At 46.2% G+C, this 68,551-nt stretch overlaps 3 protein-coding genes and 3 long non-coding RNA genes across 12 annotated transcripts; all 6 read right to left on the reverse strand.

Annotated features, from left to right (window-relative positions):
• Positions 1-15: 15 nt before the first annotated feature.
• LOC148394729 (uncharacterized) lies at positions 16-11,087 on the reverse strand. Its single transcript, XR_015859568.1, has 8 exons — positions 11,009-11,087; positions 9,274-9,444; positions 9,073-9,150; positions 7,140-7,228; positions 1,503-1,532; positions 1,145-1,312; positions 956-1,032; positions 16-488 (listed from the first exon to the last, which is right to left on the reverse strand). It is a non-coding gene; the product is annotated as an uncharacterized LOC148394729 (long non-coding RNA).
• A 6,090-nt stretch (positions 11,088-17,177) lies between these two features.
• Positions 17,178-18,512, reverse strand: LOC148394730 (janus kinase and microtubule-interacting protein 3-like). Of its 2 annotated transcripts, none has more exons than XM_088381226.1 (8): positions 18,466-18,512; positions 18,274-18,376; positions 18,143-18,182; positions 17,957-18,022; positions 17,827-17,895; positions 17,673-17,750; positions 17,383-17,616; positions 17,178-17,303 (listed from the first exon to the last, which is right to left on the reverse strand). In XM_088381226.1, exons 3-8 carry the CDS (start codon positions 18,173-18,175, stop codon positions 17,187-17,189), a joined length of 597 nt encoding a protein of 198 aa, XP_088237352.1. In that variant the 5' UTR covers positions 18,176-18,182; positions 18,274-18,376; positions 18,466-18,512; the 3' UTR covers positions 17,178-17,186. The 2 variants fall into 2 exon arrangements, with proteins under 2 accessions (XP_088237352.1, XP_088237350.1); XM_088381224.1 differs by having other exon boundaries at positions 18,137-18,182.
• Positions 18,513-18,523: 11 nt separating this feature from the next.
• Positions 18,524-19,989, reverse strand: LOC148394731 (uncharacterized). Its single transcript, XR_015859505.1, has 7 exons — positions 19,787-19,989; positions 19,632-19,702; positions 19,391-19,495; positions 19,133-19,246; positions 18,935-18,977; positions 18,651-18,713; positions 18,524-18,564 (listed from the first exon to the last, which is right to left on the reverse strand). It is a non-coding gene; the product is annotated as an uncharacterized LOC148394731 (long non-coding RNA).
• A 3,783-nt stretch (positions 19,990-23,772) lies between these two features.
• LOC148394732 (uncharacterized) lies at positions 23,773-35,528 on the reverse strand. The gene is made up of 8 exons (XR_015859528.1): positions 35,450-35,528; positions 33,715-33,885; positions 33,514-33,591; positions 31,581-31,669; positions 25,967-25,996; positions 25,609-25,776; positions 25,420-25,496; positions 23,773-24,952 (listed from the first exon to the last, which is right to left on the reverse strand). It is a non-coding gene; the product is annotated as an uncharacterized LOC148394732 (long non-coding RNA).
• Positions 35,529-39,689: 4,161 nt separating this feature from the next.
• Positions 39,690-42,274, reverse strand: LOC148394733 (janus kinase and microtubule-interacting protein 3-like). 4 transcript variants are annotated; one of them, XM_088381275.1, is made up of 13 exons: positions 42,207-42,274; positions 42,052-42,122; positions 41,811-41,915; positions 41,553-41,666; positions 41,355-41,394; positions 41,085-41,147; positions 40,786-40,998; positions 40,649-40,694; positions 40,469-40,534; positions 40,339-40,407; positions 40,185-40,262; positions 39,895-40,128; positions 39,690-39,815 (listed from the first exon to the last, which is right to left on the reverse strand). In XM_088381275.1, exons 8-13 carry the CDS (start codon positions 40,685-40,687, stop codon positions 39,699-39,701), a joined length of 603 nt encoding a protein of 200 aa, XP_088237401.1. In that variant the 5' UTR covers positions 40,688-40,694; positions 40,786-40,998; positions 41,085-41,147; positions 41,355-41,394; positions 41,553-41,666; positions 41,811-41,915; positions 42,052-42,122; positions 42,207-42,274; the 3' UTR covers positions 39,690-39,698. The 4 variants fall into 4 exon arrangements, with proteins under 4 accessions (XP_088237401.1, XP_088237400.1, XP_088237399.1 ...); XM_088381274.1 differs by having other exon boundaries at positions 41,355-41,397; XM_088381273.1 differs by having other exon boundaries at positions 41,355-41,471; positions 42,207-42,273.
• Positions 42,275-62,246: 19,972 nt separating this feature from the next.
• Positions 62,247-64,956, reverse strand: LOC148394734 (janus kinase and microtubule-interacting protein 3-like). 3 transcript variants are annotated; one of them, XM_088381232.1, is made up of 13 exons: positions 64,764-64,956; positions 64,609-64,679; positions 64,368-64,472; positions 64,110-64,223; positions 63,912-63,951; positions 63,642-63,704; positions 63,343-63,555; positions 63,206-63,251; positions 63,026-63,091; positions 62,896-62,964; positions 62,742-62,819; positions 62,452-62,685; positions 62,247-62,372 (listed from the first exon to the last, which is right to left on the reverse strand). In XM_088381232.1, the coding sequence occupies exons 8-13, from the start codon at positions 63,242-63,244 to the stop codon at positions 62,256-62,258; spliced, it is 603 nt and encodes a 200-aa protein (XP_088237358.1). In that variant the 5' UTR covers positions 63,245-63,251; positions 63,343-63,555; positions 63,642-63,704; positions 63,912-63,951; positions 64,110-64,223; positions 64,368-64,472; positions 64,609-64,679; positions 64,764-64,956; the 3' UTR covers positions 62,247-62,255. The 3 variants fall into 3 exon arrangements, with proteins under 3 accessions (XP_088237358.1, XP_088237357.1, XP_088237359.1); XM_088381231.1 differs by having other exon boundaries at positions 63,912-63,954; XM_088381233.1 differs by lacking the exons at positions 64,368-64,472; positions 64,609-64,679; positions 64,764-64,956 and having other exon boundaries at positions 63,212-63,251; positions 63,912-64,028.
• Positions 64,957-68,551: the final 3,595 nt, after the last annotated feature.

A 68,551-nucleotide genomic window follows, 5' to 3' on the forward strand; every position in this document is an offset into this window, starting at 1 on the left:
ATCCTGATGGCACGGTTCAAGTTGGCTCTCGCTGTCCTCAGTGTCTCCTTGTCGCCAGACTTGAAGGCAGAGTTCCGCGCTCGTAGCGTTTGACGTACCTCCTCAGTCATCCAGGGTCGTTGGTTGCCCCGGGTGATGATATTCTTAGTGGTGCTGACGTCCTCGGTGCATTTGTTGATGTAGGCTGACACAGTCATGGCACACGCATGTCTAATCTACATCGGGAAAACTGGGAGGGAGGGAGGCAGGCAGGGAGGCAGGCAGGGAGGCAGGCAGGGAGGCAGGCAGTGTCTGTCTGTTGAGGTTTTCACCTTGTTCTTCTCCTGCTGAAGTTCTAACTGGACGTCCATCAGTTTGGTTCTCAGCTCGTCATTGGCGGCCTGAAGGGCGTCCGTTCGCTCCGCCTTGGCCCGCCCTGCCGGAGCTCGTTTGGACATCTCTTACTCGAGTCTCGCCCGGTCGTCAGTCAGAGATCACAACATTTGTACCTGGAGAGCACAAACGCAGCGCTGTTTTCCACTGGCTTCGAACTCAACTTCAATCGGTACCGTAACTTACAACATCATAAACATAGAACTAGCTTGACTTATTCATTGAATAAATGCATTTGGTTCTTCAAAACTGCATCACGCAACATAGCGTGACCGAGACGGCCGTTATCCACCTGCGTGAAGTTATTTGGTGAAATGAATGAGATGTTTAAGACACCATCGTTCTGTCTCTATGTAGATGAAGGTAAATAATCGATTGCTGAAGGTCCAAAGGTGTTGTGATAAACAAATAAACATATTAGTGATTAGTGACATATTTGTGATAAACATATTAGGCAGGATAATCACATATGTTAACGTGACTGCCCACACTGTATTTATTTATGGTTATTTGTTAAATCGAGTACTGTTAGACATGAAATAGGAAGTGTTTAACATAAATGGAAGACGAAAGGGGTACTCACCATTGTAGCTCCTGCTGGTCAATGATACGAGCCTCTTCTTGCAGTGGAAAACATACAGCCAACAAACACCGTGGAACCTAAAGGAATGAAATTAAACATTAACATTTAGCCTCAACCAACATTCACAGATACAACGCAACGCAAACTACACAAACGTAAATCTTTTTAAACACAATGAGTTGTACTTACCGTGTACGCTCTAGACGGTCCACTTGCAAGCGGAAAATAAAGATATTTCTGTTGATAATCGTCGTGTTTGTATCCGGTGTCTCGCTCAAGGCCATTGCGCCCACAGATTTGGATTTTGGCGAGAGTTCAGCCTATTGACGTCATTTCCGCGGTGTAATACCCGCATATCTGAAACGGCAAAGTTAAGAGTAGAGTTAAATCAAGTTTTTAGTCAACGCAATAATTTACAACCGTTGACCAGTCGAAATAATCGTCGAAATTTGGCGTCTGTGGCTGGAAGCAGACGCCGAGTTCGACATTCCTCCCAAACGCCACACTCCCTTGCTTTTCAGGGCTAAAAAAAAACAGTTGTAATTACCTTGTACGCTCTAGACGGTCAAGTTGCAAGCTGAAAACAAAAATATTTGCCTTGTTAGTCATCGTGTTACTAACAGCTGTGTCTTGTTTGCCAGAACTGCCGCTTTCCTACTTCCTGTTGCAAGCCACGCCCACGGATTATAATTTTGCCGTGAGTTCCGCCTATTGACGTCATGTCCGCGTCACATGACTGCGACGTAATATTATCTAAAACTGTTTGTGCGGTATTGTGTTGTTCTGTGCGGTATTGTGTTATTCTGTGCGGCGTCGTGTTGTTCTGTGCGGCGTCGTGTTGTTCAGTGCGACGTCGTGTTGTTCAGTGCGGCATGGTGTTGTTCAGTGCGGCATGGTGTTGTTCAGTGCGGCATGGTGTTGTTCAGTGCGGCATAATGTTGTTCAGTGCGGCATAATGTTGTTCAGTGCGGCATGGTGTTGTTCAGTGCGGCATGGTGTTGTTCAGTGCAGGATGGTGTTGTTCAGTGCGGCACGGTGTTGTTCAATGCGGCATGGTGTTGTTCAGTGCGGGATGGTGTTGTTCAGTGCGGCATGGTGTTGTTCAGTGCGGCATAATGTTGTTCAGTGCGGCATGGTGTTGTTCAGTGCGGCATGGTGTTGTTCAGTGCGGCATGGTGTTGTTCAGTGCGGCATGGTGTTGTTCAGTGCGGAATGGTGTTGTTCAGTGCGGCATGGTGTTGTTCAGTCCGGGATGGTGTTGTTCAATGCGGGATCGTGTTGTTCAGTGCGGGGTGGTGTTGTTCAGTGCGGGATGGTGTTGTTCAGTGCGGCATGGTGTTGTTCAATGCGGCATGGTGTTGTTCATTGCGGGATGGTGTTGTTCATTGCGGCATGGTGTTGTTCAGTGCGGCATGGTGTTGTTCAGTGCGGCATGGTGTTGTTCAGTGCGGCATGGTGTTGTTCAGTGCGGCATGGTGTTGTTCAGTGTGGAAAGGTGTTGTTCAGTGCAGGATGGTGTTGTTCAGTGCGGCATGGTGTTGTTCAGTGCGGCATGGTGTTGTTCAGTGCAGCATAATGTTGTTCAGTGCAGCATGGTGTTGTTCAGTGCGGCATGGTGTTGTTCAATGCGGCATGGTGTTGTTCACTGCGGCATGGTGTTGTTCACTGCGGGATGGTGTTGTTCAATGCGGGATCGTGTTGTTCAATGCGGCATAATGTTGTTCAGTGCAGCATGGTGTTGTTCAGTGCGGCATGGTGTTGTTCAGTGCGACATAATGTTGTTTAGTGCGGCATAATGTTGTTCAGTGCGGCATAATGTTGTTCAGTGCGGCATGGTGTTGTTCAGTGCGGCATGGTGTTGTTCAGTGCGGCATGGTGTTGTTCAGTGCAGGATGGTGTTGTTCAGTGCGGCATGGTGTTGTTCAATGCGGCATGGTGTTGTTCAGTGCGGGATGGTGTTCTTCAGTGCAGGATGGTGTTGTTCAGTGCGGCATGGTGTTGTTCAGTGCGGAATGGTGTTGTTCAGTGCGGCATGGTGTTGTTCAGTGCGGCATGGTGTTGTTCAGTGCAGGATGGTGTTGTTCAATGCGGGATCGTGTTGTTCAGTGCGGCATGGTGTTGTTCAGTGCGGCATGGTGTTGTTCAGTGCGGCATAATGTTGTTCAGTGCGGCATGGTGTTGTTCAGTGCGGCATAGTGTTGTTCAGTGCGGCATGGTGTTGTTCAGTGCGGCATGGTGTTGTTCAGTGCGGCATAATGTTGTCCAGTGCGCCATAATGTTGTTCAGTGCGGCATGGTGTTGTTTAGTGCGGGATGGTGTTGTTCAGTGCAGGATGGTGTTGTTCAGTGCGGCATGGTGTTGTTCAATGCGGCATGGTGTTGTTCAGTGCGGGATGGTGTTGTTCAGTGCGGCATGGTGTTGTTCAGTGCGGCATAATGTTGTTCAGTGCGGCATGGTGTTGTTCAGTGCGGCATGGTGTTGTTCAGTGCGGCATGGTGTTGTTCAGTGCGGCATGGTGTTGTTCAGTGCGGAATGGTGTTGTTCAGTGCGGCATGGTGTTGTTCAGTGCGGGATGGTGTTGTTCAATGCGGGATCGTGTTGTTCAGTGCGGGGTGGTGTTGTTCAGTGCAGGATGGTGTTGTTCAGTGCAGGATGGTGTTGTTCAGTGCGGCATGGTGTTGTTCAATGCAGGATCGTGTTGTTCAGTGCAGCATAATGTTGTTCAGTGCAGCATGGTGTTGTTCAGTGCGGCATGGTGTTGTTCAATGCGGCATGGTGTTGTTCAGTGCGGGATGGTGTTGTTCAGTGCGGCATGGTGTTGTTCAGTGCGGCATAATGTTGTTCAGTGCGGCATGGTGTTGTTCAGTGCGGCATGGTGTTGTTCAGTGCAGGATGGTGTTGTTCAGTGCGGCATGGTGTTGTTCAATGCAGGATCGTGTTGTTCAGTGCAGCATAATGTTGTTCAGTGCAGCATGGTGTTGTTCAGTGCGGCATGGTGTTGTTCAATGCGGCATGGTGTTGTTCACTGCGGGATGGTGTTGTTCAATGCGGGATGGTGTTGTTCAGTGCGGCATAATGTTGTTCAGTGCAGCATGGTGTTGTTCAGTGCGGCATGGTGTTGTTCAGTGCGACATAATGTTGTTCAGTGCGGCATAATGTTGTTCAGTGCGGCATAATGTTGTTCAGTGCGGCATGGTGTTGTTCAGTGCGGCATGGTGTTGTTCAGTGCGGCATGGTGTTGTTCAGTGCAGGATGGTGTTGTTCAGTGCGGCATGGTGTTGTTTAATGCGGCATGGTGTTGTTCAGTGCGGGATGGTGTTGTTCAGTGCAGGATGGTGTCGTTCAGTGCGGCATGGTGTTGTTCAGTGCGGAATGGTGTTGTTCAGTGCGGCATGGTGTTGTTCAGTGCGGCATGGTGTTGTTCAGTGCAGGATGGTGTTGTTCAATGCGGGATCGTGTTGTTCAGTGCGGCATGGTGTTGTTCAGTGCGGCATGGTGTTGTTCAGTGCGGCATAATGTTGTTCAGTGCGGCATGGTGTTGTTCAGTGCGGCATGGTGTTGTTCAGTGCGGCATGGTGTTGTTCAGTGCGGCATGGTGTTGTTCAGTGCGGCATAATGTTGTCCAGTGCGCCATAATGTTGTTCAGTGCGGCATGGTGTTGTTTAGTGCGGGATGGTGTTGTTCAGTGCAGGATGGTGTTGTTCAGTGCGGCATGGTGTTGTTCAATGCGGCATGGTGTTGTTCAGTGCGGGATGGTGTTGTTCAGTGCGGCATGGTGTTGTTCAGTGCGGCATAATGTTGTTCAGTGCGGCATGGTGTTGTTCAGTGCGGCATGGTGTTGTTCAGTGCGGCATGGTGTTGTTCAGTGCGGCATGGTGTTGTTCAGTGCGGAATGGTGTTGTTCAGTGCGGCATGGTGTTGTTCAGTGCGGGATGGTGTTCAATGCGGGATCGTGTTGTTCAGTGCGGGGTGGTGTTGTTCAGTGCAGGATGGTGTTGTTCAGTGCAGGATGGTGTTGTTCAGTGCGGCATGGTGTTGTTCAATGCAGGATCGTGTTGTTCAGTGCAGCATAATGTTGTTCAGTGCAGCATGGTGTTGTTCAGTGCGGCATGGTGTTGTTCAATGCGGCATGGTGTTGTTCAGTGCGGGATGGTGTTGTTCAGTGCGGCATGGTGTTTTTCAGTGCGGCATAATGTTGTTCAGTGCGGCATGGTGTTGTTCAGTGCGGCATGGTGTTGTTCAGTGCGACATAATGTTGTTCAGTGCGGCATAATGTTGTTCAGTGCGGCATGGTGTTGTTCAGTGCGGCATGGTGTTGTTCAGTGCGGCATGGTGTTGTTCAGTGCGGCATGGTGTTGTTCAGTGCAGGATGGTGTTGTTCAGTGCAGGATGGTGTTGTTCAATGCGGCATGGTGTTGTTCAGTGCGGGATGGTGTTGTTCAGTGCAGGATGGTGTTGTTCAGTGCGGCATGGTGTTGTTCAGTGCGGAATGGTGTTGTTCAGTGCGGCATGGTGTTGTTCAGTGCGGCATGGTGTTGTTCAGTGCAGGATGGTGTTGTTCAATGCGGGATGGTGTTGTTCAGTGCGGGATGGTGTTGTTCAGTGCAGGATGGTGTTGTTCAATGCGGCATGGTGTTGTTCAGTGCAGGATGGTGTTGTTCAGTGCGGCATGGTGTTGTTCAATGCGGCATGGTGTTGTTCAATGCGGCATGGTGTTGTTCAGTGCGGCATGGTGTTGTTCAGTGCGGCATGGTGTTGTTCAGTGCAGCGTAATGTTGTTCAGTGCGGCATGGTGTTGTTCAGTGCGGAATGGTGTTGTTCAGTGCGGCATGGTGTTGTTCAGTGCAGGATGGTGTTGTTCAGTGCGGCATGGTGTTGCTCAGTGCGGCATGGTGTTGTTCAGTGCGGGATGGTGTTGTTCATTGCGGCATGGTGTTGTTCAGTGCGGCATGGTGTTGTTCAGTGCGGCATGGTGTTGTTCAGTGCGGCATAATGTTGTTCAGTGCGCCATAATGTTGTTCAGTGCGGCATGGTGTTGTTCAGTGCGGGATGGTGTTGTTCAGTGCAGGATGGTGTTGTTCAGTGCGGCATGGTGTTGTTCAGTGCGGCATGGTGTTGTTCAGTGCGGCATAATGTTGTTCAGTGCGGCATAATGTTGTTCAGTGCGGGATGGTGTTGTTCATTGCGGCATGGTGTTGTTCAGTGCGGCATGGTGTTGTTCAGTGCGGCATGGTGTTGTTCAGTGCGGGATGGTGTTGTTCAGTGCAGGATGGTGTTGTTCAGTGCGGCATGGTGTTGTTCAGTGCGGCATGGTGTTGTTCATTTCGGCATAATGTTGTTCAGTGCGGCATAATGTTGTTTAGTGCGGCATGGTGTTGTTCAGTGCGGGATGGTGTTGTTCAGTGCGTTATAATGTTGTTCAGTGCGGCATGGTGTTGTTCAGTGCGGGATGGTGTTGTTCAGTGCGGGATGGTGTTGTTCAGTGCGGCATGGTGTTCAATGCGGAATGGTGTTGTTCAGTGCAGGATGGTGTTGTTCAGTGCGGCATGGTGTTGTTCAGTGCGGCATAATGTTGTTCAGTGCGGCATGGTGTTGTTCAGTGCGGCATGGTGTTGTTCAGTGCGGCATGGTGTTGTTCAGTGCGGCATAATGTTGTTCAGTGCGGCATGGTGTTGTTCAGTGCGGCATGGTGTTGTTCAGTGCGGCATAATGTTCAGTGCGGCATAATGTTGTTCAGTGCGGCATGGTGTTGTTCAGTGCGGGATGGTGTTGTTCAGTGCAGGATGGTGTTGTTCAGTGCGGCATGGTGTTCAGTGCGGGATGGTGTCTTTCAGTGCGGCATGGTGTCGTTCAGTGCGGCATGGTGTCTTTCAGTGCGGCATGGTGTCGTTCAGTGAGGCATGGTGTTGTTCAGTGCGGCATGGTGTTGTTTAGTGCGGCATGGTGTTGTTCAGTGCGGGATGGTGTTGTTCAGTGTGGCATGGTGTTCAGTGCGGCATGGTGTTGTTCAGTGCGGTATCGTGTTGTTCAGTGCGGTATCGTGTTTCTCAGTGCGGTATCGTGTTGTTCAGTGCAGTATCGTTGTGTTGTTCGTATTGTGTTTAACACTTAGCCTCTAACACTTAGCCTCTAACACTTAGCCTCTAGCATCTAGAAGGTAAATAAATAGGAAGGAAGGACTCACCGGTGACGTCTTCGCCCACGTCCAAGCGTTGTACTTTGTATTTTCATCCTTCTGACAGTGGAAAACATAGCCAACAAACACCGTGGAACCTAAACGAATGAAAGAAAACTATCATTTGGCCACAACCAACATTCACAGATACAACACAATGTGACGTGCGGGGTTGAGGTTAAAGGTTGAGTGAAGGGCCCTCGTTTTAAACTACTTTTTTGAAAAGGATTGGGAACAAGTAAGACGTATTTAATTTATTTAATGGGAAGTAGTAAGAGCTATTGAATTTAATCTATGTATTATATTCTATTGTATTGTATTCTGTTGTATTCTTTTGGATTGTATTCACACTAACCCCACTAAAACTTCAGCCCACAAAAACTCGCCTCTGGCGCCTAGCCTCTGGCACTTAGCCTCTAACACTTAGCCTTTAACACTTAGCCTTTAACACTTAGCCTTTAACACTTAGCCTAGAAGGTGAATAAATAGGGTTAAAGGTTGAGTGAAGGGACCTCGTTTTAAACTACTTTTTTGTAAAGGAGTGGGAACAAGTAAGACGTATTTAATTTATTTAATGGGAAGTAGTAAGACTTATTAAATTTATTTAATCTACTTTTCTTCCCAGGCAAAATTTGATGTGCTGCAATTCCAAATTTCCAAAGTGAATGAAGGAATGAAGTCCTTTAAATTATGATTTTGTATAAATACTAGGCATTAACACAAAATCGACGGCACAAAATGGGCAGACTTTACTTGTTTGAAAAGGACTGGTTACAAGACAGACTTTTTTAATTTATTTAATGGGAAGAAGACTTATTTAGTTTAATTGATCTATTTTTGTTCCCTGGCAAAATTCGATTTGCTGCAATTCCAAATTTCCAAAGTGAATGAAGGAAAGAAGTCGTTTAAATTATGATTTTGTTTAAATACTAGGCATAGACACAAAATCTACGGCACAAAATGGGCAGACTTTACTTGTTTGAAGAGGACTGGTTACAAGACAGACTTTTCTGATTTATTTAATGGGAAGAAGACTTATTTAGTTTATTTAATCTATTTTTGTTCCCTGGCAAAATTGGATTTGCTGAAATTGTATTTTGCCAAATCTTGCCTTGAGACCTGATAGGAAGTATTAAACGCTTAGTTAAATCAATACAAGTTGGTAATAAGAGCGAGTAATGTTGGTTGAACCGATGAATGAAGGTTGAAAGCAATTTAAATTATGACTTTGTATAAATACTAGATATTAACAGAACATCTACTGCGCGAAATGGGCAGAGTTTACTTGTTTGAGAAGGAGTGGCTTATTCAAAACTAAGATTTATTTAATCTGTTTGTTCCCAGGCAAAATTGGATGTGATGCAATTCCAAATTTCACCACATGATGGTGCCCAATTTTGACTTCATAGGACATATTAAACACTTAGCTTGTTATTATGTTCAAGGTAATCAGATTTGTTTATTATTCTAATGGCCTCTTCAAAACTATTCTGGATTACTACTTTGGATCTATTCTACATTACTTGGCAACAACATACTCTGTAACAGATTAGGCAGTATAATCATATCTGTTAACTTGAGAGTGCCCACACTCAATCTACTTATCGTGATGTGTTAAATCAATTACTGTTAGACATTATTTGTCTGATAATCTACCAAATCTTTGAATTGAAGAATTTGTGATTTAATTAATAGCTTGTTGTTATGTTAAGGGTAATCAGACTTGTATATAATTCTAATGGCCTTCTTTTGAAAACTATTCTGAATTACAACTTTGGATCTTATATTACTTTGCAACAATCTACTCCGTGACAGATTAGGCAGTATAATCACATATGTTAACTTCAGTGCCCACACTGTATTTATTTATGGTTATTTGTTAAATCAAGTACTGTTAGACATGAAATAGGAAGTGTTTAACATAAATGTTATGGCTACTCACCATTGTAGCTCGCTCCTGGTCAATGATACGAGCCTCTTCTTGCAGTGGAAAACTTGCAGCCAACAAACACCGTGGAACCTAAAGGAATGAAATTAAACATTAACATTTCGCCTCGACCAATTTTCACACGTACAACGCAACGCGGCTACACTTCTGCTATTACAAACGTAAATCTCCTTAAACACAATGAGTGTTACTTACCGTGTACGCTCTAGACGGTCCAGTTGCAAGCAGAAAATAAAGATATTTCTGTTGATAATCGTCGCTGCTCAGTGGCTCACGGCCATCGCGCCAACAGATTTGAATTTTGGCGGAGGTTCGGGCAATTACGTCATATCCACGGCACATGACTGCGACGTAATACCCGCTTATCTGAAACGGCAGTTAAAAGTAGAGTTACATCAAGTTTTCTTGGAACCTAAACGAATGAAAGAAAACTATCATTTGGCCACAACCAACATTCACAGATACAACACAACGTGCGGGGTTGGGGTTAAAGATTGAGTGAAGGGCCCTCGTTTTAAACTACTGTTTTGAAAAGGAGTGGGAACAAGTAAGACGTATTTAATTTATTTAATGGGAAGTAGTAAGACTTATTAAATTTATTTAATCTACTTTTCTTCCCAGGCAAAATTTGATGTGCTGCAATTCCAAATTTCCAAAGTGAATGAAGGAATGAAGTCCTTTAAATTATGATTTTGTATAAATACTAGGCATTAACACAAAATCGACGGCACAAAATGGGCAGACTTTACTTGTTTGAAAAGGACTGGTTACAAGACAGACTTTTTTAATTTATTTAATGGGAAGAAGACTTATTTAGTTTAATTGATCTATTTTTGTTCCCTGCCAAAATTCGATTTGCTGCAATTCCAAATTTCCAAAGTGAATGAAGGAAAGAAGTCGTTTAAATTATGATTTTGTTTAAATACTAGGCATAGACACAAAATCTACGGCACAAAATGGGCAGACTTTACTTGTTTGAAGAGGACTGGTTACAAGACAGACTTTTCTGATTTATTTAATGGGAAGAGGACTTATTTAGTTTATTTAATCTATTTTTGTTCCCTGGCAAAATTGGATTTGCTGAAATTGTATTTTGCCAAATCTCGATTTGAGACCTGATAGGAAGTATTAAACGCTTAGTTAAATCAATACAAGTTGGTAATAAGAGCGAGTAATGTTGGTTGAACCGATGAATGAAGGTTGAAAGCAATTTAAATTATGACTTTGTATAAATACTAGATATTAACAGAACATCTACTGCGCAAAATGGGCAGAGTTTACTTGTTTGAGAAGGAGTGGCTTATTCAAAACTAAGATTTATGTAATCTGTTTGTTCCCAGGCAAAATTGGATGTGATGCAATTCCAAATTTCACCACATGATGGTGCCCAATTTTGACTTCATAGGACATATTAAACACTTAGCTTGTTATTATGTTCAAGGTAATCAGATTTGTTTATCATTCTAATGGCCTCTTCAAAACTATTCTGGATTACTACTTTGGATCTATTCTACATTACTTGGCAACAACATACTCTGTAACAGATTAGGCAGTATAATCACATATGTTAACTTGAGAGTGCCCACACTCAATCTACTTATCGTGATGTGTTAAATCAATTACTGTTAGACATTATTTGTCTGATAATCTACCAAATCTTTGAATTGAAGAATATTTGATTTAATTAATAGCTTGTTCAGGGTAATCAGACTTGTATATAATTCTAATGGCCTTCTTTTGAAAACTATTCTGAATTACAACTTTGGATCTTATATTACTTTGCAACAATCTACTCCGTGACAGATTAGGCAGTATAATCACATATGTTAACTTCAGTGCCCACACTGTATTTATTTATGGTTATTTGTTAAATCAAGTACTGTTAGACATGAAATAGGAAGTGTTTAACATAAATGTTATGGCTACTCACCATTGTAGCTCGCTCCTGGTCAATGATACGAGCCTCTTCTTGCAGTGGAAAACTTGCAGCCAACAAACACCGTGGAACCTAAAGGAATGAAATTAAACATTAACATTTCGCCTCGACCAATTTTCACACGTACAACGCAACGCGGCTACACTTCTGCTATTACAAACGTAAATCTCCTTAAACACAATGAGTGTTACTTACCGTGTACGCTCTAGACGGTCCAGTTGCAAGCAGAAAATAAAGATATTTCTGTTGATAATCGTCGCTGCTCAGTGGCTCACGGCCATCGCGCCAACAGATTTGAATTTTGGCGGAGGTTCGGGCAATTACGTCATATCCACGGCACATGACTGCGACGTAATACCCGCTTATCTGAAACGGCAGTTAAAAGTAGAGTTACATCAAGTTTTCTTGGAACCTAAACGAATGAAAGAAAACTATCATTTGGCCACAACCAACATTCACAGATACAACACAACGTGCGGGGTTGGGGTTAAAGATTGAGTGAAGGGCCCTCGTTTTAAACTACTGTTTTGAAAAGGAGTGGGAACAAGTAAGACGTATTTAATTTATTTAATGGGAAGTAGTAAGACTTATTAAATTTATTTAATCTACTTTTCTTCCCAGGCAAAATTTGATGTGCTGCAATTCCAAATTTCCAAAGTGAATGAAGGAATGAAGTCCTTTAAATTATGATTTTGTATAAATACTAGGCATTAACACAAAATCGACGGCACAAAATGGGCAGACTTTACTTGTTTGAAAAGGACTGGTTACAAGACAGACTTTTTTAATTTATTTAATGGGAAGAAGACTTATTTAGTTTAATTGATCTATTTTTGTTCCCTGCCAAAATTCGATTTGCTGCAATTCCAAATTTCCAAAGTGAATGAAGGAAAGAAGTCGTTTAAATTATGATTTTGTTTAAATACTAGGCATAGACACAAAATCTACGGCACAAAATGGGCAGACTTTACTTGTTTGAAGAGGACTGGTTACAAGACAGACTTTTCTGATTTATTTAATGGGAAGAGGACTTATTTAGTTTATTTAATCTATTTTTGTTCCCTGGCAAAATTGGATTTGCTGAAATTGTATTTTGCCAAATCTCGATTTGAGACCTGATAGGAAGTATTAAACGCTTAGTTAAATCAATACAAGTTGGTAATAAGAGCGAGTAATGTTGGTTGAACCGATGAATGAAGGTTGAAAGCAATTTAAATTATGACTTTGTATAAATACTAGATATTAACAGAACATCTACTGCGCAAAATGGGCAGAGTTTACTTGTTTGAGAAGGAGTGGCTTATTCAAAACTAAGATTTATGTAATCTGTTTGTTCCCAGGCAAAATTGGATGTGATGCAATTCCAAATTTCACCACATGGTGGTGCCCAATTTTGACTTCATAGGACATATTAAACACTTAGCTTGTTATTATGTTCAAGGTAATCAGATTTGTTTATCATTCTAATGGCCTCTTCAAAACTATTCTGGATTACTACTTTGGATCTATTCTACATTACTTGGCAACAACATACTCTGTAACAGATTAGGCAGTATAATCACATATGTTAACTTGAGAGTGCCCACACTCAATCTACTTATCGTGATGTGTTAAATCAATTACTGTTAGACATTATTTGTCTGATAATCTACCAAATCTTTGAATTGAAGAATTTGTGATTTAATTAATAGCTTGTTCAGGGTAATCAGACTTGTATATAATTCTAATGGCCTTCTTTTGAAAACTATTCTGAATTACAACTTTGGATCTTATATTACTTTGCAACAATCTACTCCGTGACAGATTAGGCAGTATAATCACATATGTTAACTTCAGTGCCCACACTGTATTTATTTATGGTTATTTGTTAAATCAAGTACTGTTAGACATGAAATAGGAAGTGTTTAACATAAATGTTATGGCTACTCACCATTGTAGCTCGCTCCTGGTCAATGATACGAGCCTCTTCTTGCAGTGGAAAACTTGCAGCCAACAAACACCGTGGAACCTAAAGGAATGAAATTAAACATTAACATTTCGCCTCGACCAATTTTCACACGTACAACGCAACGCGGCTACACTTCTGCTATTACAAACGTAAATCTCCTTAAACACAATGAGTGTTACTTACCGTGTACGCTCTAGACGGTCCAGTTGCAAGCAGAAAATAAAGATATTTCTGTTGATAATCGTCGCTGCTCAGTGGCTCACGGCCATCGCGCCAACAGATTTGAATTTTGGCGGAGGTTCGGGCAATTACGTCATATCCGCGGCATTTGACTGCGACGTAATACCCGCTTATCTGAAACGGCAGTTAAAAGTAGAGTTACATCAAGTTTTCTTGGAACCTAAACGAATGAAAGAAAACTATCATTTGGCCACAACCAACATTCACAGATACAACACAACGTGCGGGGTTGAGGTTAAAGATTGAGTGAAGGGCCCTCGTTTTAAACTACTGTTTTGAAAAGGAGTGGGAACAAGTAAGACGTATTTAATTTATTTAATGGGAAGTAGTAAGATTTATTAAATTTATTTAATCTACTTTTCTTCCCAGGCAAAATTTGATGTGCTGCAATTCCAAATTTCCAAAGTGAATGAAGGAATGAAGTCCTTTAAATTATGATTTTGTATAAATACTAGGCATTAACACAAAATCGACGGCACAAAATGGGCAGACTTTACTTGTTTGAAAAGGACTGGTTACATGACAGACTTTTTTAATTTATTTAATGGGAAGAAGACTTATTTAGTTTAATTGATCTATTTTTGTTCCCTGCCAAAATTCGATTTGCTGCAATTCCAAATTTCCAAAGTGAATGAAGGAAAGAAGTCGTTTAAATTATGATTTTGTTTAAATACTAGGCATAGACACAAAATCTACGGCACAAAATGGGCAGACTTTACTTGTTTGAAGAGGACTGGTTACAAGACAGACTTTTCTGATTTATTTAATGGGAAGAGGACTTATTTAGTTTATTTAATCTATTTTTGTTCCCTGGCAAAATTGGATTTGCTGAAATTGTATTTTGCCAAATCTCGATTTGAGACCTGATAGGAAGTATTAAACGCTTAGTTAAATCAATACAAGTTGGTAAGAAGAGCGAGTAATGTTGGTTGAACCGATGAATGAAGGTTGAAAGCAATTTAAATTATGACTTTGTATAAATACTAGATATTAACAGAACATCTACTGCGCAAAATGGGCAGAGTTTACTTGTTTGAGAAGGAGTGGCTTATTCAAAACTAAGATTTATGTAATCTGTTTGTTCCCAGGCAAAATTGGATGTGATGCAATTCCAAATTTCACCACATGATGGTGCCCAATTTTGACTTCATAGGACATATTAAACACTTAGCTTGTTATTATGTTCAAGGTAATCAGATTTGTTTATCATTCTAATGGCCTCTTCAAAACTATTCTGGATTACTACTTTGGATCTATTCTACATTACTTGGCAACAACATACTCTGTAACAGATTAGGCAGTATAATCACATAGGTTAACTTGAGAGTGCCCACACTCAATCTACTTATCGTGATGTGTTAAATCAATTACTGTTAGACATTATTTGTCTGATAATCTACCAAATCTTTGAATTGAAGAATTTGTGATTTAATTAATAGCTTGTTCGGGGTAATCAGACTTGTATATAATTCTAATGGCCTTCTTTTGAAAACTATTCTGAATTACAACTTTGGATCTTATATTACTTTGCAACAATCTACTCGGTGACAGATTAGGCAGTATAATCACATATGTTAACTTCAGTGCCCACACTGTATTTATTTATGGTTATTTGTTAAATCAAGTACTGTTAGACATGAAATAGGAAGTGTTTAACATAAATGTTATGGCTACTCACCATTGTAGCTCGCTCCTGGTCAATGATATGAGCCTCTTCTTGCAGTGGAAAACTTGCAGCCAACAAACACCGTGGAACCTAAAGGAATGAAATTAAACATTAACATTTCGCCCGGACCAACATTCACACGTACAACGCAACGCGGCTACACTTCTGCTATTACAAACGTAAATCTCCTTAAACACAACGAGTGTTACTTACCGTGTACGCTCTAGGCAAAATTGGATGTGATGCAATTCCAAATCTATCTGAAACGGCAGTTAAAAGTAGAGTTACATCAAGTTTTCTTTTTTAATCAACACAATCATTTACAACCGTTGACCAGAAAGAATCGTCGAAATTCGACGTCCCCCACAAACGCCACGCTCACTCGCTTTTCAGGGCAACAAAAGTACTTCTTTTTAAAAACGATGAGTTGTACTTACCGTGTACGCTCTGGACGGTCCAGTTGCAAGCAGAAAATAAAAATATTTCTCTTGTTAGTCGTATGTTACCATCCGCTGTGTCTTTGTCAACATCGCCGCCATTTTCCTACTTCCTGCTGCGAGCCACGCCCACGGATTTAAATTTGGGCGGAAGCTCTTTCCATTGGCGTCGTTTTCGCGTATAGCAAATCCGATTGGTTGGGAAGGGGGCACGGTTATGCAGCCGAGGAGTCCTGTGATCGGTGGGATGTAAAGTAGGCGTCGACGTCACGTCCGCGTCACGTGACCACGACGTGGCAGACGTCAAATAGCAACCGCTGTTTTGTTTAGTAGACTTACAGTTGTTATGCATTGACATAATGGCGCACACACCAAATAGATTTAAATAAATTAAATAATTCTTCTGCCCACTCTCTTTTAAACAAGTTAACTCTCCCCGCGGATTTGAATTCCGGCGAAAGTTACGCCCATCGACGTCACGTATGTCACGTGACCACGACGTGGCAGATGTCATATAGCAACCGCTGTTTTGTTTAGTAGATTTACAGTTGTTATGCATTGGCATAATGGTGTGCACTCAAAATAGATTTAAATAAATTAAATATTTCTTCTGCCTACTCCCTTTTAAACAAGTTAACTCTGCCCACGTCCATTGACGTCTTGTCTGCGTCACGTGACCACGACGTAGCGACGTCATATAGTAACCGCTGTTTTGACCAGTAGACTTAGTTATTATGCGTTGACATAATGGCGCACTGGTTAGCATGGCCACCTCTTAAGCATGATGATGCGGGTTCGACGCCTGATCAATGTTAGCATGGAGTGAGCTGAAGTGCATGGCGCTGAAGATTTGAATCTTTGAAATGCGCTGAGGTCTGACATATCAGGCAGAATGGTTTGCCATCACGTTCAACAAAAAATAGAAACTTTCCCACTCTGATTAAAACGTCCTGTGTTCATCTACGTATTTTCGTTTTGCTGTGCATCTTTTCCCTGCCATTTCGAGAGCCCAATTGACACTCATAGTTTAAAGAAATGTGTTTGCCCATCCTACTTTGTGGAATTTCACCACATGCGCTTTTGACCAAAATACCAAATTGAACTCAAGTGAAGCCAACACGCACAACCCCCCCCCCCACACACACACACACACACACACACACACAAATGTTGATATGAACATAAAAGAGCCGCATGCGGTTCGGGAGTTGCGGCTTGGCCAAACCTGTACTATACAACTTTATTTGTATAAAATTTTCACAACAGCTGTCACACAAACAAAGCGGGAAAAACCGAAGACGTGCGTGTTCCGCCCACGCTGGATTTATTTGCACCTTTGAAAAGACACCGTATTGCCGCAGATGTGGCAAAGAGTACTTTTGGGCATCTGAGACGGAAGGATGTCCAAAGCATCACGTCACCTGCTCTGGTAGGCATGGTGGTGGGACGTTGAGGTCAACCGCTTTGGGGTTGGCTGACTCTTTGATCGCAGGATGCCACACACTTGAAGACAGAAGCAGAAAAGCAGAGCTAAATGCAAAATGTACTCACCGGTGACTCCAATTTTTTTCCCCCCTGAAGAAACAGCTGGACGGGTGGCCCCGGCTGGCCAGTGGGACTCTTGTTATTCTGACCCTTTTTAGTGCGCGTTTGGGGCAACAACCGTTTTTTGTGGCGCTCTCTTCTGGTTCAAAAGTGCCCTGCATGTGAATTTGCTTTTCCTGCCTTCTGATTGGATGAGCGCCGGTGTGACGCGGTGCCTCTGTCACCGTGGCGGGGGGTATACGTTGGCATCGGAGCGTCTGCCAACGTCTGAGACCGGCTGGCAGTGTATCGGAGGTGTCGAGTGCGGTGCCGCTGGAGCTCACTCACCAGCTGGTGTTAGGGCCACAGAATGAAGGCCAAGGAGAAGAATAGAAAGAGAAACAGAAACTTCTCCTCCAATTGTTTGATTTGTCTCTTCTGAGCTTCGATGAATTCTTTCAGCTCTTTGTTCCTCTAGGACGGACAAATGGAAAGTGGCATTCAAAAGCCAGTAAGCGTGCAAGTAAGTGCCGGGCTGGCTTTGGGCCCTTACCTGTTGCGCGCTGTGCAGCAGATCCATTCTCTCTTGGAGGATGCAAGCGTCGCGCTCCCTCAACTCGCACATCAGGGCTCGCTTCCATTGGTCCACGGCGCTCCTAAGCTCTTCTCTCTGATCCGCCGTCAGCACGTCATTCACGCCAGCGTGGCTGGCTTTTTCGCCGTCCGTGGCGGGGCAGTCCCGCTGCGGTAGCGCCTCGTACAACATGGCCTCCAGCTCCAGGATCCTCTGGGCCGCAATCCTCGTCCATCAGTGGTCCGGCGGGAGATTTGAGGGCGGCTTACCTTATGAGCCTGGTCCATGGAACACTTCCTGAAGTCCAACTCTTCATCCAGGTAGCCCTTCTGCTTGCAGAACATATCCTAGCACAGCTCAAGGTCAGAATTGTTGGGGCACATTGCCGGAGTTCCCCTTGGCTGATGTCGCGTGTCTGTCTACCTTCTCACTTTCAATGTCCAACATCTTCTGTTGAAGTGCTGACTTGGTCACTTTGATGTATTCTAACCACTGAGGAAAGGCTGCTGTCACATAAGCAGAATGCGAGAGCGTGCGTGGACGTGCGCGTTACCTTCTCGGCTAGGGTGAGAAGGGTCCTGGCGTGAATCACGACCACCTGCTCCTCGTTGGTGAGATTCTGCAAGAGCCCAAAGGCACAGCGTCAACAAGCTTCTTTCAGCGCAAAGCCTTCCAAAAGTCACATTTGAGCCGCCGAGTCTCGTGGAGTGCGAACATAAGGAGTTCGACATACACTTACGGCGTTATAGCCCAGGATGTCCAGCTTCTTCATCAGATCACTGATGACGATGTCCGGGGGAAAGGCGCAAGGAGCAATGTAAGGTGTTCTGGGACCTCGGGTTAAGGTTAGGGTTGCGAGGGACGCCTTACGTACGCTCACGCCCTCGGCCTCGCAGTAGATCTGCAAAGGGCTGAGGCCGTCTGGGAAACGGACTTGCAGAAACTTCAAGACGGGGGAGCGCCACTCCCTCTCCTGAAAGGCAGAGGCATGCATCCGTCCGTCCGTCCGTCCGTCCGTCCGTCACATCTCTGGCCTCAACACGCTTGTGCGAGTCTTCCCACCTCCAGCTCCAGGATGCGGAACTCAAGCAGTTCGTTTTGGTCTCGGATATCCTGGATGTGCTCTTTCAGACGCGCTTCTTCCGCCTCCATCCGCCTGACCTGAAAAGACAGTCAGACCTCATCTGCGGGGCTTCCCGACAGGTGTGACGCCAAGCGACTCCGCCCAGCGCCTTTCTTTCCGTCACCTTTTCGGCCAACTGCTGATTGCTCTGACGCAGCAGCTGCTTCTCCTCCACCCACTTGACATTCTAGAAGAGACAAACGCGTGGACAGCTTTGGAATGTTGTGTCATTTTCATCCACAAATTCTTTGGTTGACTGGAAAATGACATTTGCTTTTCTCCGCATTTTCCCAGCCACGTTCGGGGGGGGGGGGGGGGGGGGGTTGGTCCAGTAATGCCAGACGGATGAGTGACTGAAGAATGTAGCTATTTTGTCTGAGAAAAAGGTGTGCTCATTGATGAGCTTACCTGTCCTTGTTGCTTCAGCGCTGACTCCAGATCTGCTACTCTGCTTTGATAGTGACCCATTTCTACCATCAGCTTTTCTCTGGTCTGAAAGGAGGAGGAGGGAGGCTCCTCCTCCTCCTTTCAGACCAGAGAACACCCGAGGCTGGGTGAGAACGGGGAGGCTGCGACCCGGCCGGGGGTTGCGGGAAGGGGCGCCACCTTGATCTCCTTCTCGGCGTCGTAGTCCCCTTTCGCTGGTCTGGGCTAGCAGAGCGTAGGCTCGTTGCAGCGCTTGATATTCTTGCGTCAGCTGGCGGTAGCGAAGCTCCGCCTCTTCATGCACACACCAATGCAACACAGCACTAGTACCAGAATCAGTCAGACCGGCGACAAAGCACCCGCGACGCAAAGACGAGTCCGATTCCAGGCTGAAGAGGAATGTTTGGTGTCAATACGCTGGCAGAAATGGCGGGCTACCTCTTCGGGTTCCGTGTCGGGGGTTCTGTCGGTGTGAAAAGACAAGGACGATCCGTCCGAGTCCACCAACACGTCTTCGTCGTAGCCGTAAAATGTTTCGATGACCTGCGGGCGCGGAAGCAAACATCTCTCTGAACAAACTGAAGCGACACCTCACGATGAATCGACGAGAGGAACGATAGCGAGAAAAAGGCCATTTCATCTTGCGCAACACCAAGCAGCCGCAAACAAACAGACTCACCTTGCAGGACCTCACGCTTTGTTCCTCCTCAGAGATTCTCGACGTCGGTATCGTAGCAGCAAATCTCTCTCCTGTCGACACAAATAATCCGCCTTTGAGATTCTTTGGATGCAAAGGGAACGAACGGCTCCGGCGCAGAAACAAACGCGACTCACAATAACATTTCTGACATGAGCTCCTGTCTCCAGAGCCTGAAAAACACGTCACCGGCGATGATTGGAGGGACGCTCGTCTTTTCCAAAAGTGACAACTACAGGGTGTGTCAGGGTTTTCCAGATTATCTTTATCGTATCATTGTGTTGCTTTGACTTTGACTGCGACCTGTAATAAATAATATTATTTATCCCTTATTTATCCCTATCGCTTATCCCTTCCTACACAAAGTCGTAAAACACCCCTTGCTATGTTTTGACTAGAGGTCAAGGGCTTCCTCTATTCAATCCACTCTTACACCCACCCTGTTTCTCTTAATTAAAATGCTCGTGCAGGAGCCGAGAGTCAGACTTCATTCGTACAACGGATGGACTCTCCACCTGCAGGTGTCCAAAAGAACTTACTTGTCTCCCGTGTGGTTCTTGCAAAATAAGTTGGAGCGAGCGCAACTCTAACAGGGTGCATTTTGCCACTAGCTGCCTACGGACAATGACGTCGCGCTCGCGGCTCATGGTTGACGGGCTGAGCAGCCGGGCAAGTCCGTCGTTTTCAGCGCACAGCGAGTGGCAAAGGCGCTGACAAAACGGGAGCTTTGAGCTGCTGAAAACGGCAAAACAAGTCTAAAGCGTGTTCAAACGCGTGCGCACAATGCTCCTGCTTGAAAGGTCGGAATTTAAGGGGCCAATTTTTTGGATGGCGGCCGCCGGCCAAGCTTTGGACGGAAAAGGTTTCCTGGCGACAGCGAGCGAGCGCGGCGCTGCCGTACGTGCACCGAGTCGCCTGCCTGAAGACCTTGGACAAGTCGTCGATGATGTGCCGCTGCTCCACAACTTGAAGGAACTCCATTTCACCGTCCTGCTGGCCGCAACCGCGGTCCAGGTCATTGAGCGAACTAGGCCTTCTCTGTGGAACACAAATGCAGTGGACTCTGTTGGCACGCCGCCATTGTCCGCGTCGACTTACCAAGCTTGCCATCTCCTCGTTCTCCTGGGTGACAAAGCGCACTTTGTTTTCAAGGCGACACAGCACCAGCGAGAGTTCTTCATTCTTCCTGCTCAGGCGTTTGTTTTTGTACAGGAGTGGCAGAAACTGGCTTTCTGTTTCTCTCAGTCGCTTTAGCTGCAAGCATGAAGTGCGGGATGTGAAAGACGCACAACACGCGGGCCAGAACGTATCCATTCCTTTTGCATCGGTTTGAACGAAATCGTGGCTTTGGCTCCCAATAAAAGACATCTACCAGGCAACCGACTCGCTGCGCCGCTCAACTAATAAGCAAGCGCAATGGGTGCCTCGCTGGATGGCGCGCATCAAACGTAGCGCAAACCTTCAAGCGTGCCGTCAATAAATTACCAGTTCATTGCGCTCTTCAGAAAGCAGGGCGTTTCGATCCTCCAGTTTCCTGATGACTGCGCTGAGCTCAGCGATTTTCAGATGAAACCGTCGCGTGTCCCGATCCTCCTGAGACTGAAAACGCCCCGCAACACACACACACAAGCACTCGTTCAAAGTTCAAAACTGTTTTTGTGCTACCTTCCTCCAGCAACGAACTAAGTCATGCGTACTGCAAGTGTGTGATGAGGTGGCTTACGCAATGAAGAGGATTGCTAGTAGCGGCGTTGACCCCACTTCCAGGGTAGTTTAGGCCCGCCCTTTGGGAATCCCTCAGGGCAGCGATCTGCTGCTCGGCAGCCTGAGTCTGCAGCTGAAGGCGGTGGACGTGGCCGGCCCCAGGGCTTCATCCAAAACACTAACCGCTCTGTCTTTCAGCTTGATCTCATCCGTCTGGATGTACAAACGGGGAGCGCTCAGGCAGGCGGGCAAACTCATTTGCCAGAATTGTGACAAAAACAAAGAGAGCAACCGGCCAATTTTTTTCTTGAATCGACTAGAACACCTTTGCTGTGACAAAAGCGAAGCGAGCAACCGGACATTTTCTTCTTGTGAAATAGAATAGAATAGAATGCCTTAGGTGTCATTGCACTGCAGGTATACAACGAAATTGGGAACATAGCCACGCACCGCGCATCTGATCAGTCCTACCAGTCGGCGGATCTCCCTCTCGCAGTCTCTCTTGGTTCGGCTCAGCTCCTCCCGATGCTGGTGATGAGCCGATCGGAGCTCGGCCGCTCGGGACTGCCAGGCCTGCTGGGCCGCTGCCAGGGCTTCTTCCGCGCTCCTGGTGGAGGCGACACCGCTCGGTCTCCCGACACCGCCGCGTCTCCTCCATCTCCGCCAGCAAAGCGCCCCCCCTCCTCACCTGAGCAGACATTGCGCCACACCGGGCCGTTGAGACCGCAACGGAGCGCCGCGACGCTTACTGGGGACAAGCTACACAATACGGTAGCGGCCGCATCGAAGCCCGACGTGGCGTGCGGATAGTCAGACACGGATAGAGCGGATCACCTTGTCCATGGAGCCGTCCCTCAGGCTGAGGACCAAGGCATTCAGTCGCTGGATCTCTCCATCTTTGATTTTGATCACTCTCATCAGCTCCATTTCATGCTGCCGCAGTAATGTCTCCCTGGTAATGGCTAACTCTTTCTGCTTCTCCTCATGGAGTTTGCTTTTGAGTTCCGTCATGGCGGCGGTGGCACGGTGGTGCTCCGCCCGCAGGTCCTGACTTCTCTCTCTCTCCAGACAGCTGACCTGACATGACTTAGACTTAGACAAACTTTATTGTCATCTTGTCTGCACATGGTGCATACAAAACGAAATTCCGTTGCATACGTCTTACAACAAAGTAGTGATATTGCAGTTGAATAGAAGTAACATATCCTATGAAAATATATATATATACATATATACTATATATATATATATATATATATATATATTAAAAATAAGTATAAAGTGCAGCAGTGATAATTATGCAATAGTGCAAGTAGGCAAAACAGTATTCAAGAGTGTGCAGAGGAATGCTAAACCATGTATTAAACTTCTATTTAAAGGGTTTATACAAGTTCAGTAAAGTTGGTAGTGCGAGATAGTGCAAGATAGAGGTCCGTAGTGTCATAAAGTACAGTTCTGTGAATGTGTGATGCAGAGTTCAGTTTAGAGCTCAACAGTTCTAGTGTTCAACAGTCTGATGACAGCAGGGAAAAAGCTGTTGCAGAACCTGGTGGACCTGCAGCGGATGCTGCAAACCTCTTCCCAGAGGGCAGCAGGGAGAACAGTCCATGGTGGGGGTGTGATGGGTCATTGATGATGTTACGGGCACGGGACATGCAGCGCTGAGATGAAATGTCCTGAATGGAGGGAAGAGGAGCCCCTATGATCCTCTCTGCTGTCCTCACCACTCTCCTCACGTTCTTCCAATCGGAGGCGGTGCAGCCTCCACACCACACAGAGAGACAGCTTGTCAGAATGCTCTCTATGGTGCTCCTGTAGAACGTCCTCATGATGGGTGGGGGCAGGTGGGCTCTCCTCATCCTCCGCAGGAAGTACAAGCGCTTCTGTGCCCTCTTGACCAGTGCCGTAGTGTTCATAGTCCAGGTGAGGTCTTCTGTGATGTGGACCCCCAGGAATTTGGTGGTGCTGACCACCTCCACAGCTGAGCTGTTGATGATCAGTGGAGCGTGGTGAGGCTGTTTTTTCCTGAAGTCGACGATGATCTCCTTCATCTTCTCCTCATTCAGGATCAGGCTGTTTTCTCTGCACCAGCCCACCAGCTGCTCCACCTCCTCTCTGTAGTCCAGGTCGTTGTTGTCTCTGATGAGCCCCACCACCGTTGTGTCGTCTGCTGACTTCACGATGTGATTGGTGGTGAACCTGAGGACGCAGTCGTGTGTCATCAGGGTGCACAGCAGGGGGCTCAGGACGCAGCCCTGAAGGGAGCCTGTGCTGAGGGTGATGACATCAGAGGTGTTCTGTCCGACCCGGACTGACTGAGGTCTGTTGGTGAGGAAGTCTAGCAGCCAGTTGCGAAGGGGGGTGTTGAAGCCCAGGTGTTCCAATTTTCCTACCAGATGCTGTGGGATGATGGTGTTAAACGCTGAGCTGAAGTCCAGGAACAGCCTCCGCACATGGGTGTTCTTCTCCTCCAGGTGAGCCAGGCTCAGGTGAAGAACGGAGGAGATGGCGTCCTGAGTGGAGCGGTTTTGCCGGTCGGCAAACTGGAACGGGTCAAATAATAGGGGGAGTCTGGAAACGATGTGACCTTTAAGCAGCCTTTCGAAGCACTTCATCATAACCGGAGTCAGTGCAACAGGCCGGTAATCATTAAATGAGGTGATTTGAGGTTTCTTCGGCACCGGAATGATGGAGGCAGTCTTAAAGCACGCCGGCACTGTGGCTTGGCCCAGCGAGGTGTTAAAAATGTCTGTGATGACCCCAGCCAGATGACTTGCACATTCCCTGAACACACGCCCAGGAATGTTGTCGGGGCCAGGGGCCTTACAGGGGTTGACTCTCCTCAGGGTCTTCAACACATCGGCGGAGTCAAGGCAGAGTACCTCCTCTTCCTGATGGGGGACAGTTTTAACTGCTGGAGTGCCGTTTAGTGCCTCGAACCTCCCAAAGAAGTTATTTAGACCATTTAGAAAGTCAGCATCAACTACACCCACCGGGGGGGGGGAGGGTGAGTTGTAGTCTGTAATCGCCCGTATGCCTTGCCACATACTCCTGATGTTTTTGACGTCGTGGAAACGATCCTGAAATTTTCGACTGCGGTCTCGCTTCGCTATCCTGATGGCACGGTTCAAGTTGGCTCTCGCTGTCCTCAGTGTCTCCTTGTCGCCAGACTTGAAGGCAGAGTTCCGCGCTCGTAGCGTTTGACGTACCTCCTCAGTCATCCAGGGTCGTTGGTTGCCCCGGGTGATGATATTCTTAGTGGTGCTGACGTCCTCGGTGCATTTGTTGATGTAGGCTGACACAGTCATGGCACACGCATGTCTAATCTACATCGGGAAAACTGGGAGGGAGGGAGGCAGGCAGGGAGGCAGGCAGGGAGGCAGGCAGGGAGGCAGGCAGTGTCTGTCTGTTGAGGTTTTCACCTTGTTCTTCTCCTGCTGAAGTTCTAACTGGACGTCCATCAGTTTGGTTCTCAGCTCGTCATTGGCGGCCTGAAGGGCGTCCGTTCGCTCCGCCTTGGCCCGCCCTGCCGGAGCTCGTTTGGACATCTCTTACTCGAGTCTCGCCCGGTCGTCAGTCAGAGATCACAACATTTGTACCTGGAGAGCACAAACGCAGCGCTGTTTTCCACTGGCTTCGAACTCAACTTCAATCGGTACCGTAACTTACAACATCATAAACATAGAACTAGCTTGACTTATTCATTGAATAAATGCATTTGGTTCTTCAAAACTGCATCACGCAACATAGCGTGACCGAGACGGCCGTTATCCACCTGCGTGAAGTTATTTGGTGAAATGAATGAGATGTTTAAGACACCATCGTTCTGTCTCTATGTAGATGAAGGTAAATAATCGATTGCTGAAGGTCCAAAGGTGTTGTGATAAACAAATAAACATATTAGTGATTAGTGACATATTTGTGATAAACATATTAGGCAGGATAATCACATATGTTAACGTGACTGCCCACACTGTATTTATTTATGGTTATTTGTTAAATCGAGTACTGTTAGACATGAAATAGGAAGTGTTTAACATAAATGGAAGACGAAAGGGGTACTCACCATTGTAGCTCCTGCTGGTCAATGATACGAGCCTCTTCTTGCAGTGGAAAACATACAGCCAACAAACACCGTGGAACCTAAAGGAATGAAATTAAACATTAACATTTAGCCTCAACCAACATTCACAGATACAACGCAACGCAAACTACACAAACGTAAATCTTTTTAAACACAATGAGTTGTACTTACCGTGTACGCTCTAGACGGTCCACTTGCAAGCGGAAAATAAAGATATTTCTGTTGATAATCGTCGTGTTTGTATCCGGTGTCTCGCTCAAGGCCATTGCGCCCACAGATTTGGATTTTGGCGAGAGTTCAGCCTATTGACGTCATTTCCGCGGTGTAATACCCGCATATCTGAAACGGCAAAGTTAAGAGTAGAGTTAAATAAAGTTTTTAGTCAACGCAATAATTTACAACCGTTGACCAGTCGAAATAATCGTCGAAATTTGGCGTCTGTGGCTGGAAGCAGACGCCGAGTTCGACATTCCTCCCAAACGCCACACTCCCTTGCTTTTCAGGGCTAAAAAAAAACAGTTGTAATTACCTTGTACGCTCTAGACGGTCAAGTTGCAAGCTGAAAACAAAAATATTTGCCTTGTTAGTCATCGTGTTACTAACAGCTGTGTCTTGTTTGCCAGAACTGCCGCTTTCCTACTTCCTGTTGCAAGCCACGCCCACGGATTATAATTTTGCCGTGAGTTCCGCCTATTGACGTCATGTCCGCGTCACATGACTGCGACGTAATATTATCTAAAACTGTTTGTGCGGTATTGTGTTGTTCTGTGCGGTATTGTGTTATTCTGTGCGGCGTCGTGTTGTTCTGTGCGGCGTCGTGTTGTTCAGTGCGACGTCGTGTTGTTCAGTGCGGCATGGTGTTGTTCAGTGCGGCATGGTGTTGTTCAGTGCGGCATGGTGTTGTTCAGTGCGGCATAATGTTGTTCAGTGCGGCATAATGTTGTTCAGTGCGGCATGGTGTTGTTCAGTGCGGCATGGTGTTGTTCAGTGCAGGATGGTGTTGTTCAGTGCGGCACGGTGTTGTTCAATGCGGCATGGTGTTGTTCAGTGCGGGATGGTGTTGTTCAGTGCGGCATGGTGTTGTTCAGTGCGGCATAATGTTGTTCAGTGCGGCATGGTGTTGTTCAGTGCGGCATGGTGTTGTTCAGTGCGGCATGGTGTTGTTCAGTGCGGCATGGTGTTGTTCAGTGCGGAATGGTGTTGTTCAGTGCGGCATGGTGTTGTTCAGTCCGGGATGGTGTTGTTCAATGCGGGATCGTGTTGTTCAGTGCGGGGTGGTGTTGTTCAGTGCGGGATGGTGTTGTTCAGTGCGGCATGGTGTTGTTCAATGCGGCATGGTGTTGTTCATTGCGGGATGGTGTTGTTCATTGCGGCATGGTGTTGTTCAGTGCGGCATGGTGTTGTTCAGTGCGGCATGGTGTTGTTCAGTGCGGCATGGTGTTGTTCAGTGCGGCATGGTGTTGTTCAGTGTGGAAAGGTGTTGTTCAGTGCAGGATGGTGTTGTTCAGTGCGGCATGGTGTTGTTCAGTGCGGCATGGTGTTGTTCAGTGCAGCATAATGTTGTTCAGTGCAGCATGGTGTTGTTCAGTGCGGCATGGTGTTGTTCAATGCGGCATGGTGTTGTTCACTGCGGCATGGTGTTGTTCACTGCGGGATGGTGTTGTTCAATGCGGGATCGTGTTGTTCAGTGCGGCATAATGTTGTTCAGTGCAGCATGGTGTTGTTCAGTGCGGCATGGTGTTGTTCAGTGCGACATAATGTTGTTTAGTGCGGCATAATGTTGTTCAGTGCGGCATAATGTTGTTCAGTGCGGCATGGTGTTGTTCAGTGCGGCATGGTGTTGTTCAGTGCGGCATGGTGTTGTTCAGTGCAGGATGGTGTTGTTCAGTGCGGCATGGTGTTGTTCAATGCGGCATGGTGTTGTTCAGTGCGGGATGGTGTTCTTCAGTGCAGGATGGTGTTGTTCAGTGCGGCATGGTGTTGTTCAGTGCGGAATGGTGTTGTTCAGTGCGGCATGGTGTTGTTCAGTGCGGCATGGTGTTGTTCAGTGCAGGATGGTGTTGTTCAATGCGGGATCGTGTTGTTCAGTGCGGCATGGTGTTGTTCAGTGCGGCATGGTGTTGTTCAGTGCGGCATAATGTTGTTCAGTGCGGCATGGTGTTGTTCAGTGCGGCATGGTGTTGTTCAGTGCGGCATGGTGTTGTTCAGTGCGGCATGGTGTTGTTCAGTGCGGCATAATGTTGTCCAGTGCGCCATAATGTTGTTCAGTGCGGCATGGTGTTGTTTAGTGCGGGATGGTGTTGTTCAGTGCAGGATGGTGTTGTTCAGTGCGGCATGGTGTTGTTCAATGCGGCATGGTGTTGTTCAGTGCGGGATGGTGTTGTTCAGTGCGGCATGGTGTTGTTCAGTGCGGCATAATGTTGTTCAGTGCGGCATGGTGTTGTTCAGTGCGGCATGGTGTTGTTCAGTGCGGCATGGTGTTGTTCAGTGCGGCATGGTGTTGTTCAGTGCGGAATGGTGTTGTTCAGTGCGGGATGGTGTTGTTCAATGCGGGATCGTGTTGTTCAGTGCGGGGTGGTGTTGTTCAGTGCAGGATGGTGTTGTTCAGTGCAGGATGGTGTTGTTCAGTGCGGCATGGTGTTGTTCAATGCAGGATCGTGTTGTTCAGTGCAGCATAATGTTGTTCAGTGCAGCATGGTGTTGTTCAGTGCGGCATGGTGTTGTTCAATGCGGCATGGTGTTGTTCAGTGCGGGATGGTGTTGTTCAGTGCGGCATGGTGTTGTTCAGTGCGGCATAATGTTGTTCAGTGCGGCATGGTGTTGTTCAGTGCGGCATGGTGTTGTTCAGTGCAGGATGGTGTTGTTCAGTGCGGCATGGTGTTGTTCAATGCAGGATCGTGTTGTTCAGTGCAGCATAATGTTGTTCAGTGCAGCATGGTGTTGTTCAGTGCGGCATGGTGTTGTTCAATGCGGCATGGTGTTGTTCACTGCGGGATGGTGTTGTTCAATGCGGGATGGTGTTGTTCAGTGCGGCATAATGTTGTTCAGTGCAGCATGGTGTTGTTCAGTGCGGCATGGTGTTGTTCAGTGCGACATAATGTTGTTCAGTGCGGCATAATGTTGTTCAGTGCGGCATAATGTTGTTCAGTGCGGCATGGTGTTGTTCAGTGCGGCATGGTGTTGTTCAGTGCGGCATGGTGTTCAGTGCAGGATGGTGTTGTTCAGTGCGGCATGGTGTTGTTTAATGCGGCATGGTGTTGTTCAGTGCGGGATGGTGTTGTTCAGTGCAGGATGGTGTCGTTCAGTGCGGCATGGTGTTGTTCAGTGCGGAATGGTGTTGTTCAGTGCGGCATGGTGTTGTTCAGTGCGGCATGGTGTTGTTCAGTGCAGGATGGTGTTGTTCAATGCGGGATCGTGTTGTTCAGTGCGGCATGGTGTTGTTCAGTGCGGCATGGTGTTGTTCAGTGCGGCATAATGTTGTTCAGTGCGGCATGGTGTTGTTCAGTGCGGCATGGTGTTGTTCAGTGCGGCATGGTGTTGTTCAGTGCGGCATGGTGTTGTTCAGTGCGGCATAATGTTGTCCAGTGCGCCATAATGTTGTTCAGTGCGGCATGGTGTTGTTTAGTGCGGGATGGTGTTGTTCAGTGCAGGATGGTGTTGTTCAGTGCGGCATGGTGTTGTTCAGTGCGGCATGGTGTTGTTCAGTGCAGGATGGTGTTGTTCAGTGCGGCATGGTGTTGTTCAGTGCGGCATAATGTTGTTCAGTGCGGCATGGTGTTGTTCAGTGCGGCATGGTGTTGTTCAGTGCGGCATGGTGTTGTTCAGTGCGGCATGGTGTTGTTCAGTGCGGAATGGTGTTGTTCAGTGCGGCATGGTGTTGTTCAGTGCGGGATGGTGTTCAATGCGGGATCGTGTTGTTCAGTGCGGGGTGGTGTTGTTCAGTGCAGGATGGTGTTGTTCAGTGCAGGATGGTGTTGTTCAGTGCGGCATGGTGTTGTTCAATGCAGGATCGTGTTGTTCAGTGCAGCATAATGTTGTTCAGTGCAGCATGGTGTTGTTCAGTGCGGCATGGTGTTGTTCAATGCGGCATGGTGTTGTTCAGTGCGGGATGGTGTTGTTCAGTGCGGCATGGTGTTTTTCAGTGCGGCATAATGTTGTTCAGTGCGGCATGGTGTTGTTCAGTGCGGCATGGTGTTGTTCAGTGCGACATAATGTTGTTCAGTGCGGCATAATGTTGTTCAGTGCGGCATGGTGTTGTTCAGTGCGGCATGGTGTTGTTCAGTGCGGCATGGTGTTGTTCAGTGCGGCATGGTGTTGTTCAGTGCAGGATGGTGTTGTTCAGTGCAGGATGGTGTTGTTCAATGCGGCATGGTGTTGTTCAGTGCGGGATGGTGTTGTTCAGTGCAGGATGGTGTTGTTCAGTGCGGCATGGTGTTGTTCAGTGCGGAATGGTGTTGTTCAGTGCGGCATGGTGTTGTTCAGTGCGGCATGGTGTTGTTCAGTGCAGGATGGTGTTGTTCAATGCGGGATGGTGTTGTTCAGTGCGGGATGGTGTTGTTCAGTGCAGGATGGTGTCGTTCAATGCGGCATGGTGTTGTTCAGTGCAGGATGGTGTTGTTCAGTGCGGCATGGTGTTGTTCAATGCGGCATGGTGTTGTTCAATGCGGCATGGTGTTGTTCAGTGCGGCATGGTGTTGTTCAGTGCGGCATGGTGTTGTTCAGTGCAGCGTAATGTTGTTCAGTGCGGCATGGTGTTGTTCAGTGCGGAATGGTGTTGTTCAGTGCGGCATGGTGTTGTTCAGTGCAGGATGGTGTTGTTCAGTGCGGCATGGTGTTGCTCAGTGCGGCATGGTGTTGTTCAGTGCGGGATGGTGTTGTTCATTGCGGCATGGTGTTGTTCAGTGCGGCATGGTGTTGTTCAGTGCGGCATGGTGTTGTTCAGTGCGGCATAATGTTGTTCAGTGCGCCATAATGTTGTTCAGTGCGGCATGGTGTTGTTCAGTGCGGGATGGTGTTGTTCAGTGCAGGATGGTGTTGTTCAGTGCGGCATGGTGTTGTTCAGTGCGGCATGGTGTTGTTCAGTGCGGCATAATGTTGTTCAGTGCGGCATAATGTTGTTCAGTGCGGGATGGTGTTGTTCATTGCGGCATGGTGTTGTTCAGTGCGGCATGGTGTTGTTCAGTGCGGCATGGTGTTGTTCAGTGCGGGATGGTGTTGTTCAGTGCAGGATGGTGTTGTTCAGTGCGGCATGGTGTTGTTCAGTGCGGCATGGTGTTGTTCATTTCGGCATAATGTTGTTCAGTGCGGCATAATGTTGTTTAGTGCGGCATGGTGTTGTTCAGTGCGGGATGGTGTTGTTCAGTGCGTTATAATGTTGTTCAGTGCGGCATGGTGTTGTTCAGTGCGGGATGGTGTTGTTCAGTGCGGGATGGTGTTGTTCAGTGCGGCATGGTGTTCAATGCGGAATGGTGTTGTTCAGTGCAGGATGGTGTTGTTCAGTGCGGCATGGTGTTGTTCAGTGCGGCATAATGTTGTTCAGTGCGGCATGGTGTTGTTCAGTGCGGCATGGTGTTGTTCAGTGCGGCATGGTGTTGTTCAGTGCGGCATAATGTTGTTCAGTGCGGCATGGTGTTGTTCAGTGCGGCATGGTGTTGTTCAGTGCGGCATAATGTTCAGTGCGGCATAATGTTGTTCAGTGCGGCATGGTGTTGTTCAGTGCGGGATGGTGTTGTTCAGTGCAGGATGGTGTTGTTCAGTGCGGCATGGTGTTCAGTGCGGGATGGTGTCTTTCAGTGCGGCATGGTGTCGTTCAGTGCGGCATGGTGTCTTTCAGTGCGGCATGGTGTCGTTCAGTGAGGCATGGTGTTGTTCAGTGCGGCATGGTGTTGTTTAGTGCGGCATGGTGTTGTTCAGTGCGGGATGGTGTTGTTCAGTGTGGCATGGTGTTCAGTGCGGCATGGTGTTGTTCAGTGCGGTATCGTGTTGTTCAGTGCGGTATCGTGTTTCTCAGTGCGGTATCGTGTTGTTCAGTGCAGTATCGTTGTGTTGTTCGTATTGTGTTTAACACTTAGCCTCTAACACTTAGCCTCTAACACTTAGCCTCTAGCATCTAGAAGGTAAATAAATAGGAAGGAAGGACTCACCGGTGACGTCTTCGCCCACGTCCAAGCGTTGTACTTTGTATTTTCATCCTTCTGACAGTGGAAAACATAGCCAACAAACACCGTGGAACCTAAACGAATGAAAGAAAACTATCATTTGGCCACAACCAACATTCACAGATACAACACAATGTGACGTGCGGGGTTGAGGTTAAAGGTTGAGTGAAGGGCCCTCGTTTTAAACTACTTTTTTGAAAAGGATTGGGAACAAGTAAGACGTATTTAATTTATTTAATGGGAAGTAGTAAGAGCTATTGAATTTAATCTATGTATTATATTCTATTGTATTGTATTCTGTTGTATTCTTTTGGATTGTATTCACACTAACCCCACTAAAACTTCAGCCCACAAAAACTCGCCTCTGGCGCCTAGCCTCTGGCACTTAGCCTCTAACACTTAGCCTTTAACACTTAGCCTTTAACACTTAGCCTTTAACACTTAGCCTAGAAGGTGAATAAATAGGGTTAAAGGTTGAGTGAAGGGACCTCGTTTTAAACTACTTTTTTGTAAAGGAGTGGGAACAAGTAAGACGTATTTAATTTATTTAATGGGAAGTAGTAAGACTTATTAAATTTATTTAATCTACTTTTCTTCCCAGGCAAAATTTGATGTGCTGCAATTCCAAATTTCCAAAGTGAATGAAGGAATGAAGTCCTTTAAATTATGATTTTGTATAAATACTAGGCATTAACACAAAATCGACGGCACAAAATGGGCAGACTTTACTTGTTTGAAAAGGACTGGTTACAAGACAGACTTTTTTAATTTATTTAATGGGAAGAAGACTTATTTAGTTTAATTGATCTATTTTTGTTCCCTGGCAAAATTCGATTTGCTGCAATTCCAAATTTCCAAAGTGAATGAAGGAAAGAAGTCGTTTAAATTATGATTTTGTTTAAATACTAGGCATAGACACAAAATCTACGGCACAAAATGGGCAGACTTTACTTGTTTGAAGAGGACTGGTTACAAGACAGACTTTTCTGATTTATTTAATGGGAAGAAGACTTATTTAGTTTATTTAATCTATTTTTGTTCCCTGGCAAAATTGGATTTGCTGAAATTGTATTTTGCCAAATCTTGCCTTGAGACCTGATAGGAAGTATTAAACGCTTAGTTAAATCAATACAAGTTGGTAATAAGAGCGAGTAATGTTGGTTGAACCGATGAATGAAGGTTGAAAGCAATTTAAATTATGACTTTGTATAAATACTAGATATTAACAGAACATCTACTGCGCGAAATGGGCAGAGTTTACTTGTTTGAGAAGGAGTGGCTTATTCAAAACTAAGATTTATTTAATCTGTTTGTTCCCAGGCAAAATTGGATGTGATGCAATTCCAAATTTCACCACATGATGGTGCCCAATTTTGACTTCATAGGACATATTAAACACTTAGCTTGTTATTATGTTCAAGGTAATCAGATTTGTTTATTATTCTAATGGCCTCTTCAAAACTATTCTGGATTACTACTTTGGATCTATTCTACATTACTTGGCAACAACATACTCTGTAACAGATTAGGCAGTATAATCATATCTGTTAACTTGAGAGTGCCCACACTCAATCTACTTATCGTGATGTGTTAAATCAATTACTGTTAGACATTATTTGTCTGATAATCTACCAAATCTTTGAATTGAAGAATTTGTGATTTAATTAATAGCTTGTTGTTATGTTAAGGGTAATCAGACTTGTATATAATTCTAATGGCCTTCTTTTGAAAACTATTCTGAATTACAACTTTGGATCTTATATTACTTTGCAACAATCTACTCCGTGACAGATTAGGCAGTATAATCACATATGTTAACTTCAGTGCCCACACTGTATTTATTTATGGTTATTTGTTAAATCAAGTACTGTTAGACATGAAATAGGAAGTGTTTAACATAAATGTTATGGCTACTCACCATTGTAGCTCGCTCCTGGTCAATGATACGAGCCTCTTCTTGCAGTGGAAAACTTGCAGCCAACAAACACCGTGGAACCTAAAGGAATGAAATTAAACATTAACATTTCGCCTCGACCAATTTTCACACGTACAACGCAACGCGGCTACACTTCTGCTATTACAAACGTAAATCTCCTTAAACACAATGAGTGTTACTTACCGTGTACGCTCTAGACGGTCCAGTTGCAAGCAGAAAATAAAGATATTTCTGTTGATAATCGTCGCTGCTCAGTGGCTCACGGCCATCGCGCCAACAGATTTGAATTTTGGCGGAGGTTCGGGCAATTACGTCATATCCACGGCACATGACTGCGACGTAATACCCGCTTATCTGAAACGGCAGTTAAAAGTAGAGTTACATCAAGTTTTCTTGGAACCTAAACGAATGAAAGAAAACTATCATTTGGCCACAACCAACATTCACAGATACAACACAACGTGCGGGGTTGGGGTTAAAGATTGAGTGAAGGGCCCTCGTTTTAAACTACTGTTTTGAAAAGGAGTGGGAACAAGTAAGACGTATTTAATTTATTTAATGGGAAGTAGTAAGACTTATTAAATTTATTTAATCTACTTTTCTTCCCAGGCAAAATTTGATGTGCTGCAATTCCAAATTTCCAAAGTGAATGAAGGAATGAAGTCCTTTAAATTATGATTTTGTATAAATACTAGGCATTAACACAAAATCGACGGCACAAAATGGGCAGACTTTACTTGTTTGAAAAGGACTGGTTACAAGACAGACTTTTTTAATTTATTTAATGGGAAGAAGACTTATTTAGTTTAATTGATCTATTTTTGTTCCCTGCCAAAATTCGATTTGCTGCAATTCCAAATTTCCAAAGTGAATGAAGGAAAGAAGTCGTTTAAATTATGATTTTGTTTAAATACTAGGCATAGACACAAAATCTACGGCACAAAATGGGCAGACTTTACTTGTTTGAAGAGGACTGGTTACAAGACAGACTTTTCTGATTTATTTAATGGGAAGAGGACTTATTTAGTTTATTTAATCTATTTTTGTTCCCTGGCAAAATTGGATTTGCTGAAATTGTATTTTGCCAAATCTCGATTTGAGACCTGATAGGAAGTATTAAACGCTTAGTTAAATCAATACAAGTTGGTAATAAGAGCGAGTAATGTTGGTTGAACCGATGAATGAAGGTTGAAAGCAATTTAAATTATGACTTTGTATAAATACTAGATATTAACAGAACATCTACTGCGCAAAATGGGCAGAGTTTACTTGTTTGAGAAGGAGTGGCTTATTCAAAACTAAGATTTATGTAATCTGTTTGTTCCCAGGCAAAATTGGATGTGATGCAATTCCAAATTTCACCACATGATGGTGCCCAATTTTGACTTCATAGGACATATTAAACACTTAGCTTGTTATTATGTTCAAGGTAATCAGATTTGTTTATCATTCTAATGGCCTCTTCAAAACTATTCTGGATTACTACTTTGGATCTATTCTACATTACTTGGCAACAACATACTCTGTAACAGATTAGGCAGTATAATCACATATGTTAACTTGAGAGTGCCCACACTCAATCTACTTATCGTGATGTGTTAAATCAATTACTGTTAGACATTATTTGTCTGATAATCTACCAAATCTTTGAATTGAAGAATTTGTGATTTAATTAATAGCTTGTTCAGGGTAATCAGACTTGTATATAATTCTAATGGCCTTCTTTTGAAAACTATTCTGAATTACAACTTTGGATCTTATATTACTTTGCAACAATCTACTCCGTGACAGATTAGGCAGTATAATCACATATGTTAACTTCAGTGCCCACACTGTATTTATTTATGGTTATTTGTTAAATCAAGTACTGTTAGACATGAAATAGGAAGTGTTTAACATAAATGTTATGGCTACTCACCATTGTAGCTCGCTCCTGGTCAATGATACGAGCCTCTTCTTGCAGTGGAAAACTTGCAGCCAACAAACACCGTGGAACCTAAAGGAATGAAATTAAACATTAACATTTCGCCTCGACCAATTTTCACACGTACAACGCAACGCGGCTACACTTCTGCTATTACAAACGTAAATCTCCTTAAACACAATGAGTGTTACTTACCGTGTACGCTCTAGACGGTCCAGTTGCAAGCAGAAAATAAAGATATTTCTGTTGATAATCGTCGCTGCTCAGTGGCTCACGGCCATCGCGCCAACAGATTTGAATTTTGGCGGAGGTTCGGGCAATTACGTCATATCCACGGCACATGACTGCGACGTAATACCCGCTTATCTGAAACGGCAGTTAAAAGTAGAGTTACATCAAGTTTTCTTGGAACCTAAACGAATGAAAGAAAACTATCATTTGGCCACAACCAACATTCACAGATACAACACAACGTGCGGGGTTGGGGTTAAAGATTGAGTGAAGGGCCCTCGTTTTAAACTACTGTTTTGAAAAGGAGTGGGAACAAGTAAGACGTATTTAATTTATTTAATGGGAAGTAGTAAGACTTATTAAATTTATTTAATCTACTTTTCTTCCCAGGCAAAATTTGATGTGCTGCAATTCCAAATTTCCAAAGTGAATGAAGGAATGAAGTCCTTTAAATTATGATTTTGTATAAATACTAGGCATTAACACAAAATCGACGGCACAAAATGGGCAGACTTTACTTGTTTGAAAAGGACTGGTTACAAGACAGACTTTTTTAATTTATTTAATGGGAAGAAGACTTATTTAGTTTAATTGATCTATTTTTGTTCCCTGCCAAAATTCGATTTGCTGCAATTCCAAATTTCCAAAGTGAATGAAGGAAAGAAGTCGTTTAAATTATGATTTTGTTTAAATACTAGGCATAGACACAAAATCTACGGCACAAAATGGGCAGACTTTACTTGTTTGAAGAGGACTGGTTACAAGACAGACTTTTCTGATTTATTTAATGGGAAGAGGACTTATTTAGTTTATTTAATCTATTTTTGTTCCCTGGCAAAATTGGATTTGCTGAAATTGTATTTTGCCAAATCTCGATTTGAGACCTGATAGGAAGTATTAAACGCTTAGTTAAATCAATACAAGTTGGTAAGAAGAGCGAGTAATGTTGGTTGAACCGATGAATGAAGGTTGAAAGCAATTTAAATTATGACTTTGTATAAATACTAGATATTAACAGAACATCTACTGCGCAAAATGGGCAGAGTTTACTTGTTTGAGAAGGAGTGGCTTATTCAAAACTAAGATTTATGTAATCTGTTTGTTCCCAGGCAAAATTGGATGTGATGCAATTCCAAATTTCACCACATGATGGTGCCCAATTTTGACTTCATAGGACATATTAAACACTTAGCTTGTTATTATGTTCAAGGTAATCAGATTTGTTTATCATTCTAATGGCCTCTTCAAAACTATTCTGGATTACTACTTTGGATCTATTCTACATTACTTGGCAACAACATACTCTGTAACAGATTAGGCAGTATAATCACATATGTTAACTTGAGAGTGCCCACACTCAATCTACTTATCGTGATGTGTTAAATCAATTACTGTTAGACATTATTTGTCTGATAATCTACCAAATCTTTGAATTGAAGAATTTGTGATTTAATTAATAGCTTGTTCGGGGTAATCAGACTTGTATATAATTCTAATGGCCTTCTTTTGAAAACTATTCTGAATTACAACTTTGGATCTTATATTACTTTGCAACAATCTACTCGGTGACAGATTAGGCAGTATAATCACATATGTTAACTTCAGTGCCCACACTGTATTTATTTATGGTTATTTGTTAAATCAAGTACTGTTAGACATGAAATAGGAAGTGTTTAACATAAATGTTATGGCTACTCACCATTGTAGCTCGCTCCTGGTCAATGATATGAGCCTCTTCTTGCAGTGGAAAACTTGCAGCCAACAAACACCGTGGAACCTAAAGGAATGAAATTAAACATTAACATTTCGCCCGGACCAACATTCACACGTACAACGCAACGCGGCTACACTTCTGCTATTACAAACGTAAATCTCCTTAAACACAACGAGTGTTACTTACCGTGTACGCTCTAGGCAAAATTGGATGTGATGCAATTCCAAATCTATCTGAAACGGCAGTTAAAAGTAGAGTTACATCAAGTTTTCTTTTTTAATCAACACAATCATTTACAACCGTTGACCAGAAAGAATCGTCGAAATTCGACGTCCCCCACAAACGCCACGCTCACTCGCTTTTCAGGGCAACAAAAGTACTTCTTTTTAAAAACGATGAGTTGTACTTACCGTGTACGCTCTGGACGGTCCAGTTGCAAGCAGAAAATAAAAATATTTCTCTTGTTAGTCGTATGTTACCATCCGCTGTGTCTTTGTCAACATCGCCGCCATTTTCCTACTTCCTGCTGCGAGCCACGCCCACGGATTTAAATTTGGGCGGAAGCTCTTTCCATTGGCGTCGTTTTCGCGTATAGCAAATCCGATTGGTTGGGAAGGGGGCACGGTTATGCAGCCGAGGAGTCCTGTGATCGGTGGGATGTAAAGTAGGCGTCGACGTCACGTCCGCGTCACGTGACCACGACGTGGCAGACGTCAAATAGCAACCGCTGTTTTGTTTAGTAGACTTACAGTTGTTATGCATTGACATAATGGCGCACACACCAAATAGATTTAAATAAATTAAATAATTCTTCTGCCCACTCTCTTTTAAACAAGTTAACTCTCCCCGCGGATTTGAATTCCGGCGAAAGTTACGCCCATCGACGTCACGTATGTCACGTGACCACGACGTGGCAGATGTCATATAGCAACCGCTGTTTTGTTTAGTAGATTTACAGTTGTTATGCATTGGCATAATGGTGTGCACTCAAAATAGATTTAAATAAATTAAATATTTCTTCTGCCTACTCCCTTTTAAACAAGTTAACTCTGCCCACGTCCATTGACGTCTTGTCTGCGTCACGTGACCACGACGTAGCGACGTCATATAGTAACCGCTGTTTTGACCAGTAGACTTAGTTATTATGCGTTGACATAATGGCGCACTGGTTAGCATGGCCACCTCTTAAGCATGATGATGCGGGTTCGACGCCTGATCAACGTTAGCATGGAGTGAGCTGAAGTGCATGGCGCTGAAGATTTGAATCTTTGAAATGCGCTGAGGTCTGACATATCAGGCAGAATGGTTTGCCATCACGTTCAACAAAAAATAGAAACTTTCCCACTCTGATTAAAACGTCCTGTGTTCATCTACGTATTTTTGTTTTGCTGTGCATCTTTTCCCTGCCATTTCGAGAGCCCAATTGACACTCATAGTTTAAAGAAATGTGTTTGCCCATCCTACTTTGTGGAATTTCACCACATGCGCTTTTGACCAAAATACCAAATTGAACTCAAGTGAAGCCAACACGCACAACCCCCCCCCCCCCCACACACACACACACACACACACACACACACACAAATGTTGATATGAACATAAAAGAGCCGCATGCGGTTCGGGAGTTGCGGCTTGGCCAAACCTGTACTATACAACTTTATTTGTATAAAATTTTCACAACAGCTGTCACACAAACAAAGCGGGAAAAACCGAAGACGTGCGTGTTCCGCCCACGCTGGATTTATTTGCACCTTTGAAAAGACACCGTATTGCCGCAGATGTGGCAAAGAGTACTTTTGGGCATCTGAGACGGAAGGATGTCCAAAGCATCACGTCACCTGCTCTGGTAGGCATGGTGGTGGGACGTTGAGGTCAACCGCTTTGGGGTTGGCTGACTCTTTGATCGCAGGATGCCACACACTTGAAGACAGAAGCAGAAAAGCAGAGCTAAATGCAAAATGTACTCACCGGTGACTCCAATTTTTTTCCCCCCTGAAGAAACAGCTGGACGGGTGGCCCCGGCTGGCCAGTGGGACTCTTGTTATTCTGACCCTTTTTAGTGCGCGTTTGGGGCAACAACCGTTTTTTGTGGCGCTCTCTTCTGGTTCAAAAGTGCCCTGCATGTGAATTTGCTTTTCCTGCCTTCTGATTGGATGAGCGCCGGTGTGACGCGGTGCCTCTGTCACCGTGGCGGGGGGTATACGTTGGCATCGGAGCGTCTGCCAACGTCTGAGACCGGCTGGCAGTGTATCGGAGGTGTCGAGTGCGGTGCCGCTGGAGCTCACTCACCAGCTGGTGTTAGGGCCACAGAATGAAGGCCAAGGAGAAGAATAGAAAGAGAAACAGAAACTTCTCCTCCAATTGTTTGATTTGTCTCTTCTGAGCTTCGATGAATTCTTTCAGCTCTTTGTTCCTCTAGGACGGACAAATGGAAAGTGGCATTCAAAAGCCAGTAAGCGTGCAAGTAAGTGCCGGGCTGGCTTTGGGCCCTTACCTGTTGCGCGCTGTGCAGCAGATCCATTCTCTCTTGGAGGATGCAAGCGTCGCGCTCCCTCAACTCGCACATCAGGGCTCGCTTCCATTGGTCCACGGCGCTCCTAAGCTCTTCTCTCTGATCCGCCGTCAGCACGTCATTCACGCCAGCGTGGCTGGCTTTTTCGCCGTCCGTGGCGGGGCAGTCCCGCTGCGGTAGCGCCTCGTACAACATGGCCTCCAGCTCCAGGATCCTCTGGGCCGCAATCCTCGTCCATCAGTGGTCCGGCGGGAGATTTGAGGGCGGCTTACCTTATGAGCCTGGTCCATGGAACACTTCCTGAAGTCCAACTCTTCATCCAGGTAGCCCTTCTGCTTGCAGAACATATCCTAGCACAGCTCAAGGTCAGAATTGTTGGGGCACATTGCCGGAGTTCCCCTTGGCTGATGTCGCGTGTCTGTCTACCTTCTCACTTTCAATGTCCAACATCTTCTGTTGAAGTGCTGACTTGGTCACTTTGATGTATTCTAACCACTGAGGAAAGGCTGCTGTCACATAAGCAGAATGCGAGAGCGTGCGTGGACGTGCGCGTTACCTTCTCGGCTAGGGTGAGAAGGGTCCTGGCGTGAATCACGACCACCTGCTCCTCGTTGGTGAGATTCTGCAAGAGCCCAAAGGCACAGCGTCAACAAGCTTCTTTCAGCGCAAAGCCTTCCAAAAGTCACATTTGAGCCGCCGAGTCTCGTGGAGTGCGAACATAAGGAGTTCGACATACACTTACGGCGTTATAGCCCAGGATGTCCAGCTTCTTCATCAGATCACTGATGACGATGTCCGGGGGAAAGGCGCAAGGAGCAATGTAAGGTGTTCTGGGACCTCGGGTTAAGGTTAGGGTTGCGAGGGACGCCTTACGTACGCTCACGCCCTCGGCCTCGCAGTAGATCTGCAAAGGGCTGAGGCCGTCTGGGAAACGGACTTGCAGAAACTTCAAGACGGGGGAGCGCCACTCCCTCTCCTGAAAGGCACCTCCAGCTCCAGGATGCGGAACTCAAGCAGTTCGTTTTGGTCTCGGATATCCTGGATGTGCTCTTTCAGACGCGCTTCTTCCGCCTCCATCCGCCTGACCTGAAAAGACAGTCAGACCTCATCTGCGGGGCTTCCCGACAGGTGTGACGCCAAGCGACTCCGCCCAGCGCCTTTCTTTCCGTCACCTTTTCGGCCAACTGCTGATTGCTCTGACGCAGCAGCTGCTTCTCCTCCACCCACTTGACATTCTAGAAGAGACAAACGCGTGGACAGCTTTGGAATGTTGTGTCATTTTCATCCACAAATTCTTTGGTTGACTGGAAAATGACATTTGCTTTTCTCCGCATTTTCCCAGCCACGTTCGGGGGGGTTGGTCCAGTAATGCCAGACGGATGAGTGACTGAAGAATGTAGCTATTTTGTCTGAGAAAAAGGTGTGCTCATTGATGAGCTTACCTGTCCTTGTTGCTTCAGCGCTGACTCCAGATCTGCTACTCTGCTTTGATAGTGACCCATTTCTACCATCAGCTTTTCTCTGGTCTGAAAGGAGGAGGAGGGAGGCTCCTCCTCCTCCTTTCAGACCAGAGAACACCCGAGGCTGGGTGAGAACGGGGAGGCTGCGACCCGGCCGGGGGTTGCGGGAAGGGGCGCCACCTTGATCTCCTTCTCGGCGTCGTAGTCCCCTTTCGCTGGTCTGGGCTAGCAGAGCGTAGGCTCGTTGCAGCGCTTGATATTCTTGCGTCAGCTGGCGGTAGCGAAGCTCCGCCTCTTCATGCACACACCAATGCAACACAGCACTAGTACCAGAATCAGTCAGACCGGCGACAAAGCACCCGCGACGCAAAGACGAGTCCGATTCCAGGCTGAAGAGGAATGTTTGGTGTCAATACGCTGGCAGAAATGGCGGGCTACCTCTTCGGGTTCCGTGTCGGGGGTTCTGTCGGTGTGAAAAGACAAGGACGATCCGTCCGAGTCCACCAACACGTCTTCGTCGTAGCCGTAAAATGTTTCGATGACCTGCGGGCGCGGAAGCAAACATCTCTCTGAACAAACTGAAGCGACACCTCACGATGAATCGACGAGAGGAACGATAGCGAGAAAAAGGCCATTTCATCTTGCGCAACACCAAGCAGCCGCAAACAAACAGACTCACCTTGCAGGACCTCACGCTTTGTTCCTCCTCAGAGATTCTCGACGTCGGTATCGTAGCAGCAAATCTCTCTCCTGTCGACACAAATAATCCGCCTTTGAGATTCTTTGGATGCAAAGGGAACGAACGGCTCCGGCGCAGAAACAAACGCGACTCACAATGACATTTCTGACATGAGCTCCTGTCTCCAGAGCCTGAAAAACACGTCACCGGCGATGATTGGAGGGACGCTCGTCTTTTCCAAAAGTGACAACTACAGGGTGTGTCAGGGTTTTCCAGATTATCTTTATCGTATCATTGTGTTGCTTTGACTTTGACTGCGACCTGTAATAAATAATATTATTTATCCCTTATTTATCCCTATCGCTTATCCCTTCCTACACAAAGTCGTAAAACACCCCTTGCTATGTTTTGACTAGAGGTCAAGGGCTTCCTCTATTCAATCCACTCTTACACCCACCCTGTTTCTCTTAATTAAAATGCTCGTGCAGGAGCCGAGAGTCAGACTTCATTCGTACAACGGATGGACTCTCCACCTGCAGGTGTCCAAAAGAACTTACTTGTCTCCCGTGTGGTTCTTGCAAAATAAGTTGGAGCGAGCGCAACTCTAACAGGGTGCATTTTGCCACTAGCTGCCTACGGACAATGACGTCGCGCTCGCGGCTCATGGTTGACGGGCTGAGCAGCCGGGCAAGTCCGTCGTTTTCAGCGCACAGCGAGTGGCAAAGGCGCTGACAAAACGGGAGCTTTGAGCTGCTGAAAACGGCAAAACAAGTCTAAAGCGTGTTCAAACGCGTGCGCACAATGCTCCTGCTTGAAAGGTCGGAATTTAAGGGGCCAATTTTTTGGATGGCGGCCGCCGGCCAAGCTTTGGACGGAAAAGGTTTCCTGGCGACAGCGAGCGAGCGCGGCGCTGCCGTACGTGCACCGAGTCGCCTGCCTGAAGACCTTGGACAAGTCGTCGATGATGTGCCGCTGCTCCACAACTTGAAGGAACTCCATTTCACCGTCCTGCTGGCCGCAACCGCGGTCCAGGTCATTGAGCGAACTAGGCCTTCTCTGTGGAACACAAATGCAGTGGACTCTGTTGGCACGCCGCCGTTGTCCGCGTCGACTTACCAAGCTTGCCATCTCCTCGTTCTCCTGGGTGACAAAGCGCACTTTGTTTTCAAGGCGACACAGCACCAGCGAGAGTTCTTCATTCTTCCTGCTCAGGCGTTTGTTTTTGTACAGGAGTGGCAGAAACTGGCTTTCTGTTTCTCTCAGTTGCTTTAGCTGCAAGCATGAAGTGCGGGATGTGAAAGACGCACAACACGCGGGCCAGAACGTATCCATTCCTTTTGCATCGGTTTGAACGGAATCGTGGCTTTGGCTCCCAATAAAAGACATCTACCAGGCAACCGACTCGCTGCGCCGCTCAACTAATAAGCAAGCGCAATGGGTGCCTCGCTGGATGGCGCGCATCAAACGTAGCGCAAACCTTCAAGCGTGCCGTCAATAAATTACCAGTTCATTGCGCTCTTCAGAAAGCAGGGCGTTTCGATCCTCCAGTTTCCTGATGACTGCGCTGAGCTCAGCGATTTTCAGATGAAACCGTCGCGTGTCCCGATCCTCCTGAGACTGAAAACGCCCCGCAACACACACACACAAGCACTCGTTCAAAGTTCAAAACTGTTTTTGTGCTACCTTCCTCCAGCAACGAACTAAGTCATGCGTACTGCAAGTGTGTGATGAGGTGGCTTACGCAATGAAGAGGATTGCTAGTAGCGGCGTTGACCCCACTTCCAGGGTAGTTTAGGCCCGCCCTTTGGGAATCCCTCAGGGCAGCGATCTGCTGCTCGGCAGCCTGAGTCTGCAGCTGAAGGCGGTGGACGTGGCCGGCCCCAGGGCTTCATCCAAAACACTAACCGCTCTGTCTTTCAGCTTGATCTCATCCGTCTGGATGTACAAACGGGGAGCGCTCAGGCAGGCGGGCAAACTCATTTGCCAGAATTGTGACAAAAACAAAGAGAGCAACCGGCCAATTTTTTTCTTGAATCGACTAGAACACCTTTGCTGTGACAAAAGCGAAGCGAGCAACCGGACATTTTCTTCTTGTGAAATAGAATAGAATAGAATGCCTTAGGTGTCATTGCACTGCAGGTATACAACGAAATTGGGAACATAGCCACGCACCGCGCATCTGATCAGTCCTACCAGTCGGCGGATCTCCCTCTCGCAGTCTCTCTTGGTTCGGCTCAGCTCCTCCCGATGCTGGTGATGAGCCGATCGGAGCTCGGCCGCTCGGGACTGCCAGGCCTGCTGGGCCGCTGCCAGGGCTTCTTCCGCGCTCCTGGTGGAGGCGACACCGCTCGGTCTCCCGACACCGCCGCGTCTCCTCCACCTCCGCCAGCAAAGCGCCCCCCCTCCTCACCTGAGCAGACATTGCGCCACACCGGGCCGTTGAGACCGCAACGGAGCGCCGCGACGCTTACTGGGGACAAGCTACACAATACGGTAGCGGCCGCATCGAAGCCCGACGTGGCGTGCGGATAGTCAGACACGGATAGAGCGGATCACCTTGTCCATGGAGCCGTCCCTCAGGCTGAGGACCAAGGCATTCAGTCGCTGGATCTCTCCATCTTTGATTTTGATCACTCTCATCAGCTCCATTTCATGCTGCCGCAGTAATGTCTCCCTGGTAATGGCTAACTCTTTCTGCTTCTCCTCATGGAGTTTGCTTTTGAGTTCCGTCATGGCGGCGGTGGCACGGTGGTGCTCCGCCCGCAGGTCCTGACTTCTCTCTCTCTCCAGACAGCTGACCTGACATGACTTAGACTTAGACAAACTTTATTGTCATCTTGTCTGCACATGGTGCATACAAAACGAAATTCCGTTGCATACGTCTTACAACAAAGTAGTGATATTGCAGTTGAATAGAAGTAACATATCCTATGAAAATATATATATATACATATATACTATATATATATATATATATATATATATATATATATATATATATATATATATTAAAAATAAGTAAAGTGCAGCAGTGATAATTATACAATAGTGCAAGTAGGCAAAACAGTATTCAAGAGTGTGCAGAGGAATGCTAAACCATGTATTAAACTTCTATTTAAAGGGTTTATACAAGTTCAGTAAAGTTGGTAGTGCGAGATAGTGCAAGATAGAGGTCCGTAGTGTCATAAAGTACAGTTCTGTGAATGTGTGATGCAGAGTTCAGTTTAGAGCTCAACAGTTCTAGTGTTCAACAGTCTGATGACAGCAGGGAAAAAGCTGTTGCAGAACCTGGTGGACCTGCAGCGGATGCTGCAAACCTCTTCCCAGAGGGCAGCAGGGAGAACAGTCCATGGTGGGGGTGTGATGGGTCATTGATGATGTTACGGGCACGGGACATGCAGCGCTGAGATGAAATGTCCTGAATGGAGGGAAGAGGAGCCCCTATGATCCTCTCTGCTGTCCTCACCACTCTCCTCACGTTCTTCCAATCGGAGGCGGTGCAGCCTCCACACCACACAGAGAGACAGCTTGTCAGAATGCTCTCTATGGTGCTCCTGTAGAACGTCCTCATGATGGGTGGGGGCAGGTGGGCTCTCCTCATCCTCCGCAGGAAGTACAAGCGCTTCTGTGCCCTCTTGACCAGTGCCGTAGTGTTCATAGTCCAGGTGAGGTCTTCTGTGATGTGGACCCCCAGGAATTTGGTGGTGCTGACCACCTCCACAGCTGAGCTGTTGATGATCAGTGGAGCGTGGTGAGGCTGTTTTTTCCTGAAGTCGACGATGATCTCCTTCATCTTCTCCTCATTCAGGATCAGGCTGTTTTCTCTGCACCAGCCCACCAGCTGCTCCACCTCCTCTCTGTAGTCCAGGTCGTTGTTGTCTCTGATGAGCCCCACCACCGTTGTGTCGTCTGCTGACTTCACGATGTGATTGGTGGTGAACCTGAGGACGCAGTCGTGTGTCATCAGGGTGCACAGCAGGGGGCTCAGGACGCAGCCCTGAAGGGAGCCTGTGCTGAGGGTGATGACATCAGAGGTGTTCTGTCCGACCCGGACTGACTGAGGTCTGTTGGTGAGGAAGTCTAGCAGCCAGTTGCGAAGGGGGGTGTTGAAGCCCAGGTGTTCCAATTTTCCTACCAGATGCTGTGGGATGATGGTGTTAAACGCTGAGCTGAAGTCCAGGAACAGCCTCCGCACATGGGTGTTCTTCTCCTCCAGGTGAGCCAGGCTCAGGTGAAGAACGGAGGAGATGGCGTCCTGAGTGGAGCGGTTTTGCCGGTCGGCAAACTGGAACGGGTCAAATAATAGGGGGAGTCTGGAAACGATGTGACCTTTAAGCAGCCTTTCGAAGCACTTCATCATAACCGGAGTCAGTGCAACAGGCCGGTAATCATTAAATGAGGTGATTTGAGGTTTCTTCGGCACCGGAATGATGGAGGCAGTCTTAAAGCACGCCGGCACTGTGGCTTGGCCCAGCGAGGTGTTAAAAATGTCTGTGATGACCCCAGCCAGATGACTTGCACATTCCCTGAACACACGCCCAGGAATGTTGTCGGGGCCAGGGGCCTTACAGGGGTTGACTCTCCTCAGGGTCTTCAACACATCGGCGGAGTCAAGGCAGAGTACCTCCTCTTCCTGATGGGGGACAGTTTTAACTGCTGGAGTGCCGTTTAGTGCCTCGAACCTCCCAAAGAAGTTATTTAGACCATTTAGAAAGTCAGCATCAACTACACCCACCGGGGGGGGGGAGGGTGAGTTGTAGTCTGTAATCGCCCGTATGCCTTGCCACATACTCCTGATGTTTTTGACGTCGTGGAAACGATCCTGAAATTTTCGACTGCGGTCTCGCTTCGCTATCCTGATGGCACGGTTCAAGTTGGCTCTCGCTGTCCTCAGTGTCTCCTAGTCGCCAGACTTGAAGGCAGAGTTCCGCGCTCGTAGCGTTTGACGTACCTCCTCAGTCATCCAGGGTCGTTGGTTGCCCCGGGTGATGATATTCTTAGTGGTGCTGACGTCCTCGGTGCATTTGTTGATGTAGGCTGACACAGTCATGGCACACGCATGTCTAATCTACATCGGGATAACTGGGAGGGAGGGAGGCAGGCAGGGAGGCAGGCAGGGAGGCAGGCAGGGAGGCAGGCAGTGTCTGTCTGTTGAGGTTTTCACCTTGTTCTTCTCCTGCTGAAGTTCTAACTGGACGTCCATCAGTTTGGTTCTCAGCTCGTCATTGGCGGCCTGAAGGGCGTCCGTTCGCTCCGCCTTGGCCCGCCCTGCCGGAGCTCGTTTGGACATCTCTTACTCGAGTCTCGCCCGGTCGTCAGTCAGAGATCACAACATTTGTACCTGGAGAGCACAAACGCAGCGCTGTTTTCCACTGGCTTCGAACTCAACTTCAATCGGTACCGTAACTTACAACATCATAAACATAGAACTAGCTTGACTTATTCATTGAATAAATGCAATTGGTTCTTCAAAACTGCATCACGCAACATAGCGTGACCGAGACGGCCGTTATCCACCTGCGTGAAGTTATTTGGTGAAATGAATGAGATGTTTAAGACACCATCGTTCTGTCTCTATGTAGATGAAGGTAAATAATCGATTGCTGAAGGTCCAAAGGTGTTGTGATAAACAAATAAACATATTAGTGATTAGTGACATATTTGTGATAAACATATTAGGCAGGATAATCACATATGTTAACGTGACTGCCCACACTGTATTTATTTATGGTTATTTGTTAAATCGAGTACTGTTAGACATGAAATAGGAAGTGTTTAACATAAATGGAAGACGAAAGGGGTACTCACCATTGTAGCTCCTGCTGGTCAATGATACGAGCCTCTTCTTGCAGTGGAAAACATACAGCCAACAAACACCGTGGAACCTAAAGGAATGAAATTAAACATTAACATTTAGCCTCAACCAACATTCACAGATACAACGCAACGCAAACTACACAAACGTAAATCTTTTTAAACACAATGAGTTGTACTTACCGTGTACGCTCTAGACGGTCCACTTGCAAGCGGAAAATAAAGATATTTCTGTTGATAATCGTCGTGTTTGTATCCGGTGTCTCGCTCAAGGCCATTGCGCCCACAGATTTGAATTTTGGCGAGAGTTCAGCCTATTGACGTCATTTCCGCGGTGTAATACCCGCATATCTGAAACGGCAAAGTTAAGAGTAGAGTTAAATAAAGTTTTTAGTCAACGCAATAATTTACAACCGTTGACCAGTCGAAATAATCGTCGAAATTTGGCGTCTGTGGCTGGAAGCAGACGCCGAGTTCGACATTCCTCCCAAACGCCACACTCCCTTGCTTTTCAGGGCTAAAAAAAAACAGTTGTAATTACCTTGTACGCTCTAGACGGTCAAGTTGCAAGCTGAAAACAAAAATATTTGCCTTGTTAGTCATCGTGTTACTAACAGCTGTGTCTTGTTTGCCAGAACTGCCGCTTTCCTACTTCCTGTTGCAAGCCACGCCCACGGATTATAATTTTGCCGTGAGTTCCGCCTATTGACGTCATGTCCGCGTCACATGACTGCGACGTAATATTATCTAAAACTGTTTGTGCGGTATTGTGTTGTTCTGTGCGGTATTGTGTTATTCTGTGCGGCGTCGTGTTGTTCTGTGCGGCGTCGTGTTGTTCAGTGCGACGTCGTGTTGTTCAGTGCGGCATGGTGTTGTTCAGTGCGGCATGGTGTTGTTCAGTGCGGCATGGTGTTGTTCAGTGCGGCATAATGTTGTTCAGTGCGGCATAATGTTGTTCAGTGCGGCATGGTGTTGTTCAGTGCGGCATGGTGTTGTTCAGTGCGGCATGGTGTTGTTCAGTGCGGCATAATGTTGTTCAGTGCGGCATGGTGTTGTTCAGTGCGGCATGGTGTTGTTCAGTGCGGGATGGTGTTGTTCAGTGCAGGATGGTGTTGTTCAGTGCGGCACGGTGTTGTTCAATGCGGCATGGTGTTGTTCAGTGCGGGATGGTGTTGTTCAGTGCGGCATGGTGTTGTTCAGTGCGGCATAATGTTGTTCAGTGCGGCATGGTGTTGTTCAGTGCGGCATGGTGTTGTTCAGTGCGGCATGGTGTTGTTCAGTGCGGCATGGTGTTGTTCAGTGCGGAATGGTGTTGTTCAGTGCGGCATGGTGTTGTTCAGTCCGGGATGGTGTTGTTCAATGCGGGATCGTGTTGTTCAGTGCGGGGTGGTGTTGTTCAGTGCGGGATGGTGTTGTTCAGTGCGGCATGGTGTTGTTCAATGCGGCATGGTGTTGTTCAGTGCGGGATGGTGTTGTTCATTGCGGCATGGTGTTGTTCAGTGCGGCATGGTGTTGTTCAGTGCGGCATGGTGTTGTTCAGTGCGGCATGGTGTTGTTCAGTGCGGCATAATGTTGTTCAGTGCGGCATGGTGTTGTTCAGTGTGGAAAGGTGTTGTTCAGTGCAGGATGGTGTTGTTCAGTGCGGCATGGTGTTGTTCAATGCAGGATCGTGTTGTTCAGTGCAGCATAATGTTGTTCAGTGCAGCATGGTGTTGTTCAGTGCGGCATGGTGTTGTTCAATGCGGCATGGTGTTGTTCACTGCGGGATGGTGTTGTTCAATGCGGGATCGTGTTGTTCAGTGCGGCATAATGTTGTTCAGTGCAGCATGGTGTTGTTCAGTGCGGCATGGTGTTGTTCAGTGCGACATAATGTTGTTTAGTGCGGCATAATGTTGTTCAGTGCGGCATAATGTTGTTCAGTGCGGCATGGTGTTGTTCAGTGCGGCATGGTGTTGTTCAGTGCGGCATGGTGTTGTTCAGTGCAGGATGGTGTTGTTCAGTGCGGCATGGTGTTGTTCAATGCGGCATGGTGTTGTTCAGTGCGGGATGGTGTTCTTCAGTGCAGGATGGTGTTGTTCAGTGCGGCATGGTGTTGTTCAGTGCGGAATGGTGTTGTTCAGTGCGGCATGGTGTTGTTCAGTGCGGCATGGTGTTGTTCAGTGCAGGATGGTGTTGTTCAATGCGGGATCGTGTTGTTCAGTGCGGCATGGTGTTGTTCAGTGCGGCATGGTGTTGTTCAGTGCGGCATAATGTTGTTCAGTGCGGCATGGTGTTGTTCAGTGCGGCATGGTGTTGTTCAGTGCGGCATGGTGTTGTTCAGTGCGGCATGGTGTTGTTCAGTGCGGCATAATGTTGTCCAGTGCGCCATAATGTTGTTCAGTGCGGCATGGTGTTGTTTAGTGCGGGATGGTGTTGTTCAGTGCAGGATGGTGTTGTTCAGTGCGGCATGGTGTTGTTCAATGCGGCATGGTGTTGTTCAGTGCGGGATGGTGTTGTTCAGTGCGGCATGGTGTTGTTCAGTGCGGCATAATGTTGTTCAGTGCGGCATGGTGTTGTTCAGTGCGGCATGGTGTTGTTCAGTGCGGCATGGTGTTGTTCAGTGCGGCATGGTGTTGTTCAGTGCGGAATGGTGTTGTTCAGTGCGGCATGGTGTTGTTCAGTGCGGGATGGTGTTGTTCAATGCGGGATCGTGTTGTTCAGTGCGGGGTGGTGTTGTTCAGTGCAGGATGGTGTTGTTCAGTGCAGGATGGTGTTGTTCAGTGCGGCATGGTGTTGTTCAATGCAGGATCGTGTTGTTCAGTGCAGCATAATGTTGTTCAGTGCAGCATGGTGTTGTTCAGTGCGGCATGGTGTTGTTCAATGCGGCATGGTGTTGTTCAGTGCGGGATGGTGTTGTTCAGTGCGGCATGGTGTTTTTCAGTGCGGCATAATGTTGTTCAGTGCGGCATGGTGTTGTTCAGTGCGGCATGGTGTTGTTCAGTGCAGGATGGTGTTGTTCAGTGCGGCATGGTGTTGTTCAATGCAGGATCGTGTTGTTCAGTGCAGCATAATGTTGTTCAGTGCAGCATGGTGTTGTTCAGTGCGGCATGGTGTTGTTCAATGCGGCATGGTGTTGTTCACTGCGGGATGGTGTTGTTCAATGCGGGATGGTGTTGTTCAGTGCGGCATAATGTTGTTCAGTGCAGCATGGTGTTGTTCAGTGCGGCATGGTGTTGTTCAGTGCGACATAATGTTGTTTAGTGCGGCATAATGTTGTTCAGTGCGGCATAATGTTGTTCAGTGCGGCATGGTGTTGTTCAGTGCGGCATGGTGTTGTTCAGTGCGGCATGGTGTTGTTCAGTGCAGGATGGTGTTGTTCAGTGCGGCATGGTGTTGTTTAATGCGGCATGGTGTTGTTCAGTGCGGGATGGTGTTGTTCAGTGCAGGATGGTGTCGTTCAGTGCGGCATGGTGTTGTTCAGTGCGGCATGGTGTTGTTCAGTGCGGCATGGTGTTGTTCAGTGCGGCATGGTGTTGTTCAGTGCAGGATGGTGTTGTTCAATGCGGGATCGTGTTGTTCAGTGCGGCATGGTGTTGTTCAGTGCGGCATGGTGTTGTTCAGTGCGGCATAATGTTGTTCAGTGCGGCATGGTGTTGTTCAGTGCGGCATGGTGTTGTTCAGTGCGGCATGGTGTTGTTCAGTGCGGCATGGTGTTGTTCAGTGCGGCATAATGTTGTCCAGTGCGCCATAATGTTGTTCAGTGCGGCATGGTGTTGTTTAGTGCGGGATGGTGTTGTTCAGTGCAGGATGGTGTTGTTCAGTGCGGCATGGTGTTGTTCAATGCGGCATGGTGTTGTTCAGTGCGGGATGGTGTTGTTCAGTGCGGCATGGTGTTGTTCAGTGCGGCATAATGTTGTTCAGTGCGGCATGGTGTTGTTCAGTGCGGCATGGTGTTGTTCAGTGCGGCATGGTGTTGTTCAGTGCGGCATGGTGTTGTTCAGTGCGGAATGGTGTTGTTCAGTGCGGCATGGTGTTGTTCAGTGCGGGATGGTGTTCAATGCGGGATCGTGTTGTTCAGTGCGGGGTGGTGTTGTTCAGTGCAGGATGGTGTTGTTCAGTGCAGGATGGTGTTGTTCAGTGCGGCATGGTGTTGTTCAATGCAGGATCGTGTTGTTCAGTGCAGCATAATGTTGTTCAGTGCAGCATGGTGTTGTTCAGTGCGGCATGGTGTTGTTCAATGCGGCATGGTGTTGTTCAGTGCGGGATGGTGTTGTTCAGTGCGGCATGGTGTTTTTCAGTGCGGCATAATGTTGTTCAGTGCGGCATGGTGTTGTTCAGTGCGGCATGGTGTTGTTCAGTGCGACATAATGTTGTTCAGTGCGGCATAATGTTGTTCAGTGCGGCATGGTGTTGTTCAGTGCGGCATGGTGTTGTTCAGTGCGGCATGGTGTTGTTCAGTGCGGCATGGTGTTGTTCAGTGCAGGATGGTGTTGTTCAGTGCAGGATGGTGTTGTTCAATGCGGCATGGTGTTGTTCAGTGCGGGATGGTGTTGTTCAGTGCAGGATGGTGTTGTTCAGTGCGGCATGGTGTTGTTCAGTGCGGAATGGTGTTGTTCAGTGCGGCATGGTGTTGTTCAGTGCGGCATGGTGTTGTTCAGTGCAGGATGGTGTTGTTCAATGCGGGATGGTGTTGTTCAGTGCGGGATGGTGTTGTTCAGTGCAGGATGGTGTTGTTCAATGCGGCATGGTGTTGTTCAGTGCAGGATGGTGTTGTTCAGTGCGGCATGGTGTTGTTCAATGCGGCATGGTGTTGTTCAATGCGGCATGGTGTTGTTCAGTGCGGCATGGTGTTGTTCAGTGCGGCATGGTGTTGTTCAGTGCAGCGTAATGTTGTTCAGTGCGGCATGGTGTTGTTCAGTGCGGAATGGTGTTGTTCAGTGCGGCATGGTGTTGTTCAGTGCAGGATGGTGTTGTTCAGTGCGGCATGGTGTTGCTCAGTGCGGCATGGTGTTGTTCAGTGCGGGATGGTGTTGTTCATTGCGGCATGGTGTTGTTCAGTGCGGCATGGTGTTGTTCAGTGCGGCATGGTGTTGTTCAGTGCGGCATAATGTTGTTCAGTGCGCCATAATGTTGTTCAGTGCGGCATGGTGTTGTTCAGTGCGGGATGGTGTTGTTCAGTGCAGGATGGTGTTGTTCAGTGCGGCATGGTGTTGTTCAGTGCGGCATGGTGTTGTTCAGTGCGGCATAATGTTGTTCAGTGCGGCATAATGTTGTTCAGTGCGGGATGGTGTTGTTCATTGCGGCATGGTGTTGTTCAGTGCGGCATGGTGTTGTTCAGTGCGGCATGGTGTTGTTCAGTGCGGGATGGTGTTGTTCAGTGCAGGATGGTGTTGTTCAGTGCGGCATGGTGTTGTTCAGTGCGGCATGGTGTTGTTCATTTCGGCATAATGTTGTTCAGTGCGGCATAATGTTGTTTAGTGCGGCATGGTGTTGTTCAGTGCGGGATGGTGTTGTTCAGTGCGTTATAATGTTGTTCAGTGCGGCATGGTGTTGTTCAGTGCGGGATGGTGTTGTTCAGTGCGGGATGGTGTTGTTCAGTGCGGCATGGTGTTCAATGCGGAATGGTGTTGTTCAGTGCAGGATGGTGTTGTTCAGTGCGGCATGGTGTTGTTCAGTGCGGCATAATGTTGTTCAGTGCGGCATGGTGTTGTTCAGTGCGGCATGGTGTTGTTCAGTGCGGCATGGTGTTGTTCAGTGCGGCATAATGTTGTTCAGTGCGGCATGGTGTTGTTCAGTGCGGCATGGTGTTGTTCAGTGCGGCATAATGTTCAGTGCGGCATAATGTTGTTCAGTGCGGCATGGTGTTGTTCAGTGCGGGATGGTGTTGTTCAGTGCAGGATGGTGTTGTTCAGTGCGGCATGGTGTTCAGTGCGGGATGGTGTCTTTCAGTGCGGCATGGTGTCGTTCAGTGCGGCATGGTGTCTTTCAGTGCGGCATGGTGTCGTTCAGTGAGGCATGGTGTTGTTCAGTGCGGCATGGTGTTGTTTAGTGCGGCATGGTGTTGTTCAGTGCGGGATGGTGTTGTTCAGTGTGGCATGGTGTTCAGTGCGGCATGGTGTTGTTCAGTGCGGTATCGTGTTGTTCAGTGCGGTATCGTGTTTCTCAGTGCGGTATCGTGTTGTTCAGTGCAGTATCGTTGTGTTGTTCGTATTGTGTTTAACACTTAGCCTCTAACACTTAGCCTCTAACACTTAGCCTCTAGCATCTAGAAGGTAAATAAATAGGAAGGAAGGACTCACCGGTGACGTCTTCGCCCACGTCCAAGCGTTGTACTTTGTATTTTCATCCTTCTGACAGTGGAAAACATAGCCAACAAACACCGTGGAACCTAAACGAATGAAAGAAAACTATCATTTGGCCACAACCAACATTCACAGATACAACACAATGTGACGTGCGGGGTTGAGGTTAAAGGTTGAGTGAAGGGCCCTCGTTTTAAACTACTTTTTTGAAAAGGATTGGGAACAAGTAAGACGTATTTAATTTATTTAATGGGAAGTAGTAAGAGCTATTGAATTTAATCTATGTATTATATTCTATTGTATTGTATTCTGTTGTATTCTTTTGGATTGTATTCACACTAACCCCACTAAAACTTCAGCCCACAAAAACTCGCCTCTGGCGCCTAGCCTCTGGCACTTAGCCTCTAACACTTAGCCTTTAACACTTAGCCTTTAACACTTAGCCTTTAACACTTAGCCTAGAAGGTGAATAAATAGGGTTAAAGGTTGAGTGAAGGGACCTCGTTTTAAACTACTTTTTTGTAAAGGAGTGGGAACAAGTAAGACGTATTTAATTTATTTAATGGGAAGTAGTAAGACTTATTAAATTTATTTAATCTACTTTTCTTCCCAGGCAAAATTTGATGTGCTGCAATTCCAAATTTCCAAAGTGAATGAAGGAATGAAGTCCTTTAAATTATGATTTTGTATAAATACTAGGCATTAACACAAAATCGACGGCACAAAATGGGCAGACTTTACTTGTTTGAAAAGGACTGGTTACAAGACAGACTTTTTTAATTTATTTAATGGGAAGAAGACTTATTTAGTTTAATTGATCTATTTTTGTTCCCTGGCAAAATTCGATTTGCTGCAATTCCAAATTTCCAAAGTGAATGAAGGAAAGAAGTCGTTTAAATTATGATTTTGTTTAAATACTAGGCATAGACACAAAATCTACGGCACAAAATGGGCAGACTTTACTTGTTTGAAGAGGACTGGTTACAAGACAGACTTTTCTGATTTATTTAATGGGAAGAAGACTTATTTAGTTTATTTAATCTATTTTTGTTCCCTGGCAAAATTGGATTTGCTGAAATTGTATTTTGCCAAATCTTGCCTTGAGACCTGATAGGAAGTATTAAACGCTTAGTTAAATCAATACAAGTTGGTAATAAGAGCGAGTAATGTTGGTTGAACCGATGAATGAAGGTTGAAAGCAATTTAAATTATGACTTTGTATAAATACTAGATATTAACAGAACATCTACTGCGCGAAATGGGCAGAGTTTACTTGTTTGAGAAGGAGTGGCTTATTCAAAACTAAGATTTATTTAATCTGTTTGTTCCCAGGCAAAATTGGATGTGATGCAATTCCAAATTTCACCACATGATGGTGCCCAATTTTGACTTCATAGGACATATTAAACACTTAGCTTGTTATTATGTTCAAGGTAATCAGATTTGTTTATTATTCTAATGGCCTCTTCAAAACTATTCTGGATTACTACTTTGGATCTATTCTACATTACTTGGCAACAACATACTCTGTAACAGATTAGGCAGTATAATCATATCTGTTAACTTGAGAGTGCCCACACTCAATCTACTTATCGTGATGTGTTAAATCAATTACTGTTAGACATTATTTGTCTGATAATCTACCAAATCTTTGAATTGAAGAATTTGTGATTTAATTAATAGCTTGTTGTTATGTTAAGGGTAATCAGACTTGTATATAATTCTAATGGCCTTCTTTTGAAAACTATTCTGAATTACAACTTTGGATCTTATATTACTTTGCAACAATCTACTCCGTGACAGATTAGGCAGTATAATCACATATGTTAACTTCAGTGCCCACACTGTATTTATTTATGGTTATTTGTTAAATCAAGTACTGTTAGACATGAAATAGGAAGTGTTTAACATAAATGTTATGGCTACTCACCATTGTAGCTCGCTCCTGGTCAATGATACGAGCCTCTTCTTGCAGTGGAAAACTTGCAGCCAACAAACACCGTGGAACCTAAAGGAATGAAATTAAACATTAACATTTCGCCTCGACCAATTTTCACACGTACAACGCAACGCGGCTACACTTCTGCTATTACAAACGTAAATCTCCTTAAACACAATGAGTGTTACTTACCGTGTACGCTCTAGACGGTCCAGTTGCAAGCAGAAAATAAAGATATTTCTGTTGATAATCGTCGCTGCTCAGTGGCTCACGGCCATCGCGCCAACAGATTTGAATTTTGGCGGAGGTTCGGGCAATTACGTCATATCCACGGCACATGACTGCGACGTAATACCCGCTTATCTGAAACGGCAGTTAAAAGTAGAGTTACATCAAGTTTTCTTGGAACCTAAACGAATGAAAGAAAACTATCATTTGGCCACAACCAACATTCACAGATACAACACAACGTGCGGGGTTGGGGTTAAAGATTGAGTGAAGGGCCCTCGTTTTAAACTACTGTTTTGAAAAGGAGTGGGAACAAGTAAGACGTATTTAATTTATTTAATGGGAAGTAGTAAGACTTATTAAATTTATTTAATCTACTTTTCTTCCCAGGCAAAATTTGATGTGCTGCAATTCCAAATTTCCAAAGTGAATGAAGGAATGAAGTCCTTTAAATTATGATTTTGTATAAATACTAGGCATTAACACAAAATCGACGGCACAAAATGGGCAGACTTTACTTGTTTGAAAAGGACTGGTTACAAGACAGACTTTTTTAATTTATTTAATGGGAAGAAGACTTATTTAGTTTAATTGATCTATTTTTGTTCCCTGCCAAAATTCGATTTGCTGCAATTCCAAATTTCCAAAGTGAATGAAGGAAAGAAGTCGTTTAAATTATGATTTTGTTTAAATACTAGGCATAGACACAAAATCTACGGCACAAAATGGGCAGACTTTACTTGTTTGAAGAGGACTGGTTACAAGACAGACTTTTCTGATTTATTTAATGGGAAGAGGACTTATTTAGTTTATTTAATCTATTTTTGTTCCCTGGCAAAATTGGATTTGCTGAAATTGTATTTTGCCAAATCTCGATTTGAGACCTGATAGGAAGTATTAAACGCTTAGTTAAATCAATACAAGTTGGTAATAAGAGCGAGTAATGTTGGTTGAACCGATGAATGAAGGTTGAAAGCAATTTAAATTATGACTTTGTATAAATACTAGATATTAACAGAACATCTACTGCGCAAAATGGGCAGAGTTTACTTGTTTGAGAAGGAGTGGCTTATTCAAAACTAAGATTTATGTAATCTGTTTGTTCCCAGGCAAAATTGGATGTGATGCAATTCCAAATTTCACCACATGATGGTGCCCAATTTTGACTTCATAGGACATATTAAACACTTAGCTTGTTATTATGTTCAAGGTAATCAGATTTGTTTATCATTCTAATGGCCTCTTCAAAACTATTCTGGATTACTACTTTGGATCTATTCTACATTACTTGGCAACAACATACTCTGTAACAGATTAGGCAGTATAATCACATATGTTAACTTGAGAGTGCCCACACTCAATCTACTTATCGTGATGTGTTAAATCAATTACTGTTAGACATTATTTGTCTGATAATCTACCAAATCTTTGAATTGAAGAATTTGTGATTTAATTAATAGCTTGTTCAGGGTAATCAGACTTGTATATAATTCTAATGGCCTTCTTTTGAAAACTATTCTGAATTACAACTTTGGATCTTATATTACTTTGCAACAATCTACTCCGTGACAGATTAGGCAGTATAATCACATATGTTAACTTCAGTGCCCACACTGTATTTATTTATGGTTATTTGTTAAATCAAGTACTGTTAGACATGAAATAGGAAGTGTTTAACATAAATGTTATGGCTACTCACCATTGTAGCTCGCTCCTGGTCAATGATACGAGCCTCTTCTTGCAGTGGAAAACTTGCAGCCAACAAACACCGTGGAACCTAAAGGAATGAAATTAAACATTAACATTTCGCCTCGACCAATTTTCACACGTACAACGCAACGCGGCTACACTTCTGCTATTACAAACGTAAATCTCCTTAAACACAATGAGTGTTACTTACCGTGTACGCTCTAGACGGTCCAGTTGCAAGCAGAAAATAAAGATATTTCTGTTGATAATCGTCGCTGCTCAGTGGCTCACGGCCATCGCGCCAACAGATTTGAATTTTGGCGGAGGTTCGGGCAATTACGTCATATCCACGGCACATGACTGCGACGTAATACCCGCTTATCTGAAACGGCAGTTAAAAGTAGAGTTACATCAAGTTTTCTTGGAACCTAAACGAATGAAAGAAAACTATCATTTGGCCACAACCAACATTCACAGATACAACACAACGTGCGGGGTTGGGGTTAAAGATTGAGTGAAGGGCCCTCGTTTTAAACTACTGTTTTGAAAAGGAGTGGGAACAAGTAAGACGTATTTAATTTATTTAATGGGAAGTAGTAAGACTTATTAAATTTATTTAATCTACTTTTCTTCCCAGGCAAAATTTGATGTGCTGCAATTCCAAATTTCCAAAGTGAATGAAGGAATGAAGTCCTTTAAATTATGATTTTGTATAAATACTAGGCATTAACACAAAATCGACGGCACAAAATGGGCAGACTTTACTTGTTTGAAAAGGACTGGTTACAAGACAGACTTTTTTAATTTATTTAATGGGAAGAAGACTTATTTAGTTTAATTGATCTATTTTTGTTCCCTGCCAAAATTCGATTTGCTGCAATTCCAAATTTCCAAAGTGAATGAAGGAAAGAAGTCGTTTAAATTATGATTTTGTTTAAATACTAGGCATAGACACAAAATCTACGGCACAAAATGGGCAGACTTTACTTGTTTGAAGAGGACTGGTTACAAGACAGACTTTTCTGATTTATTTAATGGGAAGAGGACTTATTTAGTTTATTTAATCTATTTTTGTTCCCTGGCAAAATTGGATTTGCTGAAATTGTATTTTGCCAAATCTCGATTTGAGACCTGATAGGAAGTATTAAACGCTTAGTTAAATCAATACAAGTTGGTAAGAAGAGCGAGTAATGTTGGTTGAACCGATGAATGAAGGTTGAAAGCAATTTAAATTATGACTTTGTATAAATACTAGATATTAACAGAACATCTACTGCGCAAAATGGGCAGAGTTTACTTGTTTGAGAAGGAGTGGCTTATTCAAAACTAAGATTTATGTAATCTGTTTGTTCCCAGGCAAAATTGGATGTGATGCAATTCCAAATTTCACCACATGATGGTGCCCAATTTTGACTTCATAGGACATATTAAACACTTAGCTTGTTATTATGTTCAAGGTAATCAGATTTGTTTATCATTCTAATGGCCTCTTCAAAACTATTCTGGATTACTACTTTGGATCTATTCTACATTACTTGGCAACAACATACTCTGTAACAGATTAGGCAGTATAATCACATATGTTAACTTGAGAGTGCCCACACTCAATCTACTTATCGTGATGTGTTAAATCAATTACTGTTAGACATTATTTGTCTGATAATCTACCAAATCTTTGAATTGAAGAATTTGTGATTTAATTAATAGCTTGTTCGGGGTAATCAGACTTGTATATAATTCTAATGGCCTTCTTTTGAAAACTATTCTGAATTACAACTTTGGATCTTATATTACTTTGCAACAATCTACTCGGTGACAGATTAGGCAGTATAATCACATATGTTAACTTCAGTGCCCACACTGTATTTATTTATGGTTATTTGTTAAATCAAGTACTGTTAGACATGAAATAGGAAGTGTTTAACATAAATGTTATGGCTACTCACCATTGTAGCTCGCTCCTGGTCAATGATATGAGCCTCTTCTTGCAGTGGAAAACTTGCAGCCAACAAACACCGTGGAACCTAAAGGAATGAAATTAAACATTAACATTTCGCCCGGACCAACATTCACACGTACAACGCAACGCGGCTACACTTCTGCTATTACAAACGTAAATCTCCTTAAACACAACGAGTGTTACTTACCGTGTACGCTCTAGGCAAAATTGGATGTGATGCAATTCCAAATCTATCTGAAACGGCAGTTAAAAGTAGAGTTACATCAAGTTTTCTTTTTTAATCAACACAATCATTTACAACCGTTGACCAGAAAGAATCGTCGAAATTCGACGTCCCCCACAAACGCCACGCTCACTCGCTTTTCAGGGCAACAAAAGTACTTCTTTTTAAAAACGATGAGTTGTACTTACCGTGTACGCTCTGGACGGTCCAGTTGCAAGCAGAAAATAAAAATATTTCTCTTGTTAGTCGTATGTTACCATCCGCTGTGTCTTTGTCAACATCGCCGCCATTTTCCTACTTCCTGCTGCGAGCCACGCCCACGGATTTAAATTTGGGCGGAAGCTCTTTCCATTGGCGTCGTTTTCGCGTATAGCAAATCCGATTGGTTGGGAAGGGGGCACGGTTATGCAGCCGAGGAGTCCTGTGATCGGTGGGATGTAAAGTAGGCGTCGACGTCACGTCCGCGTCACGTGACCACGACGTGGCAGACGTCAAATAGCAACCGCTGTTTTGTTTAGTAGACTTACAGTTGTTATGCATTGACATAATGGCGCACACACCAAATAGATTTAAATAAATTAAATAATTCTTCTGCCCACTCTCTTTTAAACAAGTTAACTCTCCCCGCGGATTTGAATTCCGGCGAAAGTTACGCCCATCGACGTCACGTATGTCACGTGACCACGACGTGGCAGATGTCATATAGCAACCGCTGTTTTGTTTAGTAGATTTACAGTTGTTATGCATTGGCATAATGGTGTGCACTCAAAATAGATTTAAATAAATTAAATATTTCTTCTGCCTACTCCCTTTTAAACAAGTTAACTCTGCCCACGTCCATTGACGTCTTGTCTGCGTCACGTGACCACGACGTAGCGACGTCATATAGTAACCGCTGTTTTGACCAGTAGACTTAGTTATTATGCGTTGACATAATGGCGCACTGGTTAGCATGGCCACCTCTTAAGCATGATGATGCGGGTTCGACGCCTGATCAACGTTAGCATGGAGTGAGCTGAAGTGCATGGCGCTGAAGATTTGAATCTTTGAAATGCGCTGAGGTCTGACATATCAGGCAGAATGGTTTGCCATCACGTTCAACAAAAAATAGAAACTTTCCCACTCTGATTAAAACGTCCTGTGTTCATCTACGTATTTTTGTTTTGCTGTGCATCTTTTCCCTGCCATTTCGAGAGCCCAATTGACACTCATAGTTTAAAGAAATGTGTTTGCCCATCCTACTTTGTGGAATTTCACCACATGCGCTTTTGACCAAAATACCAAATTGAACTCAAGTGAAGCCAACACGCACAACCCCCCCCCCCCCCACACACACACACACACACACACACACAAATGTTGATATGAACATAAAAGAGCCGCATGCGGTTCGGGAGTTGCGGCTTGGCCAAACCTGTACTATACAACTTTATTTGTATAAAATTTTCACAACAGCTGTCACACAAACAAAGCGGGAAAAACCGAAGACGTGCGTGTTCCGCCCACGCTGGATTTATTTGCACCTTTGAAAAGACACCGTATTGCCGCAGATGTGGCAAAGAGTACTTTTGGGCATCTGAGACGGAAGGATGTCCAAAGCATCACGTCACCTGCTCTGGTAGGCATGGTGGTGGGACGTTGAGGTCAACCGCTTTGGGGTTGGCTGACTCTTTGATCGCAGGATGCCACACACTTGAAGACAGAAGCAGAAAAGCAGAGCTAAATGCAAAATGTACTCACCGGTGACTCCAATTTTTTTCCCCCCTGAAGAAACAGCTGGACGGGTGGCCCCGGCTGGCCAGTGGGACTCTTGTTATTCTGACCCTTTTTAGTGCGCGTTTGGGGCAACAACCGTTTTTTGTGGCGCTCTCTTCTGGTTCAAAAGTGCCCTGCATGTGAATTTGCTTTTCCTGCCTTCTGATTGGATGAGCGCCGGTGTGACGCGGTGCCTCTGTCACCGTGGCGGGGGGTATACGTTGGCATCGGAGCGTCTGCCAACGTCTGAGACCGGCTGGCAGTGTATCGGAGGTGTCGAGTGCGGTGCCGCTGGAGCTCACTCACCAGCTGGTGTTAGGGCCACAGAATGAAGGCCAAGGAGAAGAATAGAAAGAGAAACAGAAACTTCTCCTCCAATTGTTTGATTTGTCTCTTCTGAGCTTCGATGAATTCTTTCAGCTCTTTGTTCCTCTAGGACGGACAAATGGAAAGTGGCATTCAAAAGCCAGTAAGCGTGCAAGTAAGTGCCGGGCTGGCTTTGGGCCCTTACCTGTTGCGCGCTGTGCAGCAGATCCATTCTCTCTTGGAGGATGCAAGCGTCGCGCTCCCTCAACTCGCACATCAGGGCTCGCTTCCATTGGTCCACGGCGCTCCTAAGCTCTTCTCTCTGATCCGCCGTCAGCACGTCATTCACGCCAGCGTGGCTGGCTTTTTCGCCGTCCGTGGCGGGGCAGTCCCGCTGCGGTAGCGCCTCGTACAACATGGCCTCCAGCTCCAGGATCCTCTGGGCCGCAATCCTCGTCCATCAGTGGTCCGGCGGGAGATTTGAGGGCGGCTTACCTTATGAGCCTGGTCCATGGAACACTTCCTGAAGTCCAACTCTTCATCCAGGTAGCCCTTCTGCTTGCAGAACATATCCTAGCACAGCTCAAGGTCAGAATTGTTGGGGCACATTGCCGGAGTTCCCCTTGGCTGATGTCGCGTGTCTGTCTACCTTCTCACTTTCAATGTCCAACATCTTCTGTTGAAGTGCTGACTTGGTCACTTTGATGTATTCTAACCACTGAGGAAAGGCTGCTGTCACATAAGCAGAATGCGAGAGCGTGCGTGGACGTGCGCGTTACCTTCTCGGCTAGGGTGAGAAGGGTCCTGGCGTGAATCACGACCACCTGCTCCTCGTTGGTGAGATTCTGCAAGAGCCCAAAGGCACAGCGTCAACAAGCTTCTTTCAGCGCAAAGCCTTCCAAAAGTCACATTTGAGCCGCCGAGTCTCGTGGAGTGCGAACATAAGGAGTTCGACATACACTTACGGCGTTATAGCCCAGGATGTCCAGCTTCTTCATCAGATCACTGATGACGATGTCCGGGGGAAAGGCGCAAGGAGCAATGTAAGGTGTTCTGGGACCTCGGGTTAAGGTTAGGGTTGCGAGGGACGCCTTACGTACGCTCACGCCCTCGGCCTCGCAGTAGATCTGCAAAGGGCTGAGGCCGTCTGGGAAACGGACTTGCAGAAACTTCAAGACGGGGGAGCGCCACTCCCTCTCCTGAAAGGCACCTCCAGCTCCAGGATGCGGAACTCAAGCAGTTCGTTTTGGTCTCGGATATCCTGGATGTGCTCTTTCAGACGCGCTTCTTCCGCCTCCATCCGCCTGACCTGAAAAGACAGTCAGACCTCATCTGCGGGGCTTCCCGACAGGTGTGACGCCAAGCGACTCCGCCCAGCGCCTTTCTTTCCGTCACCTTTTCGGCCAACTGCTGATTGCTCTGACGCAGCAGCTGCTTCTCCTCCACCCACTTGACATTCTAGAAGAGACAAACGCGTGGACAGCTTTGGAATGTTGTGTCATTTTCATCCACAAATTCTTTGGTTGACTGGAAAATGACATTTGCTTTTCTCCGCATTTTCCCAGCCACGTTCGGGGGGGTTGGTCCAGTAATGCCAGACGGATGAGTGACTGAAGAATGTAGCTATTTTGTCTGAGAAAAAGGTGTGCTCATTGATGAGCTTACCTGTCCTTGTTGCTTCAGCGCTGACTCCAGATCTGCTACTCTGCTTTGATAGTGACCCATTTCTACCATCAGCTTTTCTCTGGTCTGAAAGGAGGAGGAGGGAGGCTCCTCCTCCTCCTTTCAGACCAGAGAACACCCGAGGCTGGGTGAGAACGGGGAGGCTGCGACCCGGCCGGGGGTTGCGGGAAGGGGCGCCACCTTGATCTCCTTCTCGGCGTCGTAGTCCCCTTTCGCTGGTCTGGGCTAGCAGAGCGTAGGCTCGTTGCAGCGCTTGATATTCTTGCGTCAGCTGGCGGTAGCGAAGCTCCGCCTCTTCATGCACACACCAATGCAACACAGCACTAGTACCAGAATCAGTCAGACCGGCGACAAAGCACCCGCGACGCAAAGACGAGTCCGATTCCAGGCTGAAGAGGAATGTTTGGTGTCAATACGCTGGCAGAAATGGCGGGCTACCTCTTCGGGTTCCGTGTCGGGGGTTCTGTCGGTGTGAAAAGACAAGGACGATCCGTCCGAGTCCACCAACACGTCTTCGTCGTAGCCGTAAAATGTTTCGATGACCTGCGGGCGCGGAAGCAAACATCTCTCTGAACAAACTGAAGCGACACCTCACGATGAATCGACGAGAGGAACGATAGCGAGAAAAAGGCCATTTCATCTTGCGCAACACCAAGCAGCCGCAAACAAACAGACTCACCTTGCAGGACCTCACGCTTTGTTCCTCCTCAGAGATTCTCGACGTCGGTATCGTAGCAGCAAATCTCTCTCCTGTCGACACAAATAATCCGCCTTTGAGATTCTTTGGATGCAAAGGGAACGAACGGCTCCGGCGCAGAAACAAACGCGACTCACAATAACATTTCTGACATGAGCTCCTGTCTCCAGAGCCTGAAAAACACGTCACCGGCGATGATTGGAGGGACGCTCGTCTTTTCCAAAAGTGACAACTACAGGGTGTGTCAGGGTTTTCCAGATTATCTTTATCGTATCATTGTGTTGCTTTGACTTTGACTGCGACCTGTAATAAATAATATTATTTATCCCTTATTTATCCCTATCGCTTATCCCTTCCTACACAAAGTCGTAAAACACCCCTTGCTATGTTTTGACTAGAGGTCAAGGGCTTCCTCTATTCAATCCACTCTTACACCCACCCTGTTTCTCTTAATTAAAATGCTCGTGCAGGAGCCGAGAGTCAGACTTCATTCGTACAACGGATGGACTCTCCACCTGCAGGTGTCCAAAAGAACTTACTTGTCTCCCGTGTGGTTCTTGCAAAATAAGTTGGAGCGAGCGCAACTCTAACAGGGTGCATTTTGCCACTAGCTGCCTACGGACAATGACGTCGCGCTCGCGGCTCATGGTTGACGGGCTGAGCAGCCGGGCAAGTCCGTCGTTTTCAGCGCACAGCGAGTGGCAAAGGCGCTGACAAAACGGGAGCTTTGAGCTGCTGAAAACGGCAAAACAAGTCTAAAGCGTGTTCAAACGCGTGCGCACAATGCTCCTGCTTGAAAGGTCGGAATTTAAGGGGCCAATTTTTTGGATGGCGGCCGCCGGCCAAGCTTTGGACGGAAAAGGTTTCCTGGCGACAGCGAGCGAGCGCGGCGCTGCCGTACGTGCACCGAGTCGCCTGCCTGAAGACCTTGGACAAGTCGTCGATGATGTGCCGCTGCTCCACAACTTGAAGGAACTCCATTTCACCGTCCTGCTGGCCGCAACCGCGGTCCAGGTCATTGAGCGAACTAGGCCTTCTCTGTGGAACACAAATGCAGTGGACTCTGTTGGCACGCCGCCATTGTCCGCGTCGACTTACCAAGCTTGCCATCTCCTCGTTCTCCTGGGTGACAAAGCGCACTTTGTTTTCAAGGCGACACAGCACCAGCGAGAGTTCTTCATTCTTCCTGCTCAGGCGTTTGTTTTTGTACAGGAGTGGCAGAAACTGGCTTTCTGTTTCTCTCAGTCGCTTTAGCTGCAAGCATGAAGTGCGGGATGTGAAAGACGCACAACACGCGGGCCAGAACGTATCCATTCCTTTTGCATCGGTTTGAACGAAATCGTGGCTTTGGCTCCCAATAAAAGACATCTACCAGGCAACCGACTCGCTGCGCCGCTCAACTAATAAGCAAGCGCAATGGGTGCCTCGCTGGATGGCGCGCATCAAACGTAGCGCAAACCTTCAAGCGTGCCGTCAATAAATTACCAGTTCATTGCGCTCTTCAGAAAGCAGGGCGTTTCGATCCTCCAGTTTCCTGATGACTGCGCTGAGCTCAGCGATTTTCAGATGAAACCGTCGCGTGTCCCGATCCTCCTGAGACTGAAAACGCCCCGCAACACACACACACAAGCACTCGTTCAAAGTTCAAAACTGTTTTTGTGCTACCTTCCTCCAGCAACGAACTAAGTCATGCGTACTGCAAGTGTGTGATGAGGTGGCTTACGCAATGAAGAGGATTGCTAGTAGCGGCGTTGACCCCACTTCCAGGGTAGTTTAGGCCCGCCCTTTGGGAATCCCTCAGGGCAGCGATCTGCTGCTCGGCAGCCTGAGTCTGCAGCTGAAGGCGGTGGACGTGGCCGGCCCCAGGGCTTCATCCAAAACACTAACCGCTCTGTCTTTCAGCTTGATCTCATCCGTCTGGATGTACAAACGGGGAGCGCTCAGGCAGGCGGGCAAACTCATTTGCCAGAATTGTGACAAAAACAAAGAGAGCAACCGGCCAATTTTTTTCTTGAATCGACTAGAACACCTTTGCTGTGACAAAAGCGAAGCGAGCAACCGGACATTTTCTTCTTGTGAAATAGAATAGAATAGAATGCCTTAGGTGTCATTGCACTGCAGGTATACAACGAAATTGGGAACATAGCCACGCACCGCGCATCTGATCAGTCCTACCAGTCGGCGGATCTCCCTCTCGCAGTCTCTCTTGGTTCGGCTCAGCTCCTCCCGATGCTGGTGATGAGCCGATCGGAGCTCGGCCGCTCGGGACTGCCAGGCCTGCTGGGCCGCTGCCAGGGCTTCTTCCGCGCTCCTGGTGGAGGCGACACCGCTCGGTCTCCCGACACCGCCGCGTCTCCTCCATCTCCGCCAGCAAAGCGCCCCCCCTCCTCACCTGAGCAGACATTGCGCCACACCGGGCCGTTGAGACCGCAACGGAGCGCCGCGACGCTTACTGGGGACAAGCTACACAATACGGTAGCGGCCGCATCGAAGCCCGACGTGGCGTGCGGATAGTCAGACACGGATAGAGCGGATCACCTTGTCCATGGAGCCGTCCCTCAGGCTGAGGACCAAGGCATTCAGTCGCTGGATCTCTCCATCTTTGATTTTGATCACTCTCATCAGCTCCATTTCATGCTGCCGCAGTAATGTCTCCCTGGTAATGGCTAACTCTTTCTGCTTCTCCTCATGGAGTTTGCTTTTGAGTTCCGTCATGGCGGCGGTGGCACGGTGGTGCTCCGCCCGCAGGTCCTGACTTCTCTCTCTCTCCAGACAGCTGACCTGACATGACTTAGACTTAGACAAACTTTATTGTCATCTTGTCTGCACATGGTGCATACAAAACGAAATTCCGTTGCATACGTCTTACAACAAAGTAGTGATATTGCAGTTGAATAGAAGTAACATATCCTATGAAAATATATATATATACATATATACTATATATATATATATATATATATATATATATATATATATATTAAAAATAAGTATAAAGTGCAGCAGTGATAATTATGCAATAGTGCAAGTAGGCAAAACAGTATTCAAGAGTGTGCAGAGGAATGCTAAACCATGTATTAAACTTCTATTTAAAGGGTTTATACAAGTTCAGTAAAGTTGGTAGTGCGAGATAGTGCAAGATAGAGGTCCGTAGTGTCATAAAGTACAGTTCTGTGAATGTGTGATGCAGAGTTCAGTTTAGAGCTCAACAGTTCTAGTGTTCAACAGTCTGATGACAGCAGGGAAAAAGCTGTTGCAGAACCTGGTGGACCTGCAGCGGATGCTGCAAACCTCTTCCCAGAGGGCAGCAGGGAGAACAGTCCATGGTGGGGGTGTGATGGGTCATTGATGATGTTACGGGCACGGGACATGCAGCGCTGAGATGAAATGTCCTGAATGGAGGGAAGAGGAGCCCCTATGATCCTCTCTGCTGTCCTCACCACTCTCCTCACGTTCTTCCAATCGGAGGCGGTGCAGCCTCCACACCACACAGAGAGACAGCTTGTCAGAATGCTCTCTATGGTGCTCCTGTAGAACGTCCTCATGATGGGTGGGGGCAGGTGGGCTCTCCTCATCCTCCGCAGGAAGTACAAGCGCTTCTGTGCCCTCTTGACCAGTGCCGTAGTGTTCATAGTCCAGGTGAGGTCTTCTGTGATGTGGACCCCCAGGAATTTGGTGGTGCTGACCACCTCCACAGCTGAGCTGTTGATGATCAGTGGAGCGTGGTGAGGCTGTTTTTTCCTGAAGTCGACGATGATCTCCTTCATCTTCTCCTCATTCAGGATCAGGCTGTTTTCTCTGCACCAGCCCACCAGCTGCTCCACCTCCTCTCTGTAGTCCAGGTCGTTGTTGTCTCTGATGAGCCCCACCACCGTTGTGTCGTCTGCTGACTTCACGATGTGATTGGTGGTGAACCTGAGGACGC

This window comes from Syngnathus floridae, chromosome 7, assembly GCF_059516105.1.
Source record: "Syngnathus floridae isolate MCC-2025c chromosome 7, RoL_Sflo_1.0, whole genome shotgun sequence".
Classification (NCBI taxonomy): Eukaryota; Metazoa; Chordata; class Actinopteri; order Syngnathiformes; family Syngnathidae; genus Syngnathus; species Syngnathus floridae.

Bases quoted from the DNA above. Each gene is read 5' to 3' on its own strand.
- LOC148394730 (XM_088381224.1), bottom strand. From the start codon at position 18,175: ATGAAGAAGCTGGACATCCTGGGCTATAACGCCGTAAGT. The intron at 17,751-17,826 runs GTAGACAGACAC...GAGCTGTGCTAG, and splicing joins TGGACATTGAAAGTGAGAAG to GATATGTTCTGCAAGCAGAA. The intron at 17,617-17,672 runs GTAAGCCGCCCT...ATTGCGGCCCAG, and splicing joins CCATGGACCAGGCTCATAAG to AGGATCCTGGAGCTGGAGGC.
- LOC148394734 (XM_088381232.1), bottom strand. From the start codon at position 63,244: ATGAAGAAGCTGGACATCCTGGGCTATAACGCCGTAAGT. The intron at 63,092-63,205 runs GTATGTCGAACT...GGGCTCTTGCAG, and splicing joins TGGGCTATAACGCCGTAAGT to AATCTCACCAACGAGGAGCA. The intron at 62,373-62,451 runs GTAAGGGCCCAA...TGTCCGTCCTAG, and splicing joins TGCTGCACAGCGCGCAACAG to AGGAACAAAGAGCTGAAAGA.
- LOC148394733 (XM_088381275.1), bottom strand. From the start codon at position 40,687: ATGAAGAAGCTGGACATCCTGGGCTATAACGCCGTAAGT. The intron at 40,263-40,338 runs GTAGACAGACAC...GAGCTGTGCTAG, and splicing joins TGGACATTGAAAGTGAGAAG to GATATGTTCTGCAAGCAGAA. The intron at 40,129-40,184 runs GTAAGCCGCCCT...ATTGCGGCCCAG, and splicing joins CCATGGACCAGGCTCATAAG to AGGATCCTGGAGCTGGAGGC.